General features: G+C 71.1%; 8 protein-coding genes and 2 non-coding genes across 10 annotated transcripts in view; 4 read left to right on the forward strand and 6 right to left on the reverse strand.

Moving 5' to 3' along the window:
• The first annotated feature begins 7898 nt into the window (after positions 1–7898).
• On the forward strand, positions 7899–11366 carry TRIM3 (tripartite motif containing 3). The gene is given in 10 exon segments (XM_086630658.1): positions 7899–8050; positions 8142–8322; positions 8691–9107; positions 9109–9415; positions 9495–9598; positions 9672–9839; positions 9912–10080; positions 10750–10820; positions 10928–11068; positions 11214–11366. Coding segments are annotated over 10 exon segments (1860 nt in total). The 5' UTR covers positions 7899–7901.
• Positions 11367–13402: 2036 nt separating this feature from the next.
• Positions 13403–16790, forward strand: HPX (hemopexin). Its single transcript, XM_086630639.1, is given in 11 exon segments — positions 13403–13467; positions 13757–13827; positions 13954–14034; positions 14577–14743; positions 15052–15205; positions 15368–15580; positions 15783–15809; positions 15812–15889; positions 16084–16214; positions 16340–16484; positions 16564–16790. Coding segments are annotated over 11 exon segments (1359 nt in total).
• A 5031-nt stretch (positions 16791–21821) lies between these two features.
• On the forward strand, positions 21822–25242 carry APBB1 (amyloid beta precursor protein binding family B member 1). The gene is made up of 13 exons (XM_086630640.1): positions 21822–21971; positions 22064–22120; positions 22200–22285; positions 22474–22510; positions 22689–22925; positions 23003–23130; positions 23515–23520; positions 23658–23772; positions 23969–24053; positions 24425–24508; positions 24627–24742; positions 24816–24992; positions 25072–25242. Exons 1-13 carry the CDS (start codon positions 21837–21839, stop codon positions 25240–25242), a joined length of 1434 nt encoding a protein of 477 aa, XP_086486766.1. The 5' UTR covers positions 21822–21836.
• Positions 25243–25928: 686 nt separating this feature from the next.
• On the reverse strand, positions 25929–28958 carry SMPD1 (sphingomyelin phosphodiesterase 1). Its single transcript, XM_086630678.1, has 6 exons — positions 28758–28958; positions 27413–28176; positions 26966–27137; positions 26805–26881; positions 26420–26565; positions 25929–26338 (listed from the first exon to the last, which is right to left on the reverse strand). The coding sequence occupies exons 1-6, from the start codon at positions 28956–28958 to the stop codon at positions 25929–25931; spliced, it is 1770 nt and encodes a 589-aa protein (XP_086486804.1).
• A 1608-nt stretch (positions 28959–30566) lies between these two features.
• CCKBR (cholecystokinin B receptor) lies at positions 30567–33414 on the reverse strand. Its single transcript, XM_086630681.1, has 5 exons — positions 33258–33414; positions 31952–32203; positions 31613–31877; positions 31354–31481; positions 30567–31081 (listed from the first exon to the last, which is right to left on the reverse strand). The coding sequence occupies exons 1-5, from the start codon at positions 33412–33414 to the stop codon at positions 30567–30569; spliced, it is 1317 nt and encodes a 438-aa protein (XP_086486807.1).
• An 837-nt stretch (positions 33415–34251) lies between these two features.
• On the reverse strand, positions 34252–38841 carry CNGA4 (cyclic nucleotide gated channel subunit alpha 4). The gene is given in 8 exon segments (XM_086630641.1): positions 34252–34408; positions 34713–35061; positions 35140–35566; positions 35568–36136; positions 37155–37251; positions 37253–37262; positions 37341–37450; positions 38662–38841. Coding segments are annotated over 8 exon segments (1899 nt in total).
• A 4822-nt stretch (positions 38842–43663) lies between these two features.
• FHIP1B (FHF complex subunit HOOK interacting protein 1B) lies at positions 43664–49288 on the forward strand. Its single transcript, XM_086630642.1, is given in 18 exon segments — positions 43664–43801; positions 43908–44510; positions 45013–45171; positions 45243–45329; positions 45454–45621; positions 46126–46205; positions 46420–46502; positions 46505–46588; positions 46682–47178; positions 47180–47200; positions 47202–47316; positions 47363–47710; positions 47780–47884; positions 47887–47957; positions 48037–48199; positions 48531–48667; positions 48669–49139; positions 49232–49288. Coding segments are annotated over 18 exon segments (3387 nt in total).
• A 13015-nt stretch (positions 49289–62303) lies between these two features.
• RPS11 (ribosomal protein S11) overlaps positions 62304–64685 on the reverse strand; it is a 2454-nt gene continuing 72 nt past the window's right edge. The window contains 6 exon segments of the mRNA XM_086630679.1: positions 62304–62465; positions 63265–63394; positions 64198–64261; positions 64263–64274; positions 64400–64513; positions 64515–64532. Coding sequence (XP_086486805.1) covers positions 62342–62465; positions 63265–63394; positions 64198–64261; positions 64263–64274; positions 64400–64513; positions 64515–64532 — 462 coding nt within the window. The 3' untranslated portion in view covers positions 62304–62341.
• Positions 62959–63051, reverse strand: LOC147525984 (small nucleolar RNA SNORD35). Its single transcript, XR_015222983.1, has one exon. It is a non-coding gene; the product is annotated as a small nucleolar RNA SNORD35 (small nucleolar RNA).
• LOC147525985 (small nucleolar RNA SNORD35) lies at positions 63982–64074 on the reverse strand. Its single transcript, XR_015222984.1, has one exon. It is a non-coding gene; the product is annotated as a small nucleolar RNA SNORD35 (small nucleolar RNA).

Consider the following 64685-nt stretch of genomic DNA (forward strand, 5'->3'; position numbering starts at 1 on the left):
CTGCTCCGTCTCCTGTCTCGCACAAGGCCGCTGCCCACACCAGCCGGCCGGGACGTGCCCTGCCTGCGCGCGGGGGAGGCTGTTTTCCCCGGCAGACGAGCTCCAGTACTGTTTTTCTCACGCTTGCCCCTGCTCTGCCCGGTGGCAGCTGCACATCCTCTGCCCATGGGGAGCCGGCGCTGCCGCCCGCTCTCCCTCCTGCCCTTGGCACCGGCTTGTCCCTCCTCAGCTGGGTCTGGACCCTCCTGTTGCTGCTGCCATGGTCCCCCCCAGAGCCCCGTGTGCCTTCCTGGACGTTTTTGTCCTTCCTGGGTGTTCGTTTGCGGGTGTTGGTTCAAGTCACGCCTGTAGCTACCCGGTGGCACGTCTGGCCGGGGACACGGGGACACGTGCCCTGGGCTGGCCCCAGCTCCACCAGGCAGATGGGGAGGTACCTCTGTCATTCCCCCGAGCTGCGGCTCTGCCGCACGGGTGGCTCTGCCAGGGCCCTGGGGATGCCCCGCGGTCTGGTGGGGGCGGCTCGCTGCCCCTCTCACCCACAGGAGGCAGCCAGGGTGGAGAAGAACCTGCTGGACTTCCCCGGCAAGCTGCGGCACGTGGGCCCGGCGTCGCGGTAAGGGCGTCCCTGGGTCCCAGGGCTGAGTGGGGACCCTGCCCCACGGGGTGGCACCTGCCAGGGGTGGGAGCGGAGGGGCAGGAGGGGTCCTGGCAGTGGGGGGCATGATGGGGGGGGCATAGTGGAGTGGTGTGGGATGGGTGACCTGTGTGTTCCCACAGGATCGAGGTGGCAGAGGTGGAGGAGGAGGTGCAGCGGCTGGCGGCGCGGCTGGAGGGTGCCCGGAGCCTGGGCGCCGAGGGGCTGGGGCCGCAGCTGCAGCCCTTCCTGCGCGCGGCCGAGGAGGAGCTGCGCGCGGTGCGGGACGCGCTGGACCAGATGCACCGCGCCGCGGCCGCCACCCTCGACTTCTTCTGCGAGGACGCGGCGCCCAGCGGCCTGCAGGAGCTGTGTGCCATCCTGCACGGCTTCGCGGGCCGGCTGCTCGCCGCCGCACAGGTACCAGCCCCTGTGCCCCGGCCCCGACCCGCTGCCGGCCGTGCCACCCTGCGCCCAGCTGGCCCCGACGCGCCTCTGCCCCGCAGGAGAACCGCGTGCGGGAGCAGGCGCGGCGCCGGCGGCAGCAGCTGGAGGAGGAGCGGCTGAAGCGTCGCTCCGTCGCCACGTGCTCCGCGCGGGATGCGGCGCCCCAGCACGCGAGGCCGGACGGCCCCTTCCCGCTCACGCCCCAGCCCGGCCGCCACGGCCTCCGCTCCCCGCGCCCCAGCTCCGACCCCTGCCTGGCCTCCTCGCAGGGGGACGGCTCCCCCGGCCCCCCGGGCTGCGGGAGCCCCCTCCTGCCCTCCGCTCCGCAGAGTCCCGCCTGGCTGCCAGGAACGCCCCTGGCACTGCTCCGGCGGCACACGGCCCCGGCGCTGCCAGCCCTGACGGAGACAGAGGGCTGCTGCCAGCCCTCCCTGGGCACCCCGGCCGGTGGGCAGGGGGGGCTTGCCGAGCCCGGCCCCGAGCCCGGCCCACCCGAGCCGCCCTCTGCGGCCGCTGCCACAGCCCCCGCCAGCCCCGTGCCCCCCTTCAGCCTGGCGGGCCTCTTCCAGCGCAGGGGGACCCAGGGGGCACCGCGCTCCCCGCAGCCACCCCCAGCTGCTGCCCCCGAAGGCTCTGCCCTGCTTGGCTTCCTCCGGCGCCTGGCGGGCGGGAAGGCGCCCGGGGCTCCCCCCAGCTGAGGGGCCGCGGGGCCGGAGCTGCTGTGCCAGGCTGCGCTTTTACCGTCCCCGTCCCTGCTCCCGTCTGCTCTGTTGTGATAATAAACGCTGAGGATCTCTGTGGCCTCCGGCTCCCCCTGAGCGGTGGCCACGCTCTGGGCCTGTCCGCTGCCCCGCGCTGCTGTCGCACGAGGCCGTGGCGGCACATGGCTAACCCCGTCTGGCACGGCACGGTGCGGTGCCAGCCCTGCTGCCCAGGCACCCCATCGCCGCAGCTCTCTGCCCACTGCCAACACGCTGCGACTTCGTGGCCATGCCATCGCTGTGGCAGCCGTGTCTCCTGCCCAGCACTGCCCAGACTGGCCACAGCCATGTCCCCCCCGCCACCCCCGTCACTGCGCCCTTTGTTGTCGGCCGGTGCTGCCCGTGCCAGGCGGTGCGGGGCCCCAGCTGCCCGGTCCCAGCTGCTCCGTGGGGCTCCGGGTGCCCCGGTCCCGGAGCAGCTCCGCACAGAGCAGGTGCTCCAGCCCCTCACCGGCTGCGGGGCTGCTCCCGAACTCTCCGCAGTTCGCCCCGTACGGGGGGCCCAAATCCGGATGCGGTGTCCAGACGTGGTTTAGCTGGGGCTGAGCAGGGAGGAGGCAGGTCCCTGCCCTTGGCCTCCTGGCAACGCCCCTGTTCACCCAGGCCAGGGTGCTGCTGGGCTCCCCTGGCTGCCAGGGTGCCCTGCGACTCACGCCCTGCTTGCTGCCCACCCGGACCTCCAGGACATTTTCCCCGGAGCTGCTCCCCCAGCCTGGCAGTCCCGGCCCGGGCTGTTGCAGGGATGCTCCGCTTCCCAGATTGGCACTCGGCATTTGTCCTCCATGAGTTTCATGTGGTTCCTGTGGGCCCGTTCCTCCCGCCTGCCCGAGGCCCTCCGGGTGCGGCGCTGCCCTCGCCCATGTCCGCTGCCTCCCCCTCCCCGGTTTGGGGCCGTCTGTGCCTGCGCCGGGTCATTGCTGATCCCTGTGGTGCTCCACTTGTCACCCACCCCCAGGCAGAGCCCAGCTCGGGAACTGCCACCCACTGAGCCCAGCCCTCCCGCCTGGCTCTGTCCAGCCCCCAGACTGTGATGTCCGGCCCCCGGGAATGAGGATGGCGGGAGAAGGTGTCAAAATCCTTCTTAGAGTTACGGCCATTGTTGCCCGTGGCCATCACTCGCTGCCCACTGCCCCTGTGCCGCGGAGGGCAGACGGGGCAGTCAGGGTGACTTTGCCCCTGTCACCTCCCAGGGCCCTGCTCGGCTGGACGGCCGTGGCTGTGGCAGCGGTGCCGTGCCGTATGGTGATGGTGTGAGGTGGGAATGCCGCCCAGCTGGTTCCTCTGCATGGCTGGTGACCAGCACCCCCTGGGGCCACTGCGCCCGGCCACCCACGGGCAGCGCCCGCTCAGGGACCCCACGGTGCACAGGTACCCCTGTGCCACGGCTGCTCGTGCGCACACGCACCCGGGGCCTGGTACTGCAGCGGGTGAGCCGGCGTGTGCCAGGGCGTGTGCCGGGGTGTGCGGGCGGGGTGCTGCGGCACTACAGGGCCGGGCACGCTCACCCCGAGGGTCCCCGGGGCACCGCGCACCCGCCCATCGCCCCGAGGGCCGCAGTGAGCACCGGGACGCGCACGCACACGCGTGCACAGGGGCATGCTCAGGAACACGCATGAGGACGGACACACCGGCACGGGCGGGAGCGCACACGCACGTGGACACACACGCTTGTGCAAGCGGGAGCGTGTGTGCGCACAAGCGCAGCACGCACACCTCCACGTGCACATCTTCCCCCCCCCCCCCATTTTGGGGTCTGCCCGCCACGAACCCCCCCCCCCCCCCCCCCCATACTTCGGGGACACACACACGCTCGCACATCACACCGGGGCGGGATGCGGTTGCCGTGGCGACAGCCGGGTACCCCGGGGATGCGGGGCGGGGGGCGGAGGGGCGCGCCCGGAGCCCCCCCCACTGCAGAGCCACAGCCCGGACGCGACCATTTGTTTGGGGGGGGGGGGGGGGGGGGGAGTGCTGCTCTCTTCCCCTCTACTCTCCTACGGGACCCCTCCCCGAGGACCCCCCACTCGGGAACGGCGACGCGTCGCTCGGCGACGCGTCGCCGTTCCCGAGTGGGGGGTCCTCGGGGAGGGGTCCCGGTGCGGGAGGGGTGTGTAAAAAGAGCGTGGCCCCCCCTCCCCGCTCGCCGTGGTGCGGTCCGGTCTGGCAGCTGCCTGCCCTGCCCATCCCTGGCGCAGTCCCTGCCGCGCCGAGCCGGGCCGGGCCGAGGATGCGGTGGGGGCTGAAGCGAGGAGGGGGCTGCGTGGGGGGTGAGTGGGGGCACGCGTGGGGCGGGGGGGGGGGAAGGGGTTTGGCATGGGCGGTGGCCGGGATGGGTTTGGCACGGGTGCGGGGGGGCACGCGTGGGGATGGAGGGGGTGTCACGCGTGAGGGTGGAGGGGTGTCACGCGTGGGGTGGGGGTTTCGTGCGTGGGGAGGGGGTGTCACGCGTGGGAGGGGGTGGGGAACAGGCCCGCCGTGTGGAGGGCGGGGGGCAGATGAGGTGGGATCGGGTCCTATGCGGGGGGAGGGAGGTGTGGGGGGCGGCGCTGATCTGTCGCGAGTGGGGGGTGGCCTGGATGGGCTGAAGCGGGGTGGAACGGTGGGGGGGACAAGGACAAGGGTAGGGGAACAGGCAGAGGAAGGATGCGGGGACAGGGACAAGGGGGGTGGGGGCTGGGGACAGGAGGATGGGGCGGCACAGGGCTGAGGACGGGGGGGTGGGGGCCTGGGAACAGGGACACGAGGTTGGGGGACAGGGGCGAGGAGGTGGGGGGCGGTGACGAGGAGGAACGGGGGACACAGGAACAGGACGGGGGGGGACACAGCGACAAGGAGGGGCGGGATACGGGCCGGGCCGTGCCCGCAGCATCACGGCGGGGACCCGCAGCCACTGCGGCTCCCCGGGCCGGGGCTGCCGCTGCCCCCGCCGCGCCGGCACCCCCCCCTTCCGCCGCGCCGGTGTCCCCGCCTGGTGCCCGGAGCCCCGGTCCCGGCGCGGAGGCGGTGCCGTCGGGGCGGGGCGGTGCCGCACAATGGCGGCGCGGGGCGGGGCCGGGCCGGGGCCTGGAGCGCGGGGCCGCCGCAGCGCCGTGAGCGGGGCCGGGGGGGTGCGGGATGCGGGGCCGGGGGGCACCGCGACCCTCCGGCGGCCCCGCGGGGCGACCGCGGCCTGTCGGGGAGGCGGCCAGCGGCGTGTCCCCCGGTGGGGCGGGCGGAGGGGGGGGCGTGGAGGCGCCGGCGGGGGGGCCGGACGGTGCGGGGGGGGGACCCCCGCCCGGGGGTGCCCGGGACGCGGGGCCGGGGTCCGTTCCCCCCAGCCCGGGGGTGCCCGGGGCGGGGGCCGTGGTCCCGCTGAGCGCCCGTGCCGCCCGCAGGCTGACGCCGCGGACGCCGCCATGGCCAAGCGGAGCCCAGCGGCAGCCCGGTGGTGCGGCAGATCGATAAGCAGTTCCTGGTGTGCAGCATCTGCCTCGACCGCTACCGCAACCCCAAGGTGCTGCCCTGCCTGCACACCTTCTGCGAGAGGTGGGACCCCCGACCCCCCCCCCGCCGTGCCCCGGCCACCTCCGCGTCCCCGCTGTCCCTTGGGCCTTGCTGTGTCCTCAGTGTCCCCTCTGCATCCCGCCCTATATCTCCCTGCATCTCTGATCTGCTCCGCTGCATCCCCCCTGCATCTTCCCCTGCATCCCCCCTGCATCCCCCCCTGCATCCCCCCAACTCCCCCTGCACACCGCTGCACCCCCTTCATCCTCTCTGACTCCCCCTGTACCCCCCTGCATCCCCCCCTGCATCCCCCCCTGCACCCCTTTGCATCCTCCCCGACTCCCCCTGCACCTCTTCCTGCACCTCTTTTCATCCCCCCTGACTCCCCCTGTACCCCCTGTACCCCCCTGCACCCCAGCCCACTGTGTCTTGCTGCATCCCACTGCACCACCCCCAGCACCCCCCCCCCCCAGCAGGAGGGGAGTTGGGGTCCCCACACCCCCCAGCATTCGCACTGCACCACTGCTGCACTCCACAGCACCCCCAGCATCCTCCCCAGCAACCCCCCAGCATTCCCTGCCTGTGCCTCCTGCAGGAGATGAGATGGGGCTGCTGTGCCCCCCTGCACCCCCCTGCACCCCCCTGCACCCCCCCTGCACCCCCCCTGCACCCCCACTGCACCCACACAGCACTGCACCCCCTCCTTCACCCCCATGGCATCTTGTTGCCTCTGCACTGCATCCCCACTGCCCCCCCCTTTATCCCCCCCTGCACCCACATAGTACTGCAGCCCCCCTGCACCCCCATGGCATCTTGTTGCCCCTGCACTGCATCCCTGCTGCTCCCCACTGCCCCCCCACCCCCCAGGCATCCCCCAAACCCGCAGCAAGAGCAGAGCTCCCCCCCCTCAGCCCACCCTCCCCACACATGTCCTGACACCTGCAGTGGGGCAGCCGGAGCCCTGCTCTGCCCCTGGCCCCCTGCAGTGGGGGGTGAGCCAGAGCCCCATGGCCCCCTACACCCCCAGTGAGACGGGGCCGAGCACCTCTGTGCCCCAGGGGCAATGAGCCAGGGCCCCCCTGCACCCCACGGCCACCTTCCCCCACGCCCACCCACATGGGGGCTGGGACTCCCCTGCCCCCTCACCCCCTACTTCTCTGCGGGGGCTGCACAGCGTGTCCCTGTGCACCCCCCAGCCCCCCGAGCCCCCCACTGCCCCTCCGCCCCTCTCACCCCCCTGGGCTGGGGCAGTGGGGCTGATCCTGCCCCACGGCACAGGGTCTGGCGCTGGTGCCCGCCGGTGGGGGATATTGGGGGGGCCGGGGGCTGCGGCTGTGTTGGTGGCGGTGGGCTCTGTACTGATGTCTGCTCTCTCTGTGCCCCCCCAGAGACACCCCCTCCCCTGGCTCTGCCCCAGCCCTTCCCCAGCCTGGCCCTGCCTGGCCTCCCCCACCCCGTCCGTCTGTCTGTCCACCCACTCGAGCCCTGGCGCACCGCGGCGCAGCCCTCCTGTCCATCTGTCCTGCCGTCTGTCCGCCCCTCTGGCTCCCGCCATTGCTCCCGCACCCCGGTGTGCCGCAGCACAGCCCTCCTGTCCATCCGTCCGTCCCGCCATCTGCCTGCCCCTCCAGCCCCGGCTCTCTGCTTCTGCCCCACACACCCTCATATGCCACCCTCCTGTCTGTCTGTCCCGCTGTCCGTCTGTCCTGCCAGCCCCGTCCCTCTGCTCCTGCCCCACATTCCCAGATGTGCCACTCCCCTGTCTGTCTGTCCATCCTGCCATCTGCCTGCCACTCCAGCCCTGTCCCTCTGCTCCTGCCCCACGTGCCCTGATATGCCGCTCCCCTGTCTGTCCGTCTGTCCTGCCATCTGCCTGCCACTCTGGCCCCATCCCTCTGCTCCTGCCCCACGCACCCCAGCCTGCCGCAGTGTAACCCTCTTGTCTGTCTGTCCGTCCATCCCATCGTCTGTCTGCTCCTAGCCCCATCCCTCAGCTCCTGCCCCGTGTACCCTGATCCCTCCTGTCCGTCTGTCCCATGATCTGTCCTGCCAGCCCTGTCCCTCACTCCTGCACCCCAGTGTGCCGTGGTGCAGCCTTCCTGTCCGTCTGTCTGTCCTGCTGTCTGCCTGCCCTTCAGCCCCGTCCCCCTGCTCCTGCCCCACACACCCCAGTCCCTCCCGTCTGTCTGTCCGTCCCTCTGCCCCCACCCCGCTCCGTGCGGGTCCTGACCCTCTGGTTGTCCCCGTTCGCCCCAGGTGTCTCCAGAACTATATCCCGCCCCAGAGCCTGACCCTCTCCTGCCCCGTCTGCCGCCAGACCTCCATCCTGCCGGAGCGCGGCGTCGCCGCCCTGCAGAACAACTTCTTCATCACCAACCTGATGGAGGTGCTGCAGCGGGACCCCGAGAGCTGCGGCCCCCACCCTGGCCGCGGCCTGGACCCCGTCAGCGCCGTCACCGGGCAGCCCCTCTCCTGCCCCAACCACGAGGGCAAGGTGGGTTGCCCCGGCGGGCGGGGGGCGGTGGGGGGGGCCGGGGGGGCCGTGGCGGGCAGCCCTGAGTGCTCGTGCGCAGGTGATGGAGTTCTACTGCGAGCCCTGCGAGACGGCCATGTGCCACGAGTGCACCGAGGGGGAGCACCGGGAGCACGTCACCGTGCCGCTGCGCGACGTGGTGGAGCAGCACAAGGCGGCCCTGCAGCAGCAGCTGGACGCCGTCAGGAGCAGGTACGGGGGCAGGGGGGGACGGGGTGGGAGGACGGGGCTCTGCCGGGGGGTCCCCTCCACCGGTGCCCGCCCAGCGCTGGCTCCTCCGCAGGCTCCCGCAGCTGGCGGCGGCCATCGGGCTGGTGTCGGAGATCAGCCAGCAGCTGGTGGAGCGCAAGAATGAGGCGGTGTCGGAGATTGGCAGCACCTTCGAGGAGCTGGAGATGGCACTGCGGCAGCGCAAGGGGCTGCTGGTGCGGGACCTGGAGGCCACCTGCGGGGCCAAGCAGAAGGTGACACCCCGTGACGCCGTGCCCCCGCGACGCTGTGCCCCCGCGATGCCATGGTCCTGCAACACTGTGCTCCTGCACTGCCATGGCCCTGTGCCACCATGGCCCCGTACTGCCATGGCCCCACACCGCCGTGTCCCTGCACCAGCGTCCCTGCCCTGTGCCCACCTGCTGCCCCTGCCCACCTCTTCCTGAGCAGGCGAATCTGTGCCGGCGGCGCCGGCCAGCCCTGCCAGTGTGGGCAGCTGGGTTCCGGGCAGCCCTGCCTCCGGGCGCAGCACCGCGGGGGTCCATCTGGGGCCGTGGCCAGGGTCCGGGTGCCGGCAAGGGTCCCGGCCCGGCGGTGAGGGTGACCTGCTCTGCCCCGGCAGGTGCTGCAGGCGCAGCTGGACGCGCTGCGCCAGGGCCAGGAGAGCATCCTCAGCAGCTGCGCCTTCACCGAGCAGGCGCTGCACCACGGCACCGCCACCGAGGTGCTGCTGGTGAAGAAGCAGATGAGCGAGCGGCTGAGCGAGCTGGCCAGCCAGGAGTTTCCCGAGCACCCCCACGAGAACGCCCAGCTCGACTACGTGGTGGAGACCGAGGGCGTCCGCAAGTCCATCCTCAACCTGGGCGTGCTGATCACCACCAGCGCCACGGCCCACAAGACGGTGGCCACGGGCGAGGGGCTGCGGCACGCCGTGGTGGGACAGCCCTCCTCGCTCAGCGTCACCACCAAGGACAAGGACGGGGAGCTGGTGCGCAGCGGCAGCGCCAGCCTGCGCTTCCAGGTGACGGCGCCGGACGGCGGGGGTGGCCGAGGCGGAGGTGCAGGACAACAAGAACGGCACCTACGAGCTGCTCTACACCCCCCGCGCCGAGGGCGACTTCCTCCTCTCCATCCTGCTCTATGGGCAGCCCATCCGCGGCAGCCCTTTCCGCGTCCGCGCCGTCAAGGCCTCCGACGTGCCCCCCTCTCCCGACGACGTCAAGCGCCGTGTCAAGTCGCCCAGCAGCGGGCACATCCGGCAGAAGGCCGTCCGGCGCCCGTCCAGCATGTACAGCAGCGGCAAGAAGAAGGAGAACCCCATCGAGGACGAGCTCATCTTCCGCGTGGGTGAGCAGTGGGGGGCTTCCTGGGGTGGTGGGGGCTTCCTGGGGCAGACGGACCCCCCTGACCCTCCCCTCCGCCGCAGGAAGCCGTGGCCGGGAGAAGGGGGAGTTCACCAACCTCCAGGGCATCTCCACCTCCAGCAGCGGCCGCATCGTGGTGGCCGACAGCAATAACCAGTGCGTGCAGGTAGGACCGTGGCACCGGCCCCCACCCTGCCTCGTCCTCCCCTCTGGCTGACCCCCACCCCCGGCCTCCCCAGGTGTTCTCCAACGAGGGGCAGTTCCGACTGCGGTTCGGGGTGCGGGGCCGCTCCCCCGGCCAGCTGCAGCGCCCGACCGGCGTCACCGTGGACATGAACGGGGACATCATCATCGCGGACTACGACAACCGCTGGGTCAGCATCTTCTCCCCCGAGGGCAAGTTCAAGGTGAGGGGGCAGCGGCCGGGCAGGGGGCGCCGCGGCTCCGCTCCCCGCCCTGACACCCCTCCCTGGCCGCAGACCAAGATCGGGGCCGGGCGGCTGATGGGCCCCAAAGGCGTCGCCGTGGACCGCAACGGCCACATCATCGTGGTGGACAACAAGGCCTGCTGCGTCTTCATCTTCCAGTCCAACGGCAAGCTCGTCACCAAGTTTGGGAGCCGCGGCACGGCCGAGCGGCAGTTTGCAGGTACACTCGATGGTAATACACCGACTGGCAAGTCCCCTCTTCCTTACTGCATGCCTTTGGCTTCCCGCTGCGCCGGGGCCGGGCCGGGACGGTGAGTACCGCACGCCTCGCCAAGGGCGGCTGGTGCCATCGCCGGCACCGGGACACCTGGGGCTGGGGGCTGGGCTGGGGTGCTGGGTTCAAGGGCTGGGCTTGGGTTCTAGTTCTGGGCTCTTGTTCCAGGCTCTGGTTTTGGTTCTGGGCACGGGTTCTAGTTCTGGGTTCTAGGCTGGGGCTCTGGTTCTGGGTGTTGGTCCTGGTTCTGGGCTCTGGTTCTGGCTCTGGGCTCCTGGTTGTGGTTCTGGGCTCGTGTTCTGGGTTCTGGTCCTGGGCGCTGTCCCTGTGGGTCAGGGCTCTGGGGTCTCCGTCCGTTCTCAGCACTGGTCCCGCCATGGGGCTGGGTGCCCCCTCCATCCATGTGGGGGGCCGGGCACCGCCTGCGCTAACCCCCTTGTGCTGGCCTCACTGGCTGCTCGCGCGGCATTAATCCACTAACCAGGCACCGGGGTGTGGGGAGCGTCCCCCTGTCCCCACGGCACTGACACTGTGCCGGGCCGGGCCCCCCTTCCCTGGCCAGGGCTGAGCCCCCCCCATCCCCAGCCAGGGCTGAGCGCCCCCCCCCCCCGCCAGGGCCCCACTTCGTGGCAGTCAACAACAAGAACGAGATCGTGGTCACCGACTTCCACAACCACTCGGTGAAGGTGAGTGTCACCACGGCAGGTGGCCGCCGGCATCCCTGGCCCCGTGCTGGCCCCGCTGTCACCGGTGCCATGTGCCAGGACGGCCCAGGGTGACCCGCTGCCCGCAGGTGTACAACGCGGACGGGGAGTTCCTCTTCAAGTTCGGCTCTCACGGGGAGGGGAACGGGCAGTTCAACGCTCCCACGGGCGTCGCTGTCGACGCCAACGGCAACATCATCGTCGCCGACTGGGGCAACAGCCGCATCCAGGTACCGGCACTGGCGCCGCAGCCCCACGCTGCCCCGGGGAGGGGACAGCAGCCCCGCAGCCCATGGGGCAGGAGGGGTCCCCGGGGCGGTGGGGGTCTGGGCAGCAGTAACGGTGGGGACAGCCGGTCTCTGCCCGTCCCCGCAGGTCTTCGACAGCTCGGGCTCCTTCCTCTCCTACATCAACACGGCCGCTGACCCGCTGTACGGGCCGCAGGGCCTGGCCCTCACCTCCGATGGACACGTGGTGGTGGCCGACTCCGGCAACCATTGCTTCAAGGCCTATCGCTACCTGCAGTAGCCGCAGTGGGGAGGGGGACAGGGACGGGGCTGCTGCCAGTGCCATGCCAGGACGGTGCCCGTGGGCCCCCCGGAGAGCGCCCGCAGCGGGGTGCCCCGAGCGAGGGCTGCCCCACGGCCGTCGCTGCCCCACAGCCATCGCAGCCCCATGGCCATCGCTGCCCCCCAAGCGCCGCCCCAGCCTTCACGTGCACTTTATCCGGGGGGTGGCCGGGCCCAGAGCGGGGGCGAGGACGGGTCTGGCTGGGGTGGGGGCTGCTGGGGGGCTGTGGCCATGCCCTTCCTCCTGCCCCACGGCTGGGGGTCCCGAAGGTGCGTGGGGGCACACGGGGTGAGGGAAACACTGGGCAGGGCTGGGGCCGTGGGGCAGCTGGTCCTGGAGCCCCATGCCCCATGGGGGCTGCCTCACAATGGCCCCACACCCCCAGTGCAGCCCCGGCCATGGGGTGACCGCACGTGCCCGGCTGCCCGCGGCCGGGCTGTGCGGGGCTGTGCGGGGCTGTGCGGGGCTGTGCGGGGTGCTGCCGCGCGCTGACAAACTGTATGTACAAAATAAAGTATTCTGGAAATAGGCGGCCCCGCGGCACTGGGGGGTGTGGGGCTGGTGTGAGTGGGGGCAGCCCCCACCCCACAGGCCCACATCACGGTGCGGCACCACCTTCCCCGGGGGTCCCTGGGGCGAAGCCTCGCCGGGGGCAGCGGTGGGACCCCGTCCCCGGGCTGCGGGAGGGGGGCTGAGCCGGGCTGGGTGCTGCTGGTGCGCTGCTGGAGACCCCCGGTGCTCTGTGGGGCAGCGGGACCCCCGGACCGTGCTGAGACCCCGATGCTGTGGTGGGACCCCCAGGTCGCGGCGGACCCCCGGCCCGCGGCAGGCGCGGGCAGCCCGAGCCCGAGCGGGGGCCGGTCGCAGCGCCCGGAGCTCCCGGCGCCGCCGAGCCCCGCCCGGCGCTGACCCGCGGCGCGGGGACGGGTCGGGCCGGTCCGTGCCGGGAGCGGGGGGGGTCGGGGCCGGTCCGTGCCGGTAGCCGGGGGGGTCGGGCCGGTCCGTGCCGGGAGCGGGGGGGGGTCGGGCCGGTCCGTGCCGGGAGCGGGGGGCGTCGGGCCGGTCCGTGCCGGTAGCGGGGGGGGTCGGGCCGGTCCGTGCTGCGCTCGCCCTGCCCGCGGGGCTCAGCGCCCGGGACGCGCCCCCCCGCGGGGAGCACCCAGCCCCCCCCGGCCGGTGCTCTCCGCTGCCCCCGGCACGGAGCCAGACCGCCCGCCCGCCCCTGCCCGCCGTGCCCGCGGCCGGGGGCCAGAGCAAACACCCCGCGGGGCCAAGGCCCTTCCCAGCACCGGGCTGGGGGGGCTGCTGGGAAGGGGCTGGGACGGCGCCAGCCCCCGCCCGCTGCACCCCCGGCCCCGGGCAACCTGCTGGGGGGTCACCCCTCCCCAGCCCCCCGGAGCGGGGGCCGACCCCTCCGGGGTCTGAGCCCCCTCCCCAGCCCTGCCATGTCAGGGGCCGAGCCCTGCTGGGGGCTGAACCCCCCCCTCAGCCCTGCCGTGTGGGGGTCTGAGCCCCCTCCCCAGATCCGCCGTGTCAGGGGCCGAGCCCTGGGAGGGTCGGGGTACAACTGGAGTCGGACCCTCACCCCTGTCACGCTGGGGTCTGGGCCCCACCGGAGTCTGAGCCCCCCCCCCTCCAGCCCTGCCATGTCAGGGTCTGAGCCCCACCGGGGTCTGAGCCCCCCCCCAGCCCTGCCACGTCGGGGGCCGAGGCCCTGCTGTCACCCCCAGTGGGGTGTGAGCCCCGTCCCCCCTGACGCCCGCTGTGGCTCCCTGTGCTGCCCCTGCCTTGTTGGGGGGCAATGACGGGGGGAGATGTCTGCCCCCCCCCGCACTGCCCTGTCCCTCTGTCCCTGTGCCATGTCCCCCCCCGGCCCCCCGCCCGGACGAAGGTTGCGTGGGGCGGGCCGGGTTGAGCAATGGGGCAGGGCAGTTGTGCAACAGCCCCTCCTGCCCCATATAGGGCCGGGGGCAGCAGCAGCCCTCAGGCACACCATGGGGGTCCCCACCGCCGCCCTCTGCCTGGCCTGGGCCCTGGCCCTGGCCTGCGCCCACCCGCTGTGAGTGGGGCTGCGGGGGGCTGGGGGCATGTGGGGTGTTGGGGAGCGGTGTGGGGCAGGGGGCTGCAGGGGGGGTATGTGAGGCAAAGGGGGTATATGGCGGGTGGGGGGCTGCAGAGGGCTGTATGGGGCAGGGGGGTTTGTGGGGTGAGAGGGGGCTGCAGAGGGCTGTATGGGGTGGGGGGGGTTGTGGGGCGAAGGGGGCTGCATGCCAATGTGGGGTGCATATGTGGCTGTTTGGGGGGGGGGGGAGCCTGTGCTGTGAGCCCACGGTGCTGCCTGTCCCCAGGACCCACAGCAAACAGGAGGCAGCTGGAGGGGGACACCCCCATGGGGCTGAGCCCCCCAGCAACGACACTGGTGAGAGCCTGTGGGAGAGGGGGAGGAGGGCAGAGCTGCATGTGGGGCACAGCAGGTGCTGTGGGGCAGTGGGTGGGACGTGGGGGTCTGTCTTGGGGGTCCGTGCCATTCTGACCCCCCCCGCAGACCTGGCCCAGCTCTGCGCAGACGAGGGCGGCTTTGACGCCGCCACACTCAGCGAGAACGGCACCATGCTCTTCTTCAGAGGTGGGGCTGGGGGCATGGGAGGGGGGACATGGGGCCGGCGGGGCAGGGGGCATTGGAGGAAAATAGGGTCTGGGGGAAACGGTGGGAAGTGGGGTCTGGACAGGGGATGGGGGGAAATGGGATATAGGGGGCAGGGGAATGGAGTTTGTGGGGCTGGGGGAACTGGGAGGGGGGGAACGTGGGTCCTGGGGCAGGGGGGTCCATGGGAAATGAGGGACGATGAGCTTGACACTGGGAGGTTGGGGGTGGGGAATGGGATGCGGGGACAGATGAGGTCTGGGGGGGTCTGGGGGAGATGGGGAGGGGATGGGGGGAAGATGAGGTCCATGGGGCAGATCGCAATGGGGGGGCTGGGGTGAGGGGAATGGAATGGGGGTCTGCATAAACGTGGAGTGGGTGGAGATGGGGTCCTGGGGGACATTGGGGGGGTGTGGTGGGCAGAGGGGGCTGTGGAGTGCTCTGGGGCTGTGGGAGCAGGGCGTGAGGCAGTGCTGTGGGCCCCCCCACTGCCCGCCGTGGGGCTAGCCGGTGTCCCTGCCCAGGCCAGGAGGTCTGGGAGAGCTCCCGGGGAGGGGGCCGGCTCCGTGCCAGCCCCCTGGCCGCATCCTGGCCCGAGCTGGGGGGACCCGTCGAGGCAGCACTGCGCCTGCACCGCCAGCAGCACCCTCAGGACCACCAGAACCTCTACCTCTTCCAGGCACGGCTGTGGGTGGGGGGCAGCAGGCGGGGGTCAGTGGGTGGGAGTCCTGGGCTGGGTGGCCCCATGTGCCGCCATGGGGGACCAGGCGGGCTGCTGGGGGTGGGGGGGGGGGCGCTCCCGGGGTGACTCCCCCTCTGCCTGGACCCCCAAGCGGGTCCATGGGGCTGGCCCGGGGGGGGATTCTTGGGGCTGCTGGGAGGTCCCGGCCTGTGGGTTGGGTCTGGGGGGCTCTTGTCCTGGGGGTCTCCCTCCAGGTCTGGCCCCACGGGGGTCCCTGGGGTGGTGCCCGTGGGTCTCAGCCCGTGGGGCGTCTGCAGGGCGAGCAGGTCTGGGCATACGCCGGGAATCAGCTGCGTCCTGGCTTCCCCCGGCGCGTGGCCGACGAGTTCCCGGGGGTCCCCGGGGGGGTGGACGCCGCCGTTGAGTGCCACCCTGAGGAGTGCGGGGGCGAGACCATCCTCTTCTTTAAGGGTGAGTGGGGGGCTGGGGTCGGGCGGGGTGGGGGGGGGGGGCAGGAGGGTGATGGTCGGGGGCTGCTGTGGGGCGCGGAGGGGCTGCGGAGGGTGGGGCTCAGGTGCCCGCGGCCACGCCGAGCTGTGCCGGTGGTGCCAGCGGTGCCGTTGCCACGTGCAGGGGACACGGTGTACTCCTTCGACCTGGCGCTGCGGGTGACGAAGTCGCGCGCGTGGCCGGGGCTGGGCCCCTGCGGCGCTGCCCTGCGCTGGCTGGAGCGGTACTACTGCCTGCGTGGCACCCGCTTCCAGCGCTTCGACCCCCTCACCGGCGACGTGCCCTCCGGCTACCCCCGCGACCTCCGCGACTACTTCATACCCTGCCCAGGCCGAGGTGAGCGCCCGGCCACCCCCCGGGGCACCCTGGGGACCCCCTCCCACGGGGCCCTGAGCCCGCGCCTGGGCACCCAACCCCACAGTGGCAGAGGGACCCCAGACCCCGCCCCAGGCTGCCTTGGGGTCTGGCCCTGCTGCCTGTCCCGTGCCCCCTGCCCGCAGCGCCCTGGCCCCACTGCCAGTGCTGCCGCTGTTGGCAGGGCACGGGCACGGGAATGCCTCATGGGGGACGCCGGTGACCGCTGCAGCGAGAAGCCCTTCCAGTCCCTCCTGTCCGACGACACCGGCCGCATCTACGCCTTCCGTGGTGAGGGGAGGCGGCGGGATGGTGGGCGGGGGGGCTGTGGGCAGCCGTGCCCATGGCACTGCTGGGGGCCGCGGGACTGGGGGCCAGCCACGGCCATGGCAGCACTGGGGGCTGGGGGGTGGAGAGTGGGGGCTGTGATTGTGGGTGCGCCATGGGGCAGTGCCATGGGGCAAGGCCACTGACACAGCCCGCAGGGAATCTGTCCTTCCGCCTGGACTCGCACCGGGATGGGCACCACGCCTGGCCTCTGGCGCAGACGTGGCCGGGGCTGGAGGGGGAGGTGGATGCCGCCTTCGCCTGGGACGGACGCACATACCTGATACAGGTGTGACCCTGCAGGCTGCCCCGTCTCGTCCCTGTACCCGTGCCCGTACCCCATAATGCTGACCCCTTCTCTGTACCTCTCCCGTGCCCACCCCTGCCCATGCCCACACCGTCTGCTCTCCACAGGGCTCCCAGGTCTCCGTCTTCCTCTCGGAGCAGGGCCACCGGCCGGTGCTGGGGTACCCGCGGGCGCTGCAGGAGGAGCTGGGGGTCCCCAGCACCGACGCTGCCTTCACCTGCCCCGGCTCCGCGCACCTCTACCTCATCACAGGTGGGCAGCTGGCGCGCCGGGACCCTCCGGTGCCGAGGTCTCTGCCGGGGTGCGGGGCTGATGGGCGTTGTGCTGGCAGGGGACCACGTTCGGCTGGTGGACCTGACGCAGACGCCGCGGCACGCGGACGAGCCAGTGCCGCTGCCCCACGACCACGTGGATGGCGCCATGTGCACCGACAAGGGCGTCTTCCTCTTCTGCGGCCCCAGCTACTACCATTACCCCAGCGTGGCCCAGCTACTGGGGGCCAAACAGCCCATCCCCCCCAAGAGCATCGCCACCGACTTCTTCCACTGCGCCCAGTGACCGGGGCTGGTGCCGCCGCTCGGGCCCCTGCGGTGCCGCAGGTGTCGGGGCTCTGCTGGCCACGGCCCACCTGTGCCCGGGACACAATAAAAGCGAGGAGACCTCGAGATCCCCCCTGCTCTGTCTGGGGTGCTGGGGGGGGCAGTAGGGCCAGTGCAGCTGGGACACAGTGGGCATGGGGTGGCACGGTGCTGTCCCCATCCCCATGCCCATCCCTGTGCCACCCCAGCTGGGTGCAGCAGGGCAGGACCCGGTGGGTGCAGGTGCGCGGAGCCTTGTGGAGGTGTCCCGGTAGGTCACACCGGGGGATGTGGTTTGAGGAGGGCCAGTCTGCGGCTGTGCCAGGCTGAATTGGGCTGTACCAGGCTGCACTGTGCCGCACAGCACTGCCCAGTGCTGAGCCACACCGCACCGCACTGGCTGAAACGTGCCGTCCTGTAACGTGCCGCTGTGCCATGCTGTGCCATGCCAAACCAAACCACTCCACACCATGCCACACCACACCACACCACACACCGTGCCATTGCGTGCCCTGTGGTGCTGTCCCACACCACAGCCCCGTGCCATGCTGTGCAATTCTGCTCGGTGCTGGGGAGGCCGCCCCGGGAGCACCGGGTCCAGTGCTGGAATCCCCGGTACCAGCCGGGGAGATGCTGGGCAGAGATCGGCCAGGGCCGTAGGACGCTGCAGGGGCTGGTGTGTCCGGGGGGGTGCTGGAGGGGAGCCGAGCTCTTCCCGGCAGTGCCAGTGGCAGGGCCATGGGCACAGACCGGCACAGCGCTCATCCCCGTGGGGGTGACACGGCCCGGGCTGCCCGGGGCGGTGGGGGAGTCGCCGTCCTCGGGGGCTCGACATGGTCGTGGGCCACCGGCTCCGGGCGAGCGGGGCTGGACCAAAGCGACCCCGGAGGTGCCACCAGCATCACCCGCCCCGTGACCGACGGTGCGGTTCCCCCGGCCCAGCCTGCTCCTGCAGTGCCCTCCCGTGCCACCGTGAGTGCTGTGCTGTGCCAGCCCCCTCTGTGCCCCCCCGACCCGCGCCCTGCTCCGCGGCTGGTGCTGCTCGAGGCCCGTGTCCTGTTGGTACGTGCCGTCCTGTGCCACCCAGTGCCACCCGTGCCGCCCTGTGCCACTCAGTGCCATCCTGTGCCACCCAGTGCCACCCGGTACTGTCCTGTGCCGTTCTGTGCCACCAGTGCCACCCAGTGCCATACATCCCCACACCGTATGTCACATCACCACGCGCGTCCCTGTCCCATGACCGAGCGCCGGTCCCGGCTCCGCACCGTCGTGCCCGGGGCCGCTCGCCGCTGCCGGCCCGGGCCGTTGCGCACCGTGCCCTCCCGAGCCGGGCTCCGCTCTCCGGCTCCGCCGCGCACCCCCCTCTCCTGGGCCGGGCCGGTGCCGGTGCCATGCCGTGCCATGCCGTGCTGGTGCTGGTGCCGGTGCTAGTACTGCTGCCGGTGCCAGTGTCAGTGCCATGCTGGTGCCGGTGCCAGTGCCGGTGCCGGTGCCAGTGCCGGTGCCGGTGCCGGTGCCAGTGCCATGCCGTGCCATGCCATGCTGGTGCCGGTGCCGGTATCAGTGCCATGCCGTGCCGCGCTGGCGTCGGTGCTGGTGTCAGCGCCGGTGCGGGCGCCGGTACCGCTGCCCGTGCCGGTGCCGGTCGGTGCGGGTGGGGGCGCTGGCCCCGCCCCGCCCTCGGAAGCGGAAGCGGAGCCCCCCCGTTCCCCCCGTCCCCCCCCCGCCAGCGGAGCCGCCGCAGGTACCGGCCGGGCCGCGATGGGGCCGGTTCCTCCGGGCCGGGGGGGTCTCGGTGCAGAGCGGCCGGGCCGGGGGCGCCGCGGGGAGCGGGGAGCGGGGCGGAGCGGTGGGACCGGGCCGGGGGGGGCCCGGGGGCGGGTGACGGACCGGGCCGGCCCCGGCCCTGCTCTGCGCTGCGGGGGGCTGGGGGGGGCCGCGCTTCGGAGGCAGCCAGGGGGCTTGAGGGGGGGTCCGGGGGACAGGACGGGGCTCGGGGGTGGGCTGGGGCTGGGGGGGGGACGCAGGGCCCTGGGAGACCCCGCAGAGCCCGCAGCGCCGCGGCCGGGTTGGGGGGGTCCCGTGGGCGCGGGGTCCCCGTGGAGTCGCCTGCCGGGGGCCCGGGGGCCCGGCTGCGGGGCCGGTGCGGGGGGGACCCCGGGGCCGCGTAGGGGGCGGCTCCGCGGCCGTGGCTGCCCCCGCTCCCCCCTGCCCGCAGGGCCCATGGACGCGGAGGTGCCGGCGCCCCGGGGGCTGTAGGAGCTCCCGCCAGCGGCAGGTGAGGGCCGGGCACGGCCCCGGTCCGGGGGGGCACCCACCGCCCCTCGTGCCGCGCGGTGCCGCCGCTTCCCGCCCCCCGCCCGCCCCCCCCCCTCCCCCCCCGGCCATGTCGGGGTCCCTGAGCAAACGGAGCGACCTGGCCAACGACAACAGCTGCCTGGGGCTGAGCCTGGGGCTGCAGGGCCCCCCCGAGCCCGGGCACCTGCTGCGCCCCAAGGGCCCCCCCGGCTCCCCCCAGGGCCCCCCCCTCTATGGCAGTACGGAGCTGCAGGCGGGGGGGGGCCGCCCGCCCCGGCCGGCGAGGAGCCGTCCAACGCCAAGTGGGTGAAGGACGGGCAGAACCAGCTGCGCCGGGCGGCTGAGCGGGACCAGAACCGCAACGAGCTGGGACCCCCCCCCGAGGAGCTGGAGGTCTCGGCCCGCAACGCCCGCAACACTGGCGGGGGGGCCCTGCCCCTGCTCATTGACTTGCGGGGCCCCGAGGAGGAGGAGGACGAGGAGGAGGAGGAGGAGGAAGGCGACGGGGACTCCACACCGGTGCAGAGCGACCCCACGACGGCCGAGTCGGAGCAGAGCGGGGAGCGGGCACCCGCGAGCACGGCCGCAGCGCCAGCCTGCTTTTCGGGTGCGCAGCGGCACCGCCAGCGACGAGGACTCCAGCTGGGCCACGCTCAGCCAGGGCAGCCCCACCGGCAGCTCTCCCGACGACGCAGGTGGGCACCTGCAGGCAGCCATGGGCACCAGCCCCATGGCGGCCTCGCCTGCTCCACGGTGACCTCGGGCTGCCCGGGCTGCCCTGCAGTGGCCTGTGACTGCCCTGTGGCTGTCCCTGCCTGCCCCGTGGCTGTCCCTGCCTGCTCTGCCTGGCCCGCTGTGGCCCCCACCTGCCCCACAGCTGCTTCTGCCTGGCCCATGCCTGCCCCTGATTCCCCCACAGCTTCTGCTGACCACCCTGTGGTGGCCAGTGCCTGCCCCACAGCAGCCCCTGCCTGCCCCATGGCTGTCCCTGCCAGATCTGCCTGCCCCCGTCCTGCCATGCCCAACCTGTTCCCATCAGCCCCACATCTTCCTCCTCCCATCCCTGTCTGTGTGCCCACTGCTTCCCCATACTCCCCCAGCCTCCCCTCCTGCCATCCCTGCTGGGTGCCATTCCCAGCCCCCCAGCCCCCATTAGCTTCATGGCATCCCACTGTGTGCCCCCTGCCCATGCTGTGCCCCCCTGTGCCATTGCTGTTGCACTGTCCCCACTGTGCCCCATGGCGCTGTCCTTGCTGTGCTGTCACTCTTTGCCCCTCTCTGGGGTGCGGCCCCACTGACCCCCCAGCACCTCTGTGTGCCCCCAGTGCCCTCCCCAGGCCGCAGGTCCCCCCGTGTCCCCAGTTCCCCGTCTCCATGCCTGGCAGTGTCCCTTCCCTGTCCTCGGTGCCCCTGCCCCCTGTCTGCCCAACACATCCCTGTGGACTGTGCTGTTCCCTGCACTCCCTGTGTCCCCATCCCTGTGCTCCCACTGTCCCCGCAACCCCTGCACCCAACATCGCTGCCCCCCACCCTGTTCCCACCTGCCCATGCCTGTTGTCACCCCCTGTGCCCTGTTCTTGTGTCCCCCCATCCCTGCACCCCATCCATGCCCCCTGCTCCTCCATCCTTGTCCCCCCCTGCACCCCTCATCCCTGACCTTCCCGTGACCGTACCTGCCCCCCAAGTCCCATCCTTGTGTCGCCCCCTGCTCCTCATCCCTGCCGCCCCGTGCCCATCCTTGCGTCCCCCCCTTCCTGCACCCCCTGCCTGCTCCTCCATCCTCGTACCCCCCCTCCTGCGCCGCCTCTCCCTGCTCCCCATCCCCGCCCCCCGTCCGCGCCCCATCCGTGTGTGCCCCCGTCCCTGCCTGGCCCCTCCGTGTCCTCCCCCGCTCCCCAGCCGTCTGTCCCCCCCATCCCTGCCCTCCCCCTTCCCCGCGCCCGTCCCCGCCCCCGCGCATCCCGGTCCCGCCGGCGCATCCCGCGGCCCCGCTGCCGTCAGCCGTTGCCGGGGAAACGCCCGGTCCAGCCCGGCCGCAGGTGAGCGCTGCCGCGGGGCCGGGGGCCGGGCCGCCCCCCCCACCCGCCGCGGGGCCGGGGCTGCCGCGGGGCCGGGGCGGCGGGGGGTCGGTGCCGGTCCGGGGGGTCCCGGCCCCGCGGCGGGGGCTGGGGGCGCGGGGCTGCGGCGGGACCGGCCCCGCGGCGCCCCACGGGCGGGGCCGCGGGGGCTGCAGGCTGCGCTCTGGCCGGCAGCCGGCACGACCCCCGGCATGGGGCGGGGGCACCATGTGCAGCGCCGACTACTTCGTGGCCATCGTCCTGCTGGACCCGCGCCCAGGTAGGGCCGCGGCGGGGCCCCGCGCAGCGCGGCGGGGGCGCGGGGGGCCGCGGCGCCGCCCGGCCCCGGGGGTCCGGAGCGGCCGTGGGGCTGCGCGGGGGCCGCGTCCCGCCGGGCCTCGTGGCGACGTGGGAGCCCCCTTCTCGCGGCGGTGGGGGGGCCCGGAGCCCTCCCGGGGGCGGGGCGGGGGAGGGTCCTCACCTCGCCGGGCCGGCGCGGTGCCCGGTCGGGGGGCGCTGTGTGGGGGGCAGCGTCGTGCCGTGCCGGGGCTGCCCGGAGGGGCCCGTCCCCGCGGCGCCCGGCTCTGACCGACACCCCCTCCCCCCCCGCCCCAGACTCCTTCTGGACCCGCAACTCCTTCGAGACGGACTCGGACCTGCCTGCGGGATGGATGCGGGTGCAGGACACCTCGGGCACCTACTACTGGCACATCCCCACCGGCACCACGCAGTGGGAGCCCCCCTCGGGGCTGGCCCGCGGCTCGGCCCCCGCCTCCCCGGCCGACACCCCCTCCGAGGAGCCGCCGGTGAGTCCCGGCCGTGGGGCGCGGGGCCGTGGGGCGCGGGGCCGTGGGGCTGCCCCCCGCCCTGCCCTGAGCCGGCCCCGCTCTCCCCACAGCTCGCCTGGACGGGCTTCGCCCCGGCTGAGCGCTTCGGCGAGGGCGACTTCTGGAAGGTGAGAGGGGGCGCGGGCAGCTGGGGGGGGCAGCACCCCCCAGCGCCTGGCCCCCGCCAGCCCCCCGCTGCCTCCCCAGGACCCCGTGGCAGAGGAGGCGGACGATGACCCTGGCGCGCAGGACACGGAGCCGCCGTCGCCAGGCCTGGCCTCGCCGGGTGTGGGGTGAGGGGGGGGCATGGGGGGGATGCGGGGCTGCACCTGGGCCCCACGGGGCGGTGGGACCCTGGGGAGCGGGCAGCAGGAGGGGGCCGCGTGGGTTCGGTGTGGGGCTGGAGCTGGGCCCTGTGCTGGGGGTCTCCCCCCTGGTTCCTGGGGGGCAGCAGCCGGTGACGGCCCCCTCGCTCTTGCAGCGCTGCGCTGGCCGAGGAGGACAAGCCAGGCTCCAAGGTAGGCTCGGGGCTCAGCTGCAGGGCCCCCACCGGGGTCTGGGGTTCACCCTGGTGCCGGGGGGTGGCTGGGACCCCCACCTCGGTTTTGCAGCCCAGCCCTGGCGGTGGCGGTGCCACCGTCGCCACCGTGGGAAGGGGCTTGGCTGGGTCTGGGGTGCGCGGTGCCCCCGCTGCAGGGTCCCTCCTGCCCCGAGGACCGGGGGCACGTGGGGGTGGATGGCCGGCTGGGGTCCCCGCAGTGGCGCCGCAGGTGCCCCACGCCGTCCCCCCCGCAGCGCTTCGCCGTGCGGTCGCTGGGCTGGGTGGAGATGAGCGAGGACGAGCTGGCACCCGGCCGGAGCAGCATCGCCGTCAACAACTGCATCCGCCAGCTCTCGCTGCACCAGCGCGGCCCCCCTGGCACGTGGGGGGAGGTGAGTGCCCCCGTGCCCTGCGCCCCCACCCACAGCCCCCGGTGAGCCCCGGCCCACTCTGACACAGCTCCCGCCAGGGCCGGGCGATGCTGCTGGTGCTGGAGAGCCAGACGCTGAAGCTGGTGGACCCGCAGGATCAGGCCCTGCTGCACGCGCAGCCCGTGGCCGCCATCCGCGTCTGGGGCGTGGGGCGCGACAGCGGCAGGTGGGGCCGCAGCGATGCGCCGGTGGGGGCTCAGGGGGGACCTGCGGGGGCTGCGTGGGGTCTGTGCAGGCGGGGGGAGTGGGCGTGGGGCAGGGTCCCCTCCTGCAGGGATGGGGTCGGGGGGTGTCGGGTGCCGCAGGGTGTGCGGGTCCGGTGCACGTGGGGTCTCGTGCAGGTGGGGTGTGGGGCCAGGGGTCCAGTTCACCCACGGTGTGAGGGTGAGCCCCGCGCAGCAGTACCAGGGAAGGTGGGGCTCTCAAGCTGGGCATGGCACGGTGTGGGTGCAGGGGCACCCATGTGGCGGGGGCCGGGGGGATGCGTGAGCCCCCCGCCCCACTAATTCCGCTCTCTGGCTCTCTCCTGCTGCGCTGGCCGGGGACGCAGGGAGAGGTACGGCATCCCGCCCCGCAGCGGTGCTCCCAGTCCCGTCCTGCACCGGGCTGGTGGTGGAGGCACTCAGGGTGGGGAGTGTGGGGGGCTGGGGTGGCTGGGCAGGGGGGGGTCCTGAGCGCAGCCCCTCCCTGCAGGGACTTTGCCTACGTGGCCCGGGACCAGCTGACGCAGATGCTCAAGTGCCACGTCTTCCGCTGCGAGAGCCCCGCCAAGAACATCGCCACCAGCCTGCATGAGGTCTGCTCCCAGGTGAGCCCCCCCAGAACCCCTGGTGAGCCCCCCCCAGACCCCCCACAACCCCCCCGAGGTCTGTTCCTGGGTGAGACCCTCCATGTCCCCATGTCCGTAGCCCTGTCCCCAGGTCGCCGTGGGGTGTGGGGAGCAGGGGCTGGGGGCCACGGTGTGACGGCTGGGGGGGGGGCCGGTGCCCCCGCGCTCTCCTCAGATCATGGTGGAGCGACGAAGCGCCCGGGCACTGGCGAACGGCCTCTCCATGGACTCCTCCAGGCTGGTGGAGATCCCCTTCCAGGGTACGGGGTCAGGGGGGATTGGGGTGTCCGGGGGCTGTCTGTGCTGGGGGAGGGGGGGCACTCGGGGGCAGGGATGGCAGTTGGGGGATGGGGTGGAGGCTGGGCGTTGGGTGTTGGGCAATGGTTGGGGTGCGGTGGCGGTGCGGGGCCAGTCGTTGGGCGATGGTTGGGGTGCGGTGGGGGTGCGGGGCTGGGCGTTGGGCGATGGTTGGGGTGCGGTGGGGGTGCGGGGCTGGGCGTTGGGCGATGGTTGGGGTGTGGTGGGGGTGCGGGGCCGGGCGTTGGGCGATGGTTGGGGTGTGGTGGGGGTGTGGGGCTGGGTGTTGGGTGCTGTGGCGTTGGAGCAGGGTTGACCCTGCCCTGTGCCACAGTGGAGTTCCCGGCACCCAAGAGCGAGGTGGTGCAGAAGTTCCCGGTGTTCTACCTGGGCTGCGTGCCCGTCGCCAAGCCCGTGGGTGAGCACGGGGCATGGGCGGCACCGGGAGGCTCTGGGGGGTGACTGGGGGCACTCGCCCTGGCCCCCCTCCTGCCCACCCACCGCGAGGCACCCCTGAGGCCCCTGCCCATCCCCAGGCATGGACGTCATCAACGCGGCGCTGGAGGCGGCGCTGGCCACCGGCAGCAAGGAGCACTGGACCCCCATCGTGGTCAACGTGGCGCCTGCCACGCTCACCATCACCAACGAGCAGGTGGGTCCGGCCCCGCGGTGCCCCGTCCCCGTGGCACAGCGCACGGCGGTGACCCCCGGCCGCGTCCCCGCAGACGGAGGCGGTGCTGTGCGAGTGCCGCGTGCGGTTCCTGTCCTTCATGGGGGTGGGCCGGGACGTGCGCTCCTTCGCCTTCATCATGGCCAGCGCGCCCGGCGCCTTCCGCTGCCACATGGTCTGGTGCGAGCCCAACGCCGCGGGGCTGAGCGAGGCGCTGCAGGCCGCCTGCATGGTGAGTGTGTGCCCCCAGCCCCGCTGCCCCCTCCCCGGCCCGCCACCCCCTCCCTGCTGCTGACCTCCCCCCTCCCCAGCTGCGCTACCAGAAGTGCCTGGACGCCCGGCCCCAGGCCTCCAGCTCCTGCCTGCCCGCGCCGCCCGCCGACTCGGTGGCCCGCCGGGTGGGCTCCTCCGTCCGCAGGGGCGTGCAGACCCTCCTGGGCAGCCTCAAGCCCAAGCGCCTGGGGGGGGCCCAGACGCCATGAGCCGGGACAGGCGGGGAGCGACCAAGACCCCTTCCCCACCCGGCGCCCCCGGGACGGGATGGGGGGACGGGACGGAGGGGGCTGCAGTGCCAGGGGGCTGCGCCGGTGGGGGGTGAGCCCACGCCAGGGGGCATCCCCGTGCACAGAGCCACCTGCACGTGCGTGCGAGGGGCTGCGGGCACGCTCCTGTGCCGGGGCTGTGTGCCAGGTGCAGTGCCCCTCTGTGGCTCTGCCCCTCTGGCCACGCCCTGGGGTGGTGGGTTGGGGGTCCTGCCCCACGTGCCAGGGCGAGTCCCTCGCCGCCCCATGGGGACGATGGTGCCGGCGTGGCGGGGGCGCGGGGTCCGCCCTGTCCCGATGCATGCGGTCTAACCTGCGGCATGGCGCTCCCCGGGGCCACCGGCTCCGGAGCTGCCACTCCTGCTGTAACGAAGATCTGTGTCGTACTAAATAATTAATAAACCCATTCCACCAGCCCGGCCTGGCCCCTCCCTGCGGCACCACGCCGAGCAGGAGGACATGGACAAGGAGCATGGCTGCCTGCCCCTGGCGCAGCCCTGGGCACGAGCCGCTGGGTCCGTCACACCTTTATTGTGCCGCGGGGCAGGTAGGGATGGGCACGGACCTGCCTTGGCCCCTGCCGAACCCGGGCACCACCTTCGTCCCCGGGGCCAATCCCCCCACCGTCAGCAGAGCCGCCGCTGCCGCCAGAGCGCCTGGATGCGTGGGAAGGGCAGCGCCGGGCGCAGGGGCTGGCAGAGGCTGGGGTCGGCGGAGCGGCCAGTGCGCAGGGCGCAGAGCAGTGCCGCCTTGCAGGCGGCCAGGCAGGGCTCGCGGGGCGGGTGGCCCTTGTGGAAGAGGAACCAGAAGCGCTGGAAGAGGCGCTCGTCATCCTGGAAGCGGCGGATGAGCCGGTCCCAGTCGGCGGGGAAGGCGCTGGGCAGCCCGTAGGCCTCGCGGGCGCGGTAGAGGCGCTGCCAGCGCGGCTCTGCCCCTGGCATGTTGGCCTCTGTGAGGTTGAGGATGAAGGTCTCGTGGTCCAGCACGGCGTGGGAGCTGCCGGGGTAGGCGCCGTCCACCTCATAGACACGGTAGCCTGCGGGCACACGGGTGGGTCAGGGGCAGCGGAACCGCAGCCGGAGGGGTGGGCTGCGGCGGGGCGGGGGTCGGGGCGCACCGGGGTTGAGGTTGATGTAGGTGGTGACGCTGGGGGCCACGAAAGCGACGGAGACGGGGCGCGTCAGCGTCTCCTCGTCGTAGAACATCTCGAACTCGTCTACGTGCGTGTGCCCGAAGAACTGAGCCGCGATGGTGCCCTCAAACCTGCGCCAGGACAGGGGTGAGGGCTGTTGGCGCCTCCTCCAACCCCGGCCCGGCCGTGCTGCCCGTCCCGTGGTGCACAGGCTTCAGTGCAGCCCTGCCTGGCATGGGCAGCGTCGGGCTCCTGAACCCAAACGCTCCGGTATGGCACCGTGTCCCCCATCCCCTCCCACGCCACTGCGGCCGCGGGCCAGGCGGTGCGGCGGGGGGCCGGTGCGCGGGGCGGGGGCCGTGGGGCTGACCTGCTGACGATGCGGTAGTAGTTCCAGCTCCAGCTGCGCAGGCAGTGGGCCGGCGGGATGTGCCCGATGATGTGCACCTACGAGGCAGCGGAGGACGGGGGGGCTGGGGAGTGCCCGAGATCCCTCCCCCATCCCATCCAGTGCCACCCCCGCACCCTCACCTTCTCCCCCGCCTGCTCGGCAGCTGTCAGGACCCCCACCAGCCACTGCAGCTGCCCCGCGGGGTCCGTGGAGTTGATGAGGAGCCAGAAGTTGGCCTGGGAGCAGAAGTTCATGTTGAGGGAGACGAGGCGCAGCCCGGGCCAGACCTGCACCGTGTAGAAACCAGCAGCCCTGCGGGGACGGGCGGCTGAGCGCTGCCTGCCCCTGCCCCTCACTGCCCCCATCCCCGGCCCCCCCCGCTCCCACCTGCCCCAGCACCCCCTGAGCCTGGAGCCCCCCCATTGCACCCCGCACCCCTGCCAGCCACGAGCCCAGGGCACCCCTTCCTCCCCAGTATGGAGACCACTCTGTGCCCTCCCAGCCCTGAGCCGCCCCTGAGCCCCTGTTAGCCCACAGCCCCCCTTGCCCTCCCAGCCCGCAGCCCTGTGCCCAGCAGCTGCCCCCACCGGAGGGTCTGCAGCGCTGGGGCGGGCAGCCAGTCCTGCCAGGCCTGAGCCATGGCATCGTAGAGCCAGGCGGAGGACTGGTTGCCGTGCACATATGGCGGTGGGAAGGCGTTGACAGGGGTGGCCTCATGGTTGCCCACAGCCGGGTAGACGGGCAGGGCGCCCAGGTGCCGGCGCAGCAGCCCGGTGACGGTGCGCAGGGCCAGCAGCTGGTCCTGGCGGCTCTGCTGCCAGACGTCGTGTGCCGGGATGTCGCCCGTCCAGTACGCGGCGGCGAAGGCGCCCGCGCCGGGCAGCTGGGCCAGCAGCGCCTCGATGGTGTGCAGCGGCAGGTCGCACTTGCCGTACTCGCCCCAGAAACCGGCGCCGCCGGGGCCGGGACGGGCGGCACCGCGGCAGCAGAGCGGGTCGGGGCAGGCGGCCTCGCTGCCCGGCACGTAGCGGCGGTCCCAGTGCAGGTCGGTGAGGAAGAGGAGGCGGGCGACGGGGGCTCCGGGCGGCGGGGGCTCCGGGGGCCGCACCGGTGGCTTGGGGGTGGCGGGCAGCGAGACGTTCCAGTCGCCGTAGATGTCCCAGCGGCCGCAGCGCGGGCCCAGCAGCAGCCCGCAGGCCTCGCCGGGCCGCAGCACGGAGCGCGCCCACGCCGACACCACGTCCCGCTGGAAGAGCTGCACGGCCTGGCGGCACACCTCGGGCCGTGCCAGCCGCAGGTCCTGGCACAGCCGCGCCGCCACGCGCCCCACGCGCGCCACGTTGGGCTCCAGCTGCGGGACGGGCACCCGCTGGGCGGCTGCGGCTCCCCGGGACGGCGCCGAGCCCCGCGGCGGGGGCACCCGCACCGCCCCCGGGCCCCGGGCCCGGTTCCCCTTTCGGAGGGGGGAGGGGGAGGCCCCGGGGCCCGTCCCGCCCCCGCGCCCGCCTGTCCCCGTCCCTCGCGGAAGAGCCGCCGGCCCGGCCCGGCCCCGTTCCCGTCCTGGTCCCGTGCCCGTCACAAGCCGCGGCGTGCGCCAGCCTGTCCGGCCCCGTCACGAGGTCCCGGCCCGTTCCCGTCCCAGCTCCCGCCTCCAGCCCGTCCTGGCGCTGGCCCCGGCCCGTGACAGCCCGTGCCCGCCCCCGTCCCCGTCCCGGTCCCGTCCCCGTCCCCGTCCCGGTCCCCTCCCTGTCCTGTCCCCGTCCCCGTCCCGTCCTGTCCCCGTCCCATGACAGCCTGTGCCCGCTCCCGTCCCCGTCCCGGTCCCGTCCCCGTCTCCAGCCCCTCCCGTCGCTGTCCCGGCTGGCTCCATTCCAGCCCGTCCCCGGCCCCGTCCCCTCCCGCCCCGGTTCCCGGCGCCGCCTCGGTGCGCACCTGCAGCGCCAGGTCCAGCGCCCCGAAGAGCAGGCGGCACACGGGGCACGACACGTTCCGCCAGCCCCAGCGCGGCTCCGCCCCGGCAGGGAGCGACCCCGCCGGCAGCGACAGCGGCAGCGCCAGGGCCAGGGCCAGGGCCAGCGGCAGCGGCAGCGAGAGCGGCGGGGCCGGGCCGCAGCCCCGCGCCCGCGCCGCCATGGCCGAACGACGCCTCCGCCGCGGGGGCGGGGCGGGAGCGCGAGAGCGGCGGGGGCGGGGCCGGGCGGGGGGGCGGGACACAGCGAGTGAGGGCGGAGCCTTTGGCTGCCGCCCCCGGGCATTGTGGGAGCTGGAGTCTCCCGGGGAATTATGGGAGATGGAGTCCCCCGGGGCATTTGTGGGAGACGGCATACCCCGGGGCATTATGGGAGATGGAGTTCCTCAGGGGCATTGCGGGAGATGGGAGGGTCCCTCGGGGCATTGTGGGAGATAGAGTCCCCCGGGGCATTGTGGGAGATGGAGTCCCCCGGGGCATTATGGGAGATGGAGTCCCCGGGGCATTGTGGGAGATGGAGTCCCACCGGTGCATTGTGGGAAATGGAGTTCCACACCCGTCGTCGTCGTCCCCCCCCCCCCGCAGGCGATGGTTCCCCCCCCCCTCCCCCAGTCCTGCCCCGCTGGGCGGGGCCGCTGCCCCCATGGCGGCTCCTGCAGCCCCTGCCCGGGGCAGCCCGCGGGGGGGTGTGTGTGCACGTGTGCGCGCACGTGTGCCCGTGCGCGTGTGCAGGTGCCTGCTGCACGTGTGTGTGTGCGCACGTGTGCCCGTGCACCGGCAGGCGTGAGTGTGGGCAGGTGTGAGCGTGGGGGAGGGCTGTGTGCATGTGTGTGCGTGGCACAGGGGGGTGTGCGTGGCACAGGGGTGTGCATGGCACAGGGGTGTGCGTGGCACAGGGGTGTGCGTGGCACAGGAGGGTGTGCAGGTATGCGCTGTGTCTCTGTACCCGCGTGTGAACGTGCCCGGCTGTGAAAACGTGCCCAGCCGCACGCGCGAGCGCCGCCGTGTGCGTGTGCAGTGCGTGTGTGCCCACGGGTGGGTGCGATCCGCGCGGGCAGCCGTGCGCGTGTCTGCGTGCAGCTGTGGGGTCTCCCTGGGGACGGTGTGCGTCGCCCTGTGCCGCACCGGTGCCAGTGTTTTCCTGTGCCAAGCGGCGGCCGTGCCGGTGCTGTGCCGTGCCATCCCAGTACCGTCCCAGCACCGTGCTGCGGCGGGTGCGGAGCCCAGCAGGGCTGTCCCAGACACGGCTGTCCCCTGCCCCGGGCACAGACCCACCATTCCCGTCGGTTGCACCGGCCGCTGCCCCGGGGCTCCAGGGATGCCGCAGCAGAGGGGCCCGTGCCCCGTGGGCCCCGTCCCGCCCAGCTCCGGCTCCGCGGACCCCCCGGTGCCAGCTCAGGTCGGGCCGAGCGCGGCGGGAAGCAGCAGCGCAGGTGGGCGCAGGGCGAGTTTATTGCGGCCGGAGCTGGGGAGCAGAGGGGGGAGACCCCAGGCTGCCAGGCGCCGAGGGACCCCCTGCCCCGGCTCCTCACCCCCAACCCAGCCTGGGCACGGCGGCACGTGGAGCTGGGTCACCCCCAGCCCGGCGCATAGAGCTGGGGGTGCCGGGGGTGTGCGCGGGGCTGGTGTGGCTCTGGGGCAGGTGGGCAGAGGGGGGCACGGGGGTCCCGGAGGCTGGGGGTGCGCTGAGCTGTGCCAGGCACGGCGAGTGCCGGGGGCAGACTGGGGGCGCAGGCAGAGCCCGGGGGGCGGCAGGGGCCGCGGTGGGTGGCTCAGGGGGGTCCGAGGCTGCTGACGGTGGTGTAGCTGAACTTGGAGAGCGAGGCGTTGGCATTGGCCACCTCCTCCTCGAGCGGGCGGCGCGGGCAGGCGCGGCGGCAGCCGGCGCAGGTGGCCAGGAAGGCCTTGCGGAAGCGGCGGTTCATGAAGCAGTAGATGAGAGGGTTGGCACAGGCGGAGGTGTAGGAGAGGAGGTGGATGAAGGAGATGGGGGTCCCCGAGAGCGCCCGCTGGGCCGCCCGTGGGGCGAAGGCGCGCCAGGTGTTGGCGGTGAAGATGGGCAGCCAGCAGAGGAAGAACATGGCCACGATGACCACCAGCATGCGGATCACACGCCGCTTGGCCACCAGCTTCGCCTCCGAGCTGTTGATGCGCGCCCGGTCCTGCTGTGCCCCGGCTGCGCCCAGTGCCCGCAGCTCCAGCGCGCCGCCCGGCCGCGACAGCTGCAGGTAGCAGCCGTCCCCCTCGTCGCAGGTGGGTGCCGGCTCCCCGCTGCCAGTGCGCTGGGCTGTGGGGCGGGGGGGACGCAGTCACCGCCGCTGCACTGCGGGCACCTGCGTCGCCCCCCAGGCCTGGGATGCAGTGGGGTGTTGGGGCAGGACGTGGCACGGGGCCCTGCGCAGGGAGGGATCCCCAGGGAACAGCCTGGCTGTGGGTACCCAGGGCAGGGGGTCTGCCCTGCCCCTTATCCCGGGGCAGGGGTTTCTGCCCAGGGGGGGTCACGCGAGTGCAGGGCCGAGTGGTGCCCCCAGCCCTGCCCCGCGCCAGCCCGGCCCTCACCTGCAGCCTCACCCTTGATGTCCAGCTCGAAGCGGATCCCTCGGTACAGCTCGCGGGAGATGAGCCCGTATGCCACGATCATCACCACGCCCGGGATGAAGAAGAGGATGAGGAGCAGCAGGACGTACCTGGAGGATGTGTCACCTGTCGGTCGGTGGCCTCCTGCCAGCCCGGCCGCAACAGCGGGGCTGGCAGCCGCGCCGCGTCCCTCCTTGCGCCAGGGTCCCGGGGCTGGGCGGGGGCCCCAGGGTCAACCCACCAGGCCTGCCGGACGTGCTCGCTGGGCCAGTCGTGGGTGCACTGGCTGACGGGCAGGCGGGCACCGCGGGCGGGCACGGCACGCGTGGTGCTGTAGACGGCGTAGGGCAGCATGAGCAGCGCCGAGAAGAGCCAGGTGCTGGCGATGACCCGGCAGGCGTGCGAGCGCGTCTGCCAGACGCGGGACTGCAGCGGGTTGCAGATGGCACTGTAGCGCTCGATGGCGATGGCCACCAGGCTGAAGGTGGAGACCGAGACGGAGACGCCTGTGGGCAGCGAGGGTCAGCACCCGCCGCACAGCGTGGCACGGCCCTCCCCAGGCCCCCACACCCCCTCGTACCCATGAGGTAGGCCATGAGCTTGCAGACGGCCTCTCCGAAGATGAAGGTGCCCATGAGGTTGGGGACGAGGGTGAAGGGCATGCAGCACAGTGCCAGCATGAGGTCGCTGAGCGCCAGGGAGAGCAGGAAGGAGTTGGTGACGGTGCGCAGGCGGCGGTTCAGGAGCAGCACGGCCACGACCAGGGCGTTCCCGCAGACGCTCAGCACGAAGATCAGCGCGTAGAGCAGGACGCGCACCGTCAGGTCCAGGTCTGCGGGCGGCAGGGCCATGGGCTGCCATGCGGGCACCATACCGGCACCCTGGCAAGGGCGGGCGGCCTCACTGGCCACAGTCCTGGCACCTGGGCTCTGTCTGGCTCCAGCCACATTCAGTGGGCTCAGCGGGGAGCTGGCAGCCTGGTGCCCGCGTTCCCTCTGTGCGGCTGCCAGAGTGGCAGTTGCGGGGCCGGGATGCCCTGGTTGCCCCCCGACTTGGCCCTGGTGGAGCCACGGTGCTGGTCCTGTCCTGCCCGACCCCGAGGCCGAGCCCTCAGCCGTGCGGGCAGGACGCGGGTGTCCGCGGCCGCCCCTGGGCCTCTGCCCTTGCAGGGCAGAGCGAGCCCGGTGCCCGAGCCCCTGCTCCCCTGGCAGCCCTGGGACGTGGCCGGGGCTGCCCGTCCCCGGGAGCCAAGCAGCCCGCTGCCCGCAGAGCGCCGGCCGGGCGCGCTGGAGCAGGGTGGGGGTCCCGGCTGCCGGCAGCGGGGCGGGGGCGCGGGGTGGGCAGTGGCTGCACCCCACGGGGCTATGCCAGGGTCCCCCTCCATCTGCCCGCCGCCTCCCGCCGGGGCTGAGCCCGGCTCGGACCCCGGGCAGCCCCCCGCCACGCCGGTCCCGCTGCCCGCTCTCTGCCCCGGGAGCCGGCACCGGGGCCGCCGAGCCGCCAGCCCGGGGGACATCGCCGCCGGGACCGGCGACCGCGGCTGCGGAGCGCGGCTGGCACGGCGTGCCGAGCCCGGTGCGGGGGGCCGGGGGCGCACCGGGCACCCAGACAGAGAGCACCGGGGTGCGCAACGGGGTGAACGGACGGGGTGCACGGCGGGGTGCGCCGGGACGGACCGGGCAGGCAGACGGGGGGCACCGGGGTGCACCGCACGCGCGGGAGGCGACACGGCGGGGTGCAGCAGGGTGGACCGGGCAGGCGGCTGAGGGGCACCGGGGCGCATCGGGCAGGCGGGCGCGGCGGGACGAGCCGCGGCGGGCGGGCGGGGTGCGCGGGGGCGCACGGCGGGACAGCGGGGGGTCCCCTCCGTCCCCTCCGTGTCTCACCTTTGGGTGCCGGGGGCCCGCGGAGGCCCCTGCGGAGCAGGTCGCAGGCGGAGCCGTTGCCGGCGGAGCCGGTGCCGGTGCCGGCGGCGGAGCCGGAGCCGTTCCCGGGGCGGCAGAGCAGCTCCTGCAGCGACTCGTTGAGGCGCCGCGGGTCCATGGCGCCGGCGGAGCCGCCGTCAGAGCCGCCCCGCGCCCATCGCGCCCGCCCCGGCGGCGGCACCGGAGGAGGCTCCGCTCCGCTCCGGAGCCGCCGGGAGAGTGAGCGGGGGCGGCGCTCGGCGCGGGGCGGGCCGGGGGCGGGGGGCGGCAGCGGGGAGCGGGGGGAGCGGGGGGAGGCTGGGAAGTTCGCGGGGGGATGCAGCGGGAGCGGGGGGATGGAGGGGACGGGGCTGGCGGGGGCGCACGGCGGTGGGCACGGGGGACAGCGGGAGCAGGAGCGGCGGGCCGCTGGGACCGGGCTGCAGCGGGAGCCGGAGCCGGCGGGGTCGGGGGGCTTCGGGGGCTCGCACGGTGCTCGCCGGGGGCGTTCGCACGGCCGCGCCCTGGAGCGTTCCTGGAGCACCAGGCGGGAGCCACCGGGCGGCGGCCACTGGGCGGCGGTGCCGGCGCCCGTGGCCGCTGCCCCTGAGGATGCCCCTGGGGGCGGCACCGGGGCTGGGGGTCCCGAGCTGTCCCCCGGCTCCAGTTCGACCCCTCCTCGGGCCGCCCCCGCTCCGGCCCGGCCGCCTCCGCCCGGTTGCCGCCGCCGCCGCTTTTCCGGGAGCCCCCGGCACCCCGCGCCGCCCCCGCCCCGACGCCGCCCGGGGTCCGCCTCTGCCCACCCTCACCCTGCCCGGGTCCTGCCCTGCCCCTGCCCCTGCCCCTTCCCTGTCCCCATCCCGGTCCCGGTCCCTGCCCCATTCTTGTCCCAATCCTTGTCCCGATCCCCGTCCCCGTTCCGTCCCGTCGCTGCTACAGGCGGTCCCGGTTCACGAACAACGGCTGTCACTGTTGCCTAGCAACGGCGGTCCCGGTCCCCCAGCAGCTGTAGTCGCTGCGATCCCACCGGGGACGACCGGTGACCCTCAGCGCCGGGGTCCTGCCCGCCCCGCGGGACCCTGTGCCCCGGGGAGACCTCGTGCTCTGAGGGGACCCTGGACCCCTCTGGGACCCTGTGCCCGAAGGGGACCCTGAACCCCCGTGCGACCCTGTGCCCTCGGGGGATCCTGCACCCCGCCAGAAGCTTGTGCCCTGGTGGGACCCACTCCCCTGGCCGGACCCGCTCCCCTGGCAGGACCCATTCCCCTGGCAGGACCCGCTCCCCTGGCAGGACCCATTCCCCTGGCAGGACCCGCTCCCCTGGCAGGACCCGCTCCCCTGACAGGACTCGCTTTCCCCACAGGACCCATTTCCCTGGCACGACCCATTCCCCTGGCAGGACCCGCTTCCCCCGCAGGACCCGCTCCCCCGACATGCCCCCGCTGGAGCTGCCCCTCGAGGCGCTCGACTCGCAGGGCCAGCTTGAAGGCGCTGGACTCCAGCTGGGCCAGCAGACGGGCTGCCTGTGTCTGCAGCCCCTCCAGGGCCGTCTCCAGCGCCTGCACCCGGCGCTCGGCCTCCTCCTCCGCTGCCGCCGCTGCCGCCTCGGCGAGCACGTCCAGCTTGCCCATGCGCAGCAGGAGCTCGCGGCCCTTGGCCTCCATCGCGGCCCGGGCGCTGGGGAACTCGGCCAGCACCTCTGCCAGGTCCTCCTTGGAGAGGCAGAAGAGGTCCGAGTAGCCGATGCTCATGATGTTGGCGGTGCGCCGGTTCCCCGAGGTGTTCCCTGGGAAGTGGGGGGCCGCGGTGAGGCTAGGGGGCCGAGGGGACCGCGGTGGGCCATGGCGGGGCCGGGGGGCGTCACCTTTGATGTTGATGAGGCTGATCTCCCCGAAGTAGAGCCCCTCGCCCAGGACGGCGAGCTGCGTGATGCCATCCTCCGCCACCACGGCCAGCCGCCCCTCACGCACGAAGTACATCTCACGCCCCACGTCGCCCCTGCGGCAGACGAACTCGCCGGGGCCGAAGACCTGGGGCCGCAGCCGCAGCACCAGCTGCTGCAGCACGTCGCGCTCCCAGCTCTGGAAGAGGCCGACGCGGCGCAGAGCCGGGAGATGGACACTGGCCACCACCTCAGCCCGCAACCCCCGCGGCAGGTGCCGCAGCACCGCCCGCTCTGCCGGCAGCTTCTGCTGTGCCCGCAGGTGCTGGTGCCAGCGGGCCACCCGCCGTGTCAGCTGCCTGCCCACGCCTTGCACCCGCAGGTAGCGCCGCACCGGCTCGGGGTCGGGGGTAGAAGGCGGCATCGGCTGCGTTCCTGTTGGAGATGACGGAGCTGATGCTGCCCGTGATGGTGGCGAAGCCCAGCACGGCCAGGAGGAAGCCGGCGGTGACAAAGAGGAACTCCTCCTCGCGCTGGGGCTCCGGCGTGTCACCCACGGTGGCGAGGATGAGGGTGGAGAAGTAGAAGCTGTGGAGGTACTGCCGCAGCGGGTGGCCGAAGCCGGGGCGGCTGGCGTTGGGGCAGACCCAGGCGTCGGTGCCCAGGCCCAGCCGGGCTGAGAGGGCGAAGTAGAGGCAGCCGTACCAGTGGATGGCAATGAAGACGTAGAGCATCAGCTTGGCGACACGGAAGGCGTTGGGGTGGGCCGTGCGCGTCTCCCGGCGGTCAAAGGCCTCGAAGAGTCGTGGCGCCCGCAGGCAGCGGTTGGCACGAACCGCTGGCACCCCCAGCCCCAGGCGCAGGTAGAGCAGGTCGGTGGGCAGCACCGCGGCCACGTCCCAGGGGAAGGACAGCGAGTGCAGGTAGCGCTGCCGGATCCGGCCATGGTCCCGCACCAGGATGCCATCCTCCAGGAAACCTGGGGGGCAGCCGGTCAGGACCCAGATCGCTGCTGGGGTCCTTGGCGGGGGGACACGCTGGCACCGGGGAGGTCTCCCAGCAAGGTGGGGGGGTGAACTGGGGTGTGATGGGCTGGGGGTTCAGGGTTTCCCTGTGCCAGGAGGAGGTTGGTGGTGGAGGACCAGGTGGGTGCCTGGTGCAGGGGGGTTCCTGGGCCTGGCTCTCCTGGAAGGGACCCAGGATGGGCATCCTGTGGGACGTCGCTGGGCGCTGAGGGTCCCAGCGGCAGCTGCTGGGACCCCAGAGCACCCACCCAGTCCCACCCCTCTGCACCGGGCTGGCCGATGGGTGATGGCCGTGCCTGCAGGGTGGGGGTGTGTGCGTGTGTGTGTGCGTGTGTGCACGTGTGTGTGCACGTGTGTGTGCACATGTGTGTGCACGTGTGTGTGTGTGCACGTGTGTGTGCACGTGTGTGTGCACGTGTGTGTGCGTGTGTACGTGTGTGTGTACCCACGGTCTGCCGTGCAGACAGGCGCGCGCTGTGTGTGTGCGCGTCTGTGCACGCAGCTGTGGGCACGCGCACGCGTGTGCACGTGGCACACGGCTCTTTGCGTGTAGCTGTCAGCGCGCACGTGTTCTGTGTGCACATAAACACGTGTGAGCACACGGGTCAGTGCGCGTTGGTGTGCGCGGCCGTGGGCAGGCGGGGGGGCGGGGGGGGGGGCCGCGTGGGGCCGGGTGTGGCAGGGGCGGGGCCGGGTGTGGCAGGGGTGTGGCGGGGGTGTGGCAGGGGTGTGGCGGGGGTGTGGCGGGGGTGTGGCGGGGTGTGGCAGGGGTGTGGCGGGGGTGTGGCAGGGGTGTGGCAGGGGTGTGGCAGGGGTGTGGCGGGGGTGTGGCAGGGTGTGGTGGGGGTGTGGCGGGGGTGTGGCAGGGTGTGGTGGGGGTGTGGCAGGGGTGTGGCAGGGGTGTGGCGGGGTGTGGCAGGGGTGTGGCGGGGCGGGGCCGGGGCGGCAGGGCACGCTGGCACACGCGCTGACCGGTGCGGAGGCGCACGGCGATGTCCAGCAGGTAGAGCGCGTCGCAGAGGCCGTCGAGGCCGAGCCACAGCCCCGCGCGCTGCTCCTGCAGGCCGGGGGAAGCAGGACCTGCGGCGCGGGACGGTGCTGATGGGCGCCGGGACGCCCCGCGCCCCCCCCCGGCCCCGGCCCCCCCCGCCCCGGCACCTGCAGACGAGGACGATCCAGTTGTAGAGGACGGGCAGCGCCATGAGGCTGATCCACCAGTAGTACCAGTCCCCGGAGGGGTCCAGGATCCAGCTCCGGGGGGCGCGGCGCTGCCGGGGGGGGGGGGGGGGGTAGGGTGGGCAGAGGGACCTCAGGGCCTCTCCATTCCCGCCCGGCCGTGCCCCCCCGCCAGCCCCGCACCGTGCCCCCGCTGCGACGGCGGCTCCTCGGCTCGTCCGTCCGCTCGCCGCGGCACGGGGGACTCTGCAGCTCCCGTGGGACCGAGGAGGGTCCCCGCCCGCGCTCCCGCCCCAGGCCCCACGGTGGGCGGCCGAGCCCTGCTCACCCCCGGGCACGTCCGGTGCCGGTGCCCAGCTCCGCCGCGGCGATGAGCCCGGTGGTGCCGCGCGGCCGGGGCCGAGCCGAGCGGCGGGACAGGCGGGAGCTGAGGCTGAGCATCCCGCACCGCGAGCGCGGGTGCTGGGGGGTCCTGCCCCCGTCCCCGGACCCCCCGTGAGTGCTGCAGCCCGGCCGCGGCGCCGAGCGCGGTCCCTGGGCGGGACCCAACGGCTTGGCTTCGCCGGCACCGGGCGCGTCCTGGCAACGCGGCGCTCCCCGGGGTGCGCTCCGGCCCGCCGGGACACCGGGGCTGCCGGCAGCCGCGTCACCAGCCGCGCCGTTGTGCCGGTGTGCCCGTGTGCCGGTGTGCCCGTGTGCCGGTGTGCCCATGTGCCGGGGCCGCGGGCAGACCGGAGCGGGGCCGTGCCGCAGGGTGCTGCAGAGCCGGGCGGCGGCCGCGCCGCTGCCGGTGGGGCCACGCGTGGCCCCTGCGAAACAACCGGCACCGGGGCAGGGGTGCTCCGGGCGGGGGTGGGGGGGATGCGCCGGCTCCGGGGCCCTGCGGGTGTGCGGGGTGGCAGAGCCGGGGCGGGACAGTCACGGCCGGGGGCGGGTGCTGGGGGGGAGCACTGTGCCCATGGGAGGGTGGGAGTAGGGAGGGGGCTCCGTGCAGAGTGCCAGGGATGGTGCCCGCTGCCAGGCGCAGGGTGTCCCCGGTGTGCGGCACAGCCGGGTGCCCGGTGCGGGTGGGCACAGTGGGGTCACGGCACACCGTGCAGCCCGGTTGCTCAAGACCGGGGCGGTTCCTGGTGTGGTGCCCGGTGCTGTGGGGCAGTGACAGTGCCCCGTGCCTGCTGCCAGGGCAGTGCCCGGTTCTCACAGGGCCCCAGGACTGCCCCAGTGCCGGTACCCGCTGCGTCCTGCCCGGGGCTCAAGGACAGGCTCCGGTGCCCGAGGGTCGGTGCTGGGCAGTGTCCCCTACGAGATGCAGTGGCAATTCCCGGTACCCGGTGCACCGTGACAGAGCGGTGCCCGGTGCAGGGGGTGCCTGGTGCAGGGGTGCCCGGTCCGGGGAGTTCCCCGGTGCGGGGATTCTCCGGTGCGAGGGGTACCCGGTGTAGGAGTTCCCCGGTGCGGGGGGTGCCCAGTGCCGCGGTTCCATGGTGCGGGGGTGCCCGGTGAAGGGGGCCCCCGAGGCGGGGGGGGGGGTTCCCCGGTGCGGGGATGCCGGTTTCCCGCGCGCCCGACCCCGCGGCAGCGCAGGCCCCGCCCCTGAGCCCCGCCCCGCGTGCGGCGCGGCCAATGAACGCTCCGGCGCTCCGGCCCCGCCCCGCCCCGGGACGGCGGGCCCCGCCCACCGGGGCGGGCGGGGCGGGGCCGTGGGCGGGGCCTGCGCGGCCGGTGCGTCGGGCGGCGGCGGGAAGATGGCGGCGGGCGCGCGGGGCCCGCAGCGGGGGCGGCCGGTGAGCGGCGGGGCGGCGGGAACGGGGCGAGGGGCGGCAGCGGGGAGGGGAGGAGGGGGGGGGCCGCCCGCCGCGGGGCTCGGCGGGGCCGGGGCGGGCTCGGCGGGGCCGTGCCGCGCCCGGCGGGCGCCCTTCCGCCGGCTGCCGCGGGGCGCCCGGGCCGCCGCCTGCCCTTGGCCGCGCGGGGCTGCCCGGCCCGGGAGTGCTCCCCGCGCGGGGCGGGCGGTGTCCCCGGGGGTGCCCCGCTCCCGGGGGTGCCCCGCTCCCGGGGGTGCCGTGAGCCGGCGCGGGGAGCGGCGGGGCCGGGGCCTGGGCCGGGCCGCGGAGCGCCGGGTGCGGAGCGGCGGCGGGGCCGGCGGCGCGGGGGTCGGCCCTGGCCGGGGCTGGGGCGGGGGGCGGCCCGATCTCGCGTCCGACGTCTCCTCTCCCCCCGCCAGGTGCGGCGCTGACGGGACGGGACCCACCGCGACCTTGACCCCAGGTAGGCGGCTCTGCCCGCGGGCACGCAGCGCCCCGCGGCCGGGGGGGCGGCCCGGTCCCGCCACGGCCCCTGGCCGGGGGTGCCCGGGGCGGGCAGCACCTCCCGCGGCGCTGAGGGGTCCGGCCGCCCTGGGCTCCCGGGACGCGATGTCCGCCGGGCACCGGGGCCGTGCCGAGCCGGTGGGTGCCGGTGCGCCCGAGGGGGCTGCGGGCCCCGCTGTGCCTGGACGGGCCCGCCGTCTGCCCCGGCTCTCGGGTTCCGGGTCGCGGCTGTTGCCGGCCCCTGCCCCGGCACGGGCGGTTCGGGGTGCCACGGGGCCGAGCTGCCCGTCCGGTGCCTCCGGCCTGGCGGCGGGTGCGGGCAGCCTTCGGCCTCGCCGGGAGGGAGCGGAGGCAGCCCCGCGGTGGGCAGCACGAGCCCTGCACCATGCTCCCACTGCCCGTGGTGCAGAGGACGGGGCCGGTGCCCACCGGGCACAGAGGTGGACCGAAACGTCTGCTCCAGGAGCAGCTGCCACCCCTCTGCCCGGGGCTGCCGGGGCTCTGTCCCCGTCCCGGCGGGGGTCGGGGGGCAGCTGGGCTGTGGTCGTGGGCTCTGTGCCGGGCGCGCAGCCCCTGGCAGGGGCAGGGTGCTCTGCTCAGTCTCTGGTGTGTGGGCCTGGGGCTGTGCCCCTGGCATCCCTGCCCTGGCCGCGGTGGCACCCCAGCTGCCTCCCCATGAGCCTGGCCACCGGACATCCGTTTGCCTGCTGGGAGAGCTGCCTGCAGTAGGACCTGCCTTCTCCAGCAGGACGGTGGTCTCCTGTAGCTGGGATGCCTCACCATAGACTGGCCTGGGTGAAGGACGTGCTCCCAGTGCACGCATGGGCTTGGTGGCAACATCCCACGCCCCGGTGGCTCTTGCTGGCATCTGGGTCCCCTCTGTGTGTGATGGGAGCTGCCGAGTCGGGAGCTGAGGCTGGGGCGAGGAGGGAACCGGTGCCAGAACGGAGCTGGCAAGTCCCGGCTCTCGGGGCTGTCGCGTGGCGGCAGCCGGTGTCCCACTGGCATAGCTCTGTCCACGTGGCGGATGGGTCCCTCGCCAGCCCGGCCGTGGGGCTGCCCGCCCTCACACCTGCTGCGTGGCTGTGGCTGTCCCTGGCGCGTGACACCCCGCGGGCACCGCTGCCCTTTCCCTTCTGGTCCCCGCCTCGGTGAGCGCTTCGCTCTGCCCAGGCACGTCCCCTGCTCCACTTCGCCAGCCCCGCGAGGGGCTCGTGCGGTGACACCATGCCGAGCAGCCTGGCCGCAGCCTGGCATGGGGCATGAGCCGCAGTGCCGGCGTGCCGGGTGCTGCCCCCACCCACAGCCGGTTCTGCACGGGGCTCGCCCCGGCGTGCCGGCCTGCGGCGAGGTCTAACTTTAGCAACCGCAGTCAGAGCTCGCCCGCGCGGGAACGGGATGCCGGTCGTGCCGCGGTATAAATACGCCTGGCCGGTGCCTGAGCCGCAGGAGGGGCACATGCCTACCTCCTGCCGCTGGCACTGCCACGCTTGGCTGCCCGGGGGCTTCGTCCCCCTCGTTAACGTGCTTTGGGAAGGGCCAGGACCTTGCCCTGCCGCGTCGGCTTTCGGCTGTCCCCGCGCCGGCCCCGCCGCCATCGACTTCCCTCTTTCTGCCTCTTGCAGTTTGGCCTTTCTTTCATGGCCACTTCCCTCCTGCCGTGGGAGCTCCGCTGCCGCGCGGCCGTGTCCTGGGGCAGCCCACCCTCTCCCCGCCGTGGGCCTCGTATCGCGCCGAGCCCCGGTGCGCGTGTGCTGCTGGCGGGGCCGCGGCAACTCGCTGTTGTGAGCAGACGCTGGCTGCTCCCGGCCACATTCCCTGCGCTGGGCTGCCGTCCCGGGGAGGGCCCTGCACCTGCCCCGCTGCCCCGTCACACTCCGGCACGCCTGCCGCGCTCGGCACGCATGGTGCCGGCCCCGCTCCGGCTGTCCGTGTGGCACGTGCTGCCTGGGGAGGTTATTTCTGGCAAAACCGGGCAGCTGGGGCTGCCGGCGTAGGGGGCTGCTGGCACGAGGGCTGCTGGTGCCGGCTCTCTGCGCTGTCACTCCTTCCACCCGCTGCCGAGGGGGTTGGCGGGGCCCCACGTGGGTGCGGGGGCTCTAGGATGGGCACTGCGGGGCTGCGGCAGCTTCCCCGGGGCCAGCTCCCGCCCCAGGCGCCCCGGGGACCCCGGCAGTGACAGTGAGCGTGGGCAGCCGGCTCCCCAGCAGTGCGGCGCTCTGTGCCCGTGCCGTCCCCATGCCGCAGCAGGGCCCACGCGGTGGCGGGGTGCTGCCAGGGTGCAGGGCACTATAAATATCCCCCGTGGCTCCGCGGCAGCAGTGTCGTGCCGCACCGTCTGTGGGTGCTGCCGCAGCCGCCGGCCTGGGCTTTCCCCACCTGCTTAATGGCTGATGGTGCCGGTGACCCCATCCCGGTGCCGATGGCGCTGGGGCTGGTGGGAGCCCCGTCCCGCACGCATCCTTGGCCACGTTGGCGCATGAAGCCGTGTCCCCACCGCAGGGCTGCTGGCGGCTCCGGGTGAGGACGGGGCATCCCACCTCCAAAGGATGGGACCCCTGGCCTCGCCTGATGGCGGGGGCGACTGCTGCTCCCATCACCGCCGCCTGGTGGCAGCGGGGCTGGTGGCAGTGTCTGAGACACCGCGGTCGGGGAGACGGTGCTGAGCAGGGAGCTGGGCTCGGTGGGAGGGGTCTGCAGGCGTCCCCCCTCCCCAGGGACACCTCCTCCCCCCAGCCTGTGCGCGGCACCCGTGCCGGCGGCTGGGGGCTGCTGTTGTGCAAGGCCCCTGCTGCGGTTGTTGGGGGGCCCGTGCCCCCCACACTGGCTGCTGCCGGGTTGCGAGCGGCCGTCCCGGCTGGGTGCTGGGTGCCCCTCGTGCTGCCGGCTGGGCCGGCTCCCGGGTTCAAAGTGCGGAGCTGGGCGTGGAGGCAGGGCAGCAGCCAGAGCCCTCCCGGCCTGTGCCGCCGCGGCACACTCGCCCTTCCCTGGCCCGGTTCCCGGTGCTCCGGCACTCCTTCCTCCCATGGGGCCTGAGGTCAGCACCGCGGCCCCGGCAGCCGGCTCCGTCCACGGCGGGTGTCTGAGGGGCTGGCAGCGCCTCGCGGGCAAAGCCGGCGGGCGCGGTGCTGCCGATGGCTCCAGCGTGCCGCCGGGGAGCTGTGGCCCCGCTCACCCAGGTAGGTGACGCGGCTGTTGTGCCCTGACTCGTCCTGCCGCCACCCAGGGAGCTGCGCCCGCTGGGGGCTGCGGGACGGTGTTGGCACCCGCTTCGCTTCCTCGGGCTCGGCACTTGCTCCGACCCGGCCGCCCGGCTCGCTGCCGCACACTCAGCTGTGCCGGGCTGCAGCCACGTGGCTGAACCGGCCTCGACTGCGGGGGCCGGCACCGCGCTGGCTGTTTGCCATCCCAACGCTGCTCGGCCCTCGAGGGCTTCCCTGGCACCTCCGTACCGGGTCCGCTCCTCCTTCGGTGACCTGCCCGGTCAAGCTGGTGATGCCTGGCAAGATGGTCGCTGCCCTGCAAGGGGTTTCCCCGGCGCCTCTCCCCTCCCGTGCTCTCTGCTTGCCTGTCCCGTGGCCAGTGTGGCAGCCCGGGCACGCCGGGGCAACACTTCTCCAGGGCATCGGCTGCCCCTAGCCAGGATCTGTCCCCCGCTGCCACGCTGGCAGGAGCGTGGCTGTGCCAGAATGATGCCCTGTGTCCTAACTGTGTGCTGGGGTGCGCTGCTAGCCTCGGGCTGCCGGCTGCCCACCCTCATGCCCCATCCCCTGGGCACGAGGTCGAGGGCCCCAGCAGAGCCGGATGCCCCTGGTACCGCTTGGGCTCTGAGCCGCCGCTCTCCCCGCAGCCCAGCCTGGGGTTGGCAGCAGCATGGAGAGAGGGGCTGTGCATCCTGCCTGCTCCCCCGTGCCCCTGCGGCGCCGCCAGGCAGCAGTCGGACCCGTCCCGGCCCGCGGGGCGCTCCGCCGCTGCCCGTGACTGTCGCCCGCCCCGCCGATGGAGAGGATGAGCTGGCTGAGCAAGCTGAACCCGCGGGCGGCCGGGCAGCGTGCCCCCCGCAGCGCCAGCCTGCAGAGCCCCGTCACCGCTGACCCCGAGACCTGCCTCATGGTCTTCAAGAACCACTGGTCCCAGGTGAGCCGGGGCGGGGGCCAGCGGTGGGGCTGGCATCGGGGACCCCCCTCCCCTCCCCACCCCGCCTGGCACTCAGCACCGCCGCCGTGCCCCCCTTGCCCTCCAGGTCCTGCGCATCCTGGAGCGCCGCGGCTGCAAACCGGCCCCCGACGACCTCAGCGCCGTGCGCAACAACACCTACCAGATGCTGAACCTGCTGGCGGAGGACCGGCCGCGGGGGGAGGGGGCGCGGGGCCCCATCCTGGAGTTCGTGGCCTCGGAGAACCTGCTGGAGCGGCTGCTGTGCTGGCACCTGCAGGGAGACTTCGGCGAGGAGCGGAAGGTGGAGCAGCTGAAGCTCTACGAGATGCTCATCAGCCAGGCCCGGCAGCCCCTGCTGCGGCACAAGCCGGTGCTGACGCCGCTGCTGCGGCTGCTCAGCCTCTGCGCCGAGCCCACCTCCGCCCCGCTGGAGAACAGCCTCGTCCTGCTGCTCAACCAGCTCTGCGTCTCCGTGGCCAAGGAGCCCTCCATCCTGGAGCTCTTCTTCCACAGCCACACGGACCAGGGCCCCGCCAACCTCATCATCTTCTCCCTCCTCATCCCCTTCATCCACCACGAGGGGGTCCTGGGGCAGCAGGCTCGTGACGCGCTGCTGCTCATCATGGCCATGTCCGCCAGCAGCCACGCCGTGGCCAAGTCCATCACCGACAACTCCTACTTCTGCCCGGTACGGCTGGGGAGGGCCGGGCTGACCCCCCGGAGCGATGCGGGGACCCGGCTGGTCCCCCCCAGGAGCTCTGGTGCAGGGGTTGGGCTTGGCCGTGGGGGCAGGGAGGGCTCGGAGATGGAGGGCTGGGGACAGGGTGGGGCGCAGGGCAGGGCTCCCCGTGGGACCGGGCGTTCGGAGGAGGGGGGTCGTGTCCAGTGGCCAGAGACCCAGAGCCGGGGGCAGCAGAGCAGGCAGGACTGGGTGCCAGGGCACTGCAGTGTGTGCCAGGGCAGTGCCCGCGCTGCTGCCGCTCTCTGTCCTGCCCTGGCTCCGGCAAAGCGCAGCTCCGGTTTCTGGCACATGCCAGCTGGGCCGGCGGCAGGTCCGCGTGGGATGTCCAGGGTGGGCTCAGCTGAGCGGGGCACCGCGGCGGCTGTGCCTGGCATGGGCTGCCTGGTGCCGTGGCTTCCTGGCGGGGGTGTCCGGTGGCACGGGGGCAGCTGAGTGCCGGTGTCCGCAGGTCCTGGCCACGGGGCTGAGTGCCCTGTACTCCTCCCTGCCCCGCAAGATTGAGGTGCGGGGGGACGACTGGCACTTCCTGCGCCGCGAGGACTGGATCGGCGTCTCCTCCCTCGTCCTCTTCATGAACTCCCTGGAGTTCTGCAACGCCGTCATCCAGGTAGGGCTGGGGGGGCCGCCCACCCCGCGCGATGCCGGCCGCTGCCCTGACACCCCCTCACTGCTCCGCAGGTTGCCCACCCCCTGGTGCAGAAGCAGCTGGTGGACTACGTCCACAATGGGTTCCTCATCCCCGTCATGGGGCCGGCGCTGCATAAGGTGAGGGACCTCCCTGAAACGGGCACGGCAGGGGTCCTGCCCACGCCTCTGCCCGTGCCGTGGGCAGGGGTCCCCCCGGGCGCCCGCCCGGCCCAGCCCCGCACCGAGCTGCTCCCGCCCGCAGACCTCCATCGAGGAGATGATCGCCAGCACAGCCTACCTGGACCTGTTCCTGCGCAGCGTCAGCGAGACGGCCCTGCTGAAAACCTTCCTGCGCTTCGTCCTGCTGCACCGCCACGACAACGCCACCATCCTCGACACCCTCGTGGGCCGCATCAACAGCAACTCCCGGGTGAGAGGCGCTGGGCTGCCCCCGCGGACCCCTGAGCTGCTGCCCGGCTGCAGTGCTGCCCCCCGGCCCCACTGCCACCTGCCCCATGGGATTGCCTGGCCGTGGCACTGCCCTCATGCCCTGCTGTGGGCTGCCCCATGGGGCTGTCGGCCATGGTGCTGCCGTCATGTCCCGCTGCTGCCCCATGGCACTGCTCAGTTGTGGTGCTGTCCTCCTGCCCCACTGCTGCCCCATGGGATTGCCTGGCCCCAGTGCTGCTCCATGGCACTACCCAGCCGTGTTGCTGCTGTCCTGCCCCATTACAGCTACCTCATGGGACTGCCTGGCCCATGGTGCTGCTCTCCTGCCCTACTCTTGCCCCATGGCACTGCCCAGCCATGGTGCTGTGCTGCCCCATGGCACTGCCCAGCCATGGTGCTGCTCTCCTGCCCCACTGCTGCCCCATGGCAGTGCCCGGCGCTGGCGCTGCCCCACTGCAGCTCCCTCACCTCCGACTGTCGCCAGCTCTGCATGGTGTCCCTGAGCCTCTTCCGGACGCTGCTCAGCCTCAACTGCGAGGACGTGATGCTGCAGCTGGTGCTCAGGTAACCTGCCCCGTGCTGCTGGTGCGGGGGGCTGAGCCGCTGCTGCCCCGTCCCCAGGGGGGCTCCTCTGGGACGTGGCCGGGGCGTCACCCCCAGCTGTGGGGCAGCCGCGTCTCCTGCCCCGCTGCCCAAGGCTCTGGGGTCCAGCATCCCGTCCCCAGCCCCGTCCCACTCCCCTGTGCGTGTCCCTGCCTGCAGCCCCCTGCCCCCCCAGGTACCTGCTGCCCTGCAGCCACGTCATGCTGAGCCAGAAGCGGGCGGTCAGGGACCTGGACATCTACGGGAAGACGGCCGCCAAGTCCTCTCCCTCATCCCGCGGTGCTGCCGTCCCGAGAGCCTGCCGCCGCCCGACCGGGAGGAGGAGCACGCCGCCTGGTCCAAGGGTACGGTATCGGTGTCCCCGCACCCCCTCGCGCCTGCGGCCGCCGCCTCCATTCCGGCCCCACGCTGAGCCCCCTCCGTGCCGTCGCCCGCAGGCCACGGCAGCCCCAACGTGGACACCTCCTCGGTGGTGACGGTGCCGAAGCCCTCCACGCCCTCCCGCCTTTCCTTCTTCATGCGGCAGCAGAGTGCGGCCCCCGAGGCGGCCGGCCCGGCCCCGCGCTCCCCCGGCACGCCGTCCGGCAGCCCCTGCCACCGCGCCGGCAGGTGGGAGGAGGTGTCGGAGCTGGACAGGAACTACCTGGAATACCTGCGGGACGCGCGGCGCAGCATCGACCGCTGCGCCTGGGCCTGCCGCGTCTGGTCGGCGCCCTACGACGGCGAGGAGCCCAGCGCCGGCGGCGCTGCCCCCCCGCCTGACGGCGGCCCCCCGCTCGGCCCCGACTGCCTCGGCACCTCCCGCCCCCCGGGGCCCCCCACCCCACGGACTAAAAAGCGGGGCCTGCCGGAGGAAGGGGCGAGGGAGGGGCAGGCGGGACCCCCCGGCAGCGGCGCTGAGCCCGGCGGGGGGGGGCCTGGCCCCGAGGCGCGGGGACTTGGGGACGCTGGTGAATGGGGGCGCACGGGCTGGCGGAGCCGGGGCGGCCCGAGGGGGACGTGGTGGTGAAGAAGGTGCGCCGGAGCCCCCAGGGTGAGGGCGATGGCGCAGGGTCCCCTCCGGAGCGGGAGCACCGGCCGGTCCCGGCGCAGAATGGAGAGGCGGCCCTGCCGGCACGCCCGGCCGCCCACCCCGGGCTGGGAGCCGCTGCCCTCGGTGGACTCGCTGATCGAGGAGCTGCTGGCCCGGGCGCCGGCCGAGCCCAACGGCGCTGGCGTCACCATTGAGGCTTTCACTGAGGAGCTGCGGGAGATCGAGGCCGAGATGAAGAACGGAGGCGGCGGTGGCGCCCCACCGGAGCCTCCCGAGGCGCCGCTGTCCCGCGAGGAAGAGGAGGAGTTCGCCCGCTTTGCCGCGCTGCCCGAGGGCGACGGCATGGGACGCGCGCGGCTGCCGGACCCGCTGGCGCAGCTGGTGGCGAGCCCACCGCGTGTGGGAGGGCCGCCCCCCACCCAGCCCTCCACAGGTGGGTACACGGTGCTGGAGGGGGGCCCGCTGCCTGCTGCCCTGCCCGACGCACCCCCTCGCCCCCCAGGCCCCTTCGTGGCGGTGCTGTTCGGGAAGCTGGAGAACATGCCGCACAACTCGCTCTACGTGAACTTCCTGCTGACCGGGCTGGTGGCCCAGCTGGCCTGCTACCCCAGCCGCTGCTGCGCTCCTTCCTGCTCAACACCAACATGGTCTTCCAGCCCAGCGTCAAGTCCCTGCTGCAGGTACCCTGGCGGGCAGGGGTCCCCTGTGCCCCCCGCACCGCGCCCGGGGCCGGCCGTCACGGTGCCCGCTCGCCCACAGGTCCTCGGCTCGGTGAAGAACAAGATCGAGAGCTTCGCCGCCAGCCAGGAGGACTTCCCGGCGCTGCTCTTCAAGGCCAAGAAGTACCTGATCGCCCGCGGCAAGCTGGACTGGCCGGACGCGCCGGGCGCGATGCCTGCGCTGCGCCGCGCCGAGACGCTGGGTGAGGACAGCGCTGCCCGGCGGGGCACGGCACGGGGGGCGGCACGACGCGAGGGGTCAGACGTACGGAGGGCTGGGGGCTGCGCGTGGGCTGGCGGGGAGGGCAGGGGGCTGCATGTTGCCTTGTGCAGAGGGCTGGGGGCTGTGCAGAAGGGTGGGGGGCTGCATGTTGCATGGCAGGGAGGGCTGGGCGCTGTGTGCCACGCTGCACGGAGGGCCAGGGGCTGCACGGAGGGTTTGGGGGCTGCACAGAGGGCTGGGGGCTGCACGGAGGGTTGGGGGGCTGCCCCCTCCCGGGTGCCGGGCGGAGGGCTCTGACTCCATTCCCGCAGTGCGGAGCCGGAAGCCGTCCCTGGGGGAGCTGATCCTGCGCCACGCCAACAGCCCGACGCGGGCGCGCCAGGCGGCACAGCTGGCGCTCCAGCACGTGCGGGACGGGCAGGTGCTGCAGGCGCTGGCCCCCACGTCGCTCTTCCGCGGCTCGGTCCGAGCGGCACGGCGAGGCCCTGCGCGTCAAGAACGCCGTCTACTGCGCCGTCATCTTCAGCGAGTTCCTGAAGGAGCTGGCGGCCATCGCCCAGGCCCACGCCGTCACCTCCCCCTTCCTCACCGAGCCCCCGAGGAGTGACCCCCGCCCCGGCCGGCGCCTTTTTAACCACCCCGGGACACGGAACCTTTTTAATTTATTGGGGACGAACGGGGGGCTGAGACCTCGCTGCAATTTGTACAGGAGTGACCGCGGCCCCGCTGCCCCCGCCGCTCGGCGTGGGGGCGGCACGGCGGGACCGTGGTGGCGGGGGCGCGGGGCGGGCTGGCTCTGCCCCCCTTTGCCCCCCGCCGTTCCCGGGGTGCAGGGGGTCCCTGGCACTGCGGGACGTCCCGGCGCCGCCGGCGCCCACCCAACCCCTCTCTATGCAACGCCCGCGCCGCGGGGCCGCCGGGTGTGTGGGGCTGGGGGGGCGCGGCGCGGCGGGGGCCATGCATGGGGGGGCTGCGTGTGTCTGTGCTGTGTAAAAGCCCTTCGGAAATAAAGGGTCTGGTCGAGGGCATCACCCTGCCCGAGGGCATCACCCGCCGCTGCCCGACGTGAGGTCCCCTCGGCAGGGCTGGGACGTGGGCCGTGTCCCCAGCTGTGGTGCCCGCTCCAGCTCTGTTGGGGCACCCGGTGCCGCATGGCCTTGGTGTTGGATGCCCCGGAAGCGGCTGGGGGTCCCTGGGGTGAGGGGCAGCTTGTCTCCCACAGCGTGGGGGCTTGGTGCTGCTTTGCCCGGCCAGGTGCCCGTGGGCACACTGCTGGCCTGGGACACATCCTGCATCAAGGCACTGTGCGTTCCCTGCCACGGCTTCTCCCGCTGCGACACCCCCCGCTGTGGCACCCTCCCCTGCCTCCTGCCATGGGGGGCTCATTCCTTGGGTCACCTGTGACCCCCTCCCCAGGCGCTGGCTGCCTGCAGCACCCTTGGCCCCCTGTGCCGCATCCTGCTGTGCCCAGTGCTGGGCACCCCTCACTGCAGGGGAGAGGAGACCTCAGCCCATCCGTCTGTCTGTCTGTCCGTCCATCCATCTGTCCATCTCGCATCCAGGCGCTTTGTCCCCAGCCCCTCCATCCGCATCCAGCTGCCCCACTCCCCTGGGGGGTCCTCCTGTCCTGCAGTGCTAGGACCCCCCAGGTGAGCACCCAGCTGTGCCCCTTCCCCACACCTGGGGGAGGGCGGGCATAGGGCCAGGGTGCTGCACCCCCAGGCCCCCCCCGTTCAGAGTGGGGGTCTCCTTCCTACAGCCGTAGCTGCAGCTGCACCCCTTGAACTGCAGCTCCAGCGCCTGCTTGAGGGGCAGCCGGGGGTCCAGCTGCAGCCGCTTGTGCTGAGGGGACGTGGGGGGGCCTGGGGGGGTTGGCCATGGGACAGCGAGTGCCGCTGGAGCCGCGGAGTGAAGCTGTGGCTGTTGGCCGGTGCCGTGGGCAGCAAGTGGCACATGGAGGAGGAGGTGGTGGCAGAGCCCCACAAGCTCTCGGCGAGCTGTTGGAGCTGGGTGAGGGGGGGCTGGGGCAGCCAGGCAGGCGGGGGTCCGGCTGCAGCAATCACACTGCTTCCAGCTGCCCCTGCCAGCGGGCGCTGGGCACCGTTGTGGTGGTTCCCGTCCAGCCCCTGGCACAGCAGCACGGTGACTACCTCCAGCACCATCTGCCCCTCCGTGTCCACCCGGTCCGCAGCCACCCCACAGAAGAGCGGGGTGTGGACCACTGTGGGCCATGGCAGCGGCTGCCAGCAGCACCCTGTGCCCAGCCCTGTCTGCCTTGTCCGCATCGGTGCCCTGCTCCAGCAGCATCACGGCCCCGCAGCTGCCCTGGCCACCTGCATGCAGAGGGCAGCCACTGAGAGGATGGTGAGCCCGTTGGTGGTGGCATGGTTGGGGCTGGTGCCGTGGGCCAGCAGCAGCTCCACGATGGGGCAGTGGCCCATGTATGTGGTGGCAATGAGAGGGGTCTGCCCCTCGGCATTGGCATGATCCACTCGGGCGCTGTGCCGCAGCACCATCCGATGTCCTTGCGGCCAACCCAGGCATCCGCCCGCGGCACTGTCCGGCCCTTGCTGGCTGCTCTGCCCACTGCCACACCTGCCTGCAGCAGCATGGCCACTGCCTCGGCGTGCCCGCCCCAGGCAACTGAGTGCAGGGCGGTCCAGCCGTCCCGGTCTGGCGGGTTGGTGCTGGCGCCGAGGGCCAGCAGGCACTGCAGCACCTTGTCCTGACTCTCCCGGGCAGCCAGTGCCAGGGATATCTGCCCGCCGGAGTTGGACACCTCCACCCCTGTGCCGAGCAGCCGCTCAGCCAAGCCTCTGCCGGCAGCGGTGTGCCCAGAGTGCCCGGTGCAGCTCCCCAAGGTGCAGGGGCCAGGGGGCAGCCGGCAGCACCAGGAGCAGCGGGCAGGCGCGGGTGAAGCGAGATGGGAGAAGATGCTGCCATCGCCAGAGGAAACAGCCATGAAGGGTGCCAGGGAAGTGCCACACCTCATGCAGCACCGCGGTGCCGGGAGTGTGCCGCAGCTTGTGCAGCACTGCGGTGCCAGGGATGTGCTGCAGCTCGTGCAGCACCACGATGCCGGCACCCGCACTGTCCGGCACCCGCTCCGGGTAGAGGCAGCAGCCGTCGCTCTCTCGACATGCAGCTGGTTCAGCATCTCGGCCGTCCGGCACGCCGGGTGCCAGCGCAGGGCCGGCTCATGGCCCCGCCAGAGCAGGACGTACCACTGCGTGTCCTGCACCACGTCCGCCTTCTGCAGGTCGTTCTGGCACCGGAGGCGGGAGCCTGGGGGGATGCGGGATGAGACCCCCACCCTGATGCTGGTGGGTTTGGTCACCATGGGGCTGGGTCTCTCCTCCTGCCTCCCACTTCCCCCCCCAGGGCCAGGTGGACTCCCATGTCCGGGAGCCAGCCCCCCCCACCCCCGGCCAGCCCAGGGACAGGGTGCGGGGCGTGATGAGTGGTGGCTGGTCTCAGCCTGGCAGTGGGCATCCTCTGCCCCCCCCACTGCCCACTCCGGGAGTGGGTTCCTCAGCACCCATATGGAGGGTCCTGGGGGGCAGGAGGAGAGTGGGGGCTGCAGGGAAGAGGACGGGGCTGCGCTCAGGGGTCCTGGGGGCAGCAAGGGGTGCTGGGCGGGAGCTGGGCAGCAAGGGGTGCTGGGCGGGAGCTGGGCAGCAAGGGGGGATAGGCGGGGGGGGGCTGGGGGGGGGTGCAGGGGCACACAGGGGGTCAGGGGAGCAGCTGAGTGGTCGAGGGTGCGGGGGGGGACAGGAGGATGCGGGGGGTGACATGGGGTCGCAGGGGGATGGAGGGTGGGTGCATGGGGGGTGACACGGGGAGCGGGGGTGTCGTGGTTTTTGGACTGAGGGTCGAGACAAGAACCGAGCGGGAGCACCCACCAAACATGGTCTCGGGCAAAACATGACTCAGGCTTTCTTCATAAAAACAAAACAATTTATTAACAGTTACTAAATAAGAGACATAGGGGAACGAAAAACCGGTTACTTGAGAGGAGAAAAAAAAAGAAAACAAGGCCAGATCTTAAACACAACAACCTCCCCACCCCGTTTCCTTTCGTTCCTGGCTCAAAACCCCCCCCGGCGGCGCAGGGGGACAGGAATGGGGAGTGCAGGTCAGTCCGTCCATGTTGTTCACTGCCGCTCCTTTCTTAAAGGAGGAAGAGTCTTTACACTATTTTTTCCCTTGCTTCGGTGGATCCCCTACTCACAAAGAAAAAGTCCCCAAACTTTTCCAAAGTAAGTCCTGCCCGCAGGATTGCAATCCTCCCCATGGATCGCACCAGTTCGGGCTTTACCAGTCTCGGCCCCTTAGGGAGCTGCTGCCACTCGTGTCGGCGTGGGTCGTCCCACGGTCTCCAGATGCCTCCACGACCTCGTCGTGCATTCCATGCCCCATTATCAACAGTACCTGGTCGCGCATCCCCTGCTCCACGACCTCTCCTGGGCTCAGGCATCTCCTTCCCGACGTGGGTTTCTCCACAGGCCACGAGTGGGTCGCTGCTCCGCCGAGTACACCCTGGCTGCAGGGGGGCCGCCTGCCATCTCACACCGATTTGCAAGGGAAGCCTCAGCTCCAGCACCCCTCCTCCTGCTCCATCTTTGCTGACCCGGTCGTTGTGGTTGTCTTCTCTTAGATATTAATCCTCTCTGGGGGAGCTCGGCCCGGCGGGCACCCCGGGAGTGGGGCGCTTACCGAGTCCCCCATGCGGCTCCCCGGCGCCATCTTGAGCACATGGCGCCGGCCCGGGCCCGGGCCCGGGCGGCCGCTCGGCCGGAAGCCGGGAGCGAGGGCAGCGCCCTCCTGCTCTCTCCTCGCTCCTGAGCAAAAAGCCCTTTCCCGCCCCTTTGTCCCAACTTAAATAGGGCCATTCGCAGAGGCGCCAATTTGGCTCAACCTCCCCGGGGGGGATGGGACTCAGGTCTGGTGGCACAGGGAGCAAATCCCCTCCCCTGCCACCAGAACACCCCCCACACATCAAACTATCACAGGGGGACACTGGTGGGGCTCGGCAGGAGGGGAACCCCGCTCCAGCTGCCGGGCGCAGGGATTGCTGCTTGGAGTGGGGAGGGGGACACACGTGTGTTGGGGGTGCGGCGGTGAAGAGCATCCATGTGCTCGGGAAACTTCTGCACGCGGCCTCACGGGTCACCAGCAGCACGCGGGGACAACCGCGGTGCCCCTGCTGCGCCTTCCGGCTGGTCGCGGGAGGAACGGCCGAGCCGAGGCCCGGGGTCCCTCTGGCCCTGCCGGGCTCCAGCAGCAGCCGGAGGTTCCGTGCAGATGGTGAAAGAAGGTCGGGTGAAGCGGTGCCTCCTCCCAGCCGTTCCCCGTCAGTAATCCCCGCCGGCCGGAGCTGGAGGCCGAGCACAGAACGCGGTTTGCAAACCATCACTTGGGCTCTCTCAGCCCCTTCTGACATATTTACGCCTTCAGCTTTCCCAGGTGCCCGGCACAACGACACCGTTCGTTACCGGCCTCGCAAAGCAGCTTCCAGATGCCAACATTCCGTTGTCTCTCCTGTCTTAGTCAAGAAAGACGGTGGGCAGATGAGGATTCCACTCTGGGATGCATTCAGATGGGCTCTTCCTTGACTTTCCGCTTGGAAGCAACACAACAGAGGTGGGAAAGTTCAGACCAAATGGGGACAGTGCAGAAGGTTGTGGGGATCCACAGTCCAGCCACAGTGGGAAGCCTTTGCCTTCTCCATCCTGGATGGGATCCTGGCACGGAAACAGCTCCGTGTGGGCGGCTCCTCCCTCCCGCTCTGGGACCTCGTGCCGTGGCAGGGCCTGGCTGCCCTTGCACCTCCTCCAGACCAGGGACGTCCCGCGTGGGCACACGGCCGCTTCCTGGGCTGCCGTGCCTGGCTGGTGCTGCAGGGAGCTCTGCTGGGATGCCCTCCCGCACCTCCTGCTCTGGCTGAAGGACATGCCGCCTGCCCGGCCCAGGTGTTCTGTACTATATCCATATCCAGGGGAAGGTGTCCCTGCCCTGGATGATCTTGAAGGTCCCTTCCAACCCAAACCGTGATTCCGTGATTCCACGATTCTGTGATTCACTGCCCACGCAGTCACCGTGGCAGAGCGTGGTGGCCTCGTGCCCATCACCCCAGCCCGGGTCCTTGCTGCCTCCAGCCCATCCAGGCTGAAATCCTTGGAGTTTCTGTCCCCGCCACCCCCAGGAAGCTGTTCCAGACCTGCCATCCCCGGTGCTGAGGCTTTTTTCCTGCTTTCCAGCTTGGATCGATTTGTGACCGATTTGAACTCATTCATTGTTGCTCCAAGACCATCGCCTGGCTGGACCGCGCTGTGCTTTCCCCATTCGCCCCGTTTCCTCCCCGTTTGCTCCCCACGGTAGTCACAGGCAGCAGAACAGGCTGGACAATGAGCCGCTGCTCCCAGAGCCAGCCGGTGCTTCCCCCCGCTATTCCGGCGGTCCCCGTGACCCCCCTGGGGTCCGTCAGCCTCGCCGGTGCCGGGGATGCTGACGCCGCAGGTGCCAGCCCCGGCAAGGTCCTGCCGCTGCCCCGTGCAGCAGCTCCAACACTTTCCTTTGGCTGACACCAAATCTTCTGCATCAGGTACCCTGGAGACGTTTTTTCCCTCTTTTTGCAGCTGTGTTACACGTTTCCAGCAGACAAGACGCTGGTACACGGAAGAGCATCTTTTCGGTAGCCTGAGGAGCGCGGCCTCATTCCACATACGGTTAAATTTAATCCCAACTCAATTAATCCCGTCTCCACCACCACTCGGTTGTTTCCGAGCGATGCTCAGCCCTTTGTCTGCGTTTGCGCCGTCTCCTGACTTCGCCTCTTCCTCCTCCGGAGCTCGCGGACGCGTCACCAGCCACACCTGCTCGCCACGGGGCCGGCACCGAGAGCCGTCGTCCTCCCAATTCACCAATAACCGCTGCTAAACACGGCACGTTCTGCTCTCCCCCTTTCCGGAACGCCGAGGCAAAGCGCTCCCGCAGCCCCCGCTCGGGCTCGCGCCGGCGCCAGCGGATGTGCCTCCATCCGACGGGGCACCGCGGCGGGAATTCTGCAGAAAGGCTTCACAGACACCTCCTGGGTTTCTTGCCGTGCCACACGTGTGAGCTGGCAGAGCGAGCGCGGGCGTCCCGCCGCGCTGCGGGAGGGCGGGTTGTCATTTGTAAATATCTCAAAGCTGTTTTGGAAAAGACGGAGAGGATTTAGGGATGTGTTTGGCAACAAAGGGGAGCGGCGCAGAGCCCCGGCTCGCTGGTGGAAAACGTTCCCTGTGTGCGTGATGGGGGGGGAACGAGCACTTTGGGGACAGCGTTTGTGCCGTTTGCTCCTGACCGAGCCGGTCGGATGCTCCCACACGGCAGCTGCCTGACTTGGCAGAGAGGATGACGTCGGACCGGTGACAGCCGCCCGCTCCGGCCCTTGGCAGGTGCCAGGCAGAACTGTCGCGTCGGGGCAAAGCAGGAGGGCAGAGCACGAGCCACCCTTGTCCCGCACAGATCCAGTTCTGAGGGCTGGGCAGCTGCAGGAACTGAGCCCAGGCTTTGTGCGGGGTTTTCCAGGTGCGCCTGGAAGCCCTTGTAGAGAGCTGAGAGATGGCTGAACTGTAGAATCACGGGGTGGTTTGGGTTGGAAGGGACCAACCCCCCTGCCATGGGCAGGGACACCCTCCACTACACCAGGTTGCTCAAAGCCCCATCCAACCTGGCCTTGAACACTGCCAGGGATGGGGCAGCCACAGCTTCTCCGGGCGACCTGTGCCAGTGCCTCAGCACCCTCAGAGGGAAGAATTTCTTCCTTAGATCCCATCAAAATCTCCCCTCTTCCAGTTTAAAGCCATTGCCCCGTGTTCCATCATTACACACCTGTTGTGGGTTAGGCCGATCCGGCAACTAAACCCCAGGCAGCTCTCCCACCCCAGTAAAATGGAGAGGAGGAAAAATGTAATAAAAGAGCTGAGGGTCGAGACAGGAACAGAGCAGCACCCACCACCCACGGCCCCGGGCACAAGAGGCTGTTTTCTTAAAGCAAAACAGTTTATTAACAGCTGCCTACAGAGAGAAAAGCAAACAAAAACGGTTACTTGAGAGGGTAACAAGAAAACAAGGCCAGGTCTTAAAATCAACACCACTCCCCCCCTTTGCCTTCCCTTCCCGGCTCTACCTCCCCCCCCAGCGGCGCAGGGGGCAGGGAATGGGGGGGTGCAGGTCAGTTCATCCCGTGCTGGTACTGCCGCGTCCCTTAAAGGAGCAGGAGCCCTTACACCATTGTCCCTTGCTCCAGTGGGTCCCCCCTTTGCTCACGGCGAAAGCGTGAATCCTGCCCGCTGGGGGGCAAATCCTTACCCCATCGGATTGCCCCAGTGCGGGCTTTACCAGCCCTGGGCTTTAAGGAGCTGTGGCCACTGGCCCTGCCGTGGGCCATCAACAGACTGTAAATGCCTCCGGCGTGGGGCGGCACAGCGACCCGAAACGCGGCTCCGCACGGACTGAGATGCGCAAATGGCCTCGCCCCGTGCCCGGGAGTCACAGCAGGCTCCGGCTCGGGCATCTCCTGTAACCAAACCCCTCCCCACCGGCGGGGGCATCCCACGGGCTCCAGATGCACCGTGCTCGGGCTCGGGCATCTCTGCTCGACGTGGGTCCTCCACGGGCTGCGAGTGGGTCTCTGCTTGCCCCACCGAGGGCTGGCTGCAAGGGGCTGCTGGCAAGGGGGGCTCAGCCGCGGCACACGCTGTCCCGTCCCACCTTCACTGACCTCTGATCCGTGTGCCCGTTTCTCTCAGATCTCAGCCCTGTCTGGGTGAACTCGGCCCAGTGGGCGCCCCGGCAGCGGGGCTCTCCCCGAGTGCCCCAAGCGGCTCCGCCGCCGCCATCCTCGACGGGGCGGGCACCGGCCCGGCCGGGAGCGGGGGCCGTGCCCCCCTCCCGTCTCCTCGCCCCCGGGCACAGGCACACACCTTCCCGGTTCCTTTGTCCGACGTAAATAGGGCAATTCGCAGAGGCGCCGATTGGCTCAAGCCCCGAGGGGGATGGGAGTCCGGTGTGATGGGCAGCTCCTGCCACCCGGACCTCCCCCCCACTTCAAACCATGACAACACCCTTGTCCAAAGCCCCTCTCCAGCTTTCCTGTAGCCCCTTTAGGCACTGGAAGGTCTCCCCGGAGCCTTCTCTTCTCCAGGCTGAACAGCCCCAACTCTCCCAGCCTGTCTCCAGAGCAGAGGTGCTCCAGCCCTCGGAGCATCTCCGTGGCCTCCTCTGGCCCCGCTCCAGCAGCTCCATGTCCTTCTTGTGTTGGGGACTCCAGAGCTGAAGGCAGCACTGCAGGGGGGGTCTCAGGAGAGCAGAGCAGAGGGGCAGAATCCCCTCCCTCGCCCTGCTGCCCACGCTGCTCTGGATGCAGCCCAGGACACAGTTGGCTTTCTGGGCTGCCAGCGCACGGTGCCGGCTCATGGTGAGCTTCTCATCCACCAACACCCCAAGTCCTTCTCCTCAGGGCTGCTCTCAGGGAAAGGACTCGGGGGTGCTGGTTGATGAGAAGCTCAGCATGGGCACCTGACAGTGGGCTCCGAGACATCTCTCTGGTTGTCTCCATGCTGGTGCAACACCTCGCTCTGACATTTGCAGTTGTAACATCTGCTGGGTTCTATTACGTACCCAATCGGTCTTGCTGAGGGATGCAGCCCTGAAGGTGTGAGCCAGGGGATGATGCTCGTGAGCTTGAGAACCACGAGCACGTTTGCTGTGATAGTATCTGGGTACAGGGAAAGTCATGATCCTCCTGCTGCTGAGGAAGGAACCCTCCGAGGCCGTTTTCAGCACTTCTCGTGCCCGTCACATGCTGCGGCCACATAGGGCTGGGGGCAGATGTGGGGCAGCCCCCGGGAGCAGCTCCCGGGTCTTGGTCTGCAGACTGGAAGCCAAACTGAAATAGTTTGTGCAACAAGAGGCTGCCCCCGAGAGAAGCTGTTCTAAAAACCCTTGAATTTCCCCACTTCGGTTTCTCACCGTGCCGTTTCCCGGGTGAAGGCACGCGACCGCAGCGTCAGGGACGCCCTCCCGTACGCACGCGAGGGACGGAGCAGTTCTTCAGCCGCTTGGTGCTTCGGCCGGGCAGTTCGGCTCCGCAGCTCCAACTGCAAGGCTGTTTCCATTCCGACCCGCTTCTGCGGGCTTGCCCTGAACCCGCACCACGTCTTCAAGGCACTTTTTGGGCCATTTCCCCCCGCGATGCTCTTGCCCTGCCACGCACGCTCTGCCACAGCCCTTCCCCGCTGCCGCAGCCGGGGCTGCCGATGGCTGCGGGACACGGAGCTGGTAATGCTGGCACAGGTTGCCCAGAGAAGCTGTGGCTGCCCCATCCCTGGCAGTGTTCCAGGCCAGGTTGGATGGGGCTTTGGGCAACCTGGTGTAGCGGAGGGTGTCCCTGCCCATGGCAGGGGGGTTGGAACTGGATGACCTTTGAGGTCCCTTCCAACCCAAACCCTTCTGTGATTCTATGGTTCTGTGAACGTGGCACAACCCGGCAGCGGGTTCTGCCTGGGGAAAAACACCATTTTCATCAGTGATTTCCTGTTCCTCTCCCGATAACCGGCAGTACTCGCCCAGCAGGACAACTTCTGCTGGGATCCAGACAGACCCTTAGCTCAAAACTGTTTAATATTTTAAATCAATTAACAGATGCGTTTGGAAATCTATTCACTTTGTAAGCCTCTTACTGCGTGATTTGCTGAGATGTTTTTAATGAGAATGTTATGCAATTGCTACATAAAACTCCTTCCAGGAGTTAATTGGCCAGGATCTGTTTTCCATTAAAACTGAGCCGAAGCATTAATTTCTGCTACCGACTTTGAGATCTCCACTGACCGCGCTGCGTATGACATTTGTCTTCTGTGTCCGGCACGTGGGAGCAAAACAAACCGGCTCCCCACTAACGACCTGGGCCGTCCCTTGGCGGGTTAAAGCAGGGCCATGGCTGGTGGCTGCTCACCCCCTGCACCCCCAGCTCTGCCCCGGGGTCCCACACGGCCCCGGTTTAAGCCACCAAGAGATGGAGGGTTCTGTCCTTGGGACGGGCCAACGCGAGAACAGCCAACAGGAACATTCATCGGAGTCGCCATCGGTGCAATTTTCAAACGTTCACCATTTCTGAGAGCAAAAGGAGCCGTTTAGGAGAGCAAAACTGCTGTTCTGAGAGCAAAAGGAGCCCGTGGCAGGAGGGCTGGAACTAGATGATCTTTGAGGGCCCTTCCAACCCAAACCATTCCATGATTCCATGACTGTTTTAAACCGCCGAAGGCACTGAGGTTCCTCACGCAGAGCACGGGCAAGTCACGCTCTCCTTTAAAACCTGTAACTGTGTTCTATGATTTATATTTAACTGTGTTCTATGATTCTATGATTCACTGTGGCTCCGGTGAAATTTTGCCTCAGAATCCGTCACTGTGAAGTTTTCCCCCCCGGAGCCTTCCTGCTGATTTGAAGACCCCTCGGAGCAGACGCCCGCTCCCATGAAAACACGCAAAACTGGGCACCCTGCAGAGCTGCTGGGGACTGACGAGAAGGTGCCATGAGGATTTGCAGAAGAGGTTTGGGAACATCAGCAGCGCCGCTTCGGCTCTTCGAAGGTAAGTCCTGGGTCCACCCAGCTCCCGAGTCCGATGCCTTTGGCGTGAGGATCGATGCGGTGAGCCCGGCGAGCGGAGGCTGCCGCAGCCACGAAGGGAGGAGCAGCAGGGTTCTGGATCGGGGAGCTGCGGGCTGAGCGGCCAAGCCGGCTCGTCAAATGCAGCGACACTAACGAAGGGGGAAGCAGATTTGACAGTGAGACCACTTATTCTCCCCCAAGCTCCATCCCGGGCCCCTCCTTCACCTCTCCTGCTCTGCGAGATGGTTCAACTCACCGAACCAGCAGGAAATGAGCTGGAGGGAAGAGAAGCCGCCTGTGTTCTGCCCAGTTAGTGCCCGGGTGGAAGGAGGGGCAGAATCCCCTCCCTCGCCCTGCTGCCCACGCTGCTCTGGATGCCGTCCCGAGGAGCTGCCGGGGCTTGGGGCAACACCAGCCAACACTCTGCCAGGCAGCCACACTGTGAGCCTCCTGCACCCCAGGGCCCCCCAGACCACCACCTTTCCTGCTGCCCTCCCATACCAGCTCTCGCCTGACTCCTCAGCACCCAGAGATGAGCTTCCAGAGGTGCTTCCCCCGCTTGCTCTGTGGCTGACGCCGTTCAGTCCTTGCCTCGGTGACTTTCGGAGAGCACCAGCCACCTCCTGTTCACCGCTCTGGCCTGACCCGCTGCCTCCTGCCCGCTCTGCTCCGGGCGGATGGCACAGCACAGCTCTGGGCGGCACCGCTCCGCTGCTCCAGCACCGACACAGCAGCGAGGCTGGACATTCCTCAGCCGAGGTGGGAACGTCGGCTCCGGAGCTCTGCTGGGATCCTGTACCACCATCCGAGCCCCAGCCCTGACCCCAGCTCCCGCGGGCTGCTGGATTTGGGCAGAGAAACCCCCGGGAGCCACCACCCCGGCCAAGGGTCCCCACTCAGCCGCGCAGGCGACGGCCACAGCGCGGCCGCACCCCGACATCTCCCGCAGCCGCCCGGGCGGACTGGGCTGGTTCCATCTGTCACATCCCTGCCGAAATAAGAAAGAGTCCGGCAGAGCCCCGCGGAAGCAGGGGGAGGCTGCTGGGGAGCCTGGCGGGAAGGGCGAAAAGCCGCCTGCCCCAGCCGTTATGGGAAACCTTCACTCGCATCCCAGCGAAAGCCGACCCGGAGATCAAAATCCTTCTTTGGGCACCAACGACGACATCGAGGTACAAAGACCCCCACGGGGTCCGACCTTCACTCCGCAGGAGTGAGACAAGAGACGTGCCGTACAGGTGACGTCTCCGCTGGTGGCACAGCGCGCTGCCCTCCCAGACGCGAGGGGACGTCCATCCCCGCGCCGCGGGCACGAGGCAGCACGGACCAGCAGCTCTGGCGCAAACGCTACCGCTGAGTTTTTGGAAGCCGATGCACAGCCGGCTGTCACCGGGATGCAGCGCTTTCAGCGGGCCGCGGGGCACCCGGCGGCTCTCGCGGCCCGTTCCAGCACTCACTCCACAGGCGACGCCGGCAGAGCCAGTGCTGGGGTAAGGCGACGCTGCCAGCGGAGCTACACGGGCTTAAACCACCGAATTTTGGTTGTTCCACCTCTGGGTCCCATCGCACCCCCGTCCCGTGATCCGTACTGCGCCACACCGTCACTCCCTCCTGGCTTTCCCCGGAACGTGGCACTGGTTTTCCTACAGACGGGCTTACTCGGTTCCCAGAATAACATCGCCCACGGCTGCTGGAGCCATAAGCAACTATCACCTCTAAAAAAAACCCGCAGGAAAAGCAGTTCCTTTAGCATCAGTTCCCACTCCCTTCGGCTGCTGACGCACCGCAGCCCCGTGAAAACGCACTCAGACACCCGCGTGTGAAAACACCACGTGGCATCTTCCTCTCTAAATACACATTCCAGCTTCCCGAGAAACCGTCTCCAAAGGCACAACTCACTAAGAGGCTTCACGTTCTCAACCAAACCGTTACGTAACCGTCCATCTGCCACCATCCGCGGCGGGGCGAAACGGCGTCAGCCATCGGCATTGAACTGGGAAGCCACAAGGCCTCCCTGGAAAGGAGCTAAAAGCGGTCAGTGTCCCCCCTTTGGCTTTTTCTCTGTGCCCTGTTTTCCCACATGTGCAAAATCTCAGCCTCCATCAGCCCGTCCTGGAACACGGAGCCCGGGAGAAGAGCGACGCTGAGGCCGCTCTCCTCCAGACAGGCTGTGCCGCGCAGTACCAGTCAGACCGTGCGTCAGCTCCCCAGAAAAATCCCAACATCCCCGTTTATCAACAAAGGCACAACGCTCCCGCCTCGCCCCTCACCCAAACTCTCATTCCTGAACAGAAACCCTGGGATATCTGCGCAACACTCTCATGTTGTCCCCCGGAGGCGTGCTCCCCTCGCGCGTTTCTGCAGCCCCATCGGTTCCCACGTGCTGCCACGTCCCCGCGACGTTCATCTCAGATCACACACACACACGGGGTTCGTTTTTACAAAAGTTTTATTTGTCCTGCGCCGTTTTCAGAACTTCTGGAACTGCTTCTTGGTACCAGCAGCCTTGGTGACTTTGAGGACGTTGAAGCGGACAGTCTTGCTGAGGGGACGACACTCTCCCACGGTGACAATATCCCCGATCTGCACATCCCTGCAAAGACACGGCCGGCATTTCGGCGGTTGTCTCCGACATTCGCAGTCGGTTTGCTCCGCGGCACAGGCACATGCCTTGTGTGAGGCTACCGAGCAACACGGCACTGAGAACCACCTTGGACATCTTCCAGCACCTAAAAGGGCTACGGGAAAGCTGGAGAGGGACTTCTTACCAGGGTGTGTAGTGACAGGACAAGGGCCAATGGCTTTAAACTGAAAGAGGGGAGATTTTGATGGGATCTGAGGGAGAAATTCTTCCCTCTGAGGGTGGTGAGGCACTGGCACAGGTTGCCCAGAGAAGCTGTGGATGCCCCATCCCTGGCAGTGTTCAAGGCCAGGTTGGATGAGGCTTTGGGCAACCTGGTGTAGTGGACCAGGCGTTGGACCTGTCCTGTCTGGCCTCAGCGACTACTCCAAACCCACCGCAGCGTGTCACCCCTTCCCAAGGATGGGAACGGCGCACGGCCTCGGAACAGGCTGACCAGAACCTGTCTCACGGTTCAGCAGTTGCCACTGGCGTTGTCAGCAGCCCCCCTTGTCAGCAGGGGCTCTGAAGACCATCGTGAGTTTAGACATCACCACCAGTAAGCAGGTTCCAGGTCAGGAGCAGCCACAAACCTGCGTGTGTCACCCTGGCACGCACACTCACTGCGGCTTCCGTGCCAAAGCTGAGCTCAGCGTTACGAGCAGCGCACACGGACACGCGTCCGAGGCATCCGGAACGCGTCTGGCACTCCTGGGCAACCGCGATGTTGCGGGCAATGCTCCTCCCCGCCGCCGCGGGGCCGTGCACGCACCTGAAGCAGGGGGAGAGGTGCACAGACATGTTCTTGTGGCGCTTCTCGAAGCGGTTGTACTTGCGGATGTAGTGCAGGTAGTCCCGGCGGATGACGATGGTGCGCTGCATCTTCATCTTGGTGACCACACCTGGACAAGAGGCAGGGGGCGCGACAGCCGTGAGCATGGTCACACGCTGAGCGGCGGTAAACGGGGCTGGAGATTTGGGTTATGACTAACGGAGAACAGGGGTTTTGGGAAGAGCTGTCCGAGAGGACCAGCGGGGACGAGTGGCATTTGACACCCAAATTTGAATTGAGGCAGCTCCCCTCAATTCCAGTGATTTCTCCTTATTTATCTGAGGAATAAACTACAACACATCCTTCTGGGGGGGGGTGCTCTGGTGTTCTAGCAGGGTGGAAGGGCTTTTTTTCCACCCTACTGCCAGGCTACAACCTTCAAATTTGTCTTATAAACCAAATTATTTCTACTGTCTTTAAGACCTTCTGAGCATGTTCTGACACGCTTCATGGAACCAACACTCCCTGCATTACATCCACATCTGCACCACAGACCAGCACACCTGGAAGTGTTCCAGGCCAGGATGGATGAGGCTTTGGGCAACCTGGTGTAGGGGAGGGTGTCCCTGCCCATGGCAGGGGGGTTGGAACTGGATGATCTTTGAGGTCCCTTCCCACCCAACCCATTCTATGATTACTGCCAGGAACCGGTCCTTTTGCTGGGCATCAGCAAAGCCGTGTGGCATCGTCGTCAAAGCCCCTTCACCGCGAGGCTTGGAAGACCATCGTGAGAGAACGGCATCATGTGCAGCTCCAGGACCACAGCACGGTTTCCAGGCAGCTCCAGACCGACACTGGGGCTGTGTCCCCGCTGCGGGGCGGCCACGGGGCGCTGCCCGCAGCGCTACTCCTTAAGGAACCTCCACGACTCACCCGACAGAATGCGGCCCCGGATAGAGACGTTGCCGGTGAAGGGGCACTTCTTGTCGATGTAGGTAGCCCTCGATCGCCTGCGGAGGGGAAGAGCCGTCAGCAAACGGAAGGGCGGACGGCTCGGGCGGCCCCGGAGCTCCGTGATGGCGCCCAGAGGGGTCGCGCCCACACCGGCCCGGCCCGCCCCCGCCGCCGCACGCACCTCCTTGGGCGTCTTGAAGCCCAGACCGATGTTCTTGTAGTAGCGCGGCAGCTTCTCCTTGCCGCCCTCGCCCAGCAGCACCCGCTTCTTGTTCTGGAAGATGGTGGGCTGCTTTCTGGTAGGCGCGCTCGGTCTGAGGGGAGAGGAGAGAGCGGCATCAGCGGCGGCCCCGCGGCGCCGCCGCCCCCAGCGCCGGGAGCGGAGCGGAGCGGGCCGGGCCCCCCCCCCCCCGCCCTCCAGCACCCCCGGAGCAGGTGGCGGCCCCGGGGGGTCCCGCCGGCCGGGG

This window comes from Tauraco erythrolophus, unplaced genomic scaffold (genome assembly GCF_009769465.1).
Source record: "Tauraco erythrolophus isolate bTauEry1 unplaced genomic scaffold, bTauEry1.pri scaffold_45_arrow_ctg1, whole genome shotgun sequence".
In the NCBI taxonomy this organism is placed as follows: domain Eukaryota; kingdom Metazoa; phylum Chordata; class Aves; order Musophagiformes; family Musophagidae; genus Tauraco; species Tauraco erythrolophus.

What these genes read in the sequence shown, in the direction of transcription:
- APBB1 (XM_086630640.1), top strand. Translation starts at nt 21,837, where the DNA reads ATGCGGGTGCAGGACACCTCGGGCACCTACTACTGGCACATCCCCACC. An exon ending in TCACCATCACCAACGAGCAG is followed by an intron (nt 24,743 to 24,815) that starts GTGGGTCCGGCC and finishes GCGTCCCCGCAG; the next exon opens with ACGGAGGCGGTGCTGTGCGA. An exon ending in CGCTGCAGGCCGCCTGCATG is followed by an intron (nt 24,993 to 25,071) that starts GTGAGTGTGTGC and finishes CCCCCTCCCCAG; the next exon opens with CTGCGCTACCAGAAGTGCCT.
- SMPD1 (XM_086630678.1), bottom strand. Translation starts at nt 28,958, where the DNA reads ATGGCGGCGCGGGCGCGGGGCTGCGGCCCGGCCCCGCCGCTCTCGCTG. An exon ending in CCAGCGCTGCAGACCCTCCG is followed by an intron (nt 27,138 to 27,412) that starts GTGGGGGCAGCT and finishes CCGTCCCCGCAG; the next exon opens with GGCTGCTGGTTTCTACACGG. An exon ending in CTACATCAACCTCAACCCCG is followed by an intron (nt 26,339 to 26,419) that starts GTGCGCCCCGAC and finishes GTGTGCCCGCAG; the next exon opens with GCTACCGTGTCTATGAGGTG.
- CCKBR (XM_086630681.1), bottom strand. Translation starts at nt 33,414, where the DNA reads ATGGACCCGCGGCGCCTCAACGAGTCGCTGCAGGAGCTGCTCTGCCGC. An exon ending in CGGGCCCCCGGCACCCAAAG is followed by an intron (nt 32,204 to 33,257) that starts GTGAGACACGGA and finishes TGCCGCCCGCAG; the next exon opens with ACCTGGACCTGACGGTGCGC. An exon ending in GAGCACGTCCGGCAGGCCTG is followed by an intron (nt 31,482 to 31,612) that starts GTGGGTTGACCC and finishes CACATCCTCCAG; the next exon opens with GTACGTCCTGCTGCTCCTCA.